Below are 72,089 nucleotides of genomic sequence, written 5' to 3' on the forward strand. Positions count from 1 at the left end.
ATAGATCACGCTAATGGTCCTTTTATAGGACTGAGAATGGTGACTAGAGGGGTGATAAATAGGCGCATTACATGTTTCTTTCAAAACAGATGGCCTTGTCCTTTTTGTCACACAAAGCACATCGAAAATCAATAGTGGAAGCAAAACCAGAGAGAATCAAGTTACTATGAAAATCTCTAGAAAAACCCATGGCTCTCGTGGATGTATATGAACCCTAGATTCTATTAAAGCTCATCTCATGGGTCATTGCCACAAATACTAGCAACTAGAGGAAACAATCCTTTGAATAAAAAAAATCACCAGTAGAAGAAATTCTCCAAGTTGATGATCTAGAGGTAATGTAATTCAAGACTTAATTGTATACATTTGAATGTGAATTTTATGCCTCTAGCAACAAGAAGAACAACTTTCTAAGGTGGGAAAATTTCAGCTCAGCAACTGAAATGAAAACACCACCGAAAAAGGAAAACTCGCAACAAAGCAAGGGAGCCAATAGAAGGAAACTGGAAGGTGATGAATATGAGTATCGAAGGAAATAATCTCTTCATTTGTTGCAGAGAAAAACCCTCTTTTTGGCAAATTATATGATATTTTTCTCACAAAAAGTTCTCACCTACTATAAAGGTTAAGTTCTCCTCTTGCTCTCCTCTAAAACCTAGCACTCAAAACTCTAATGGCTAGCTCACCCTTCCCACACAGCCCTACCCCTCTATTTATAAGCTTAGGGAGGTTCCTTGGATGACAAGTTTCTTTGTTCCCAAAATACCTCTCTCTTCTAGTACACTCCTACCTACCACCGAGGGTATTTTGATTCATTTTTCGCTTCATCCATCAAATGACCATGGTGCCTTCATGACTTAGCCTCACCTCGATGCTAACTTCGCGATGATGCCACTTTCACTCCATCCTTCCACAGTTTTGAGGCCAAACTACGAAACCGCTTTGCACACTTCTCAAAGCATGACTCACTGCCACTTGCTTACACCTTAAGCAAGCATCCCGATATCGACACATGTACTTCGTCTTGCGATTTTGGTAGCCGGCATGTCTCTCTTGCTCCCGATCCCTCGGGCCGTCTTGTCACTTACACCAGCATCCCCTTCGCTTGACTTTGTCAAAGTGTTGTCTTCATCGATCTTTACACACTTTGCTTGGCCTCCATGTGCACATCTAGGATCACCCTTGACTCCGTTCGGCCTTCTCGATCGTCCGACACCACGAACCTCGCTTAGCCCCGATCATCCCACTGTCAGCCGCCAAAGTGCATGCATCACTTACACAACATTAGACAAACAAACGCATATCTCCAACCCTATTATAGATTAGTCCATAATCAAAATCCTCAGTCAATGCACATCCCAGAAAAAATCAAGAACATCGGATGTTTCGACGTTGTCAACTCCTCAGCGTCAGATCATCCGACGTGTTCAATCCAGCAGGCCAGCCATCTTACAACCTCTCTGCAAGAAATGCTCCGACGTACACTTTATCCCATTGCTAGACCATCTGACGAGTTCACTTTCAATAGACCACCGTTCTGCAACCTTTCTACAAGAAATAGTTGGCATGCAATGCTCTCCATCACCGGACCATCCAACAAGTTTAAGTCAACCAGAGCCGACTTGCAACCCTTCTGTAAGAAATGCTCCGGTGTATATTGATGCCCATTGCCACACCATCTGGCGTGTATTTCAATTTCTGCTTCTGAGTTATAAAGCTCTGGTGTGAACCTCATCTAAACGCCGGACCTTCCAATGTGTAGAAAATCCCAAGCGCTAGATCATCCAACGTGTACAATTTTCATGAACTCAAAGATAAACACACTGACTTCATTTCTTTCTGCAACTTTGGTTATCTATGATCATAATTACAACACATATACATGCTTGTGCAATCCACACATCAACAAACCAAAATAACAACATTATCAATCACTCATCACATATAAACCAAGGTATATTTCAACTTGGTTTCTTAATTTCCCCTATGAATGAATTGACAACCCTCAAAGCACAAAGATTTTGGTTTGAAAACTTTCAACAAGAGAAGCTCAAAAGAAAAAGTTTTGCCTTGATGAATGCACAATTTTCATTATGCAAGATTCTTTTTCTTTGTGATTTATTGCATAAGTTCTCCCCCTTTATCAATGCAAACATCAAGGACAAAAAAGCCATGAAATGCATGAATATGCAAACCTAATGAGCTTTCACAAGTATACCACAAATCATTTGCGCAGGCTAGAAACATCAAAGAGCTATAGAGAGTAGAATGTGGAGCTCACAATCACATAAAAGCTCAAAAAGAGATAGTGACATAAGAGCATAAAGTTTTATAAGCTAATCCTAAAGAATTATTGGGTATTTAAGTTCAAGTAGCAGAATTATGTTAAAAGTGACCACCACATAAACATCCAGTTGTGCTGAGGCAAGACAAGCATCAAGAACTAGCAAACTTCAATCTTGAACTAAGCAAACAAGCATTCATGATAGTAAGCTTTGCAAGTGTTGACATATGAAACCAAGACTTAGTTAGATCAAGTAATTAGAAAGATTGATCATTTAAGCACTTTTCATTGTAATTCAATTTTATCCTCAAGTTGTCCCTTATCCAAGCGAAGTGTCGTCTCACGACTAGGTACGACAAACACCTCAAGGCCTCAAGACAACCATATCGGATCAGATTTCAACGCAAGAAACTTTAATCAAGATTATTAATTTATACAATTTATCGGGTTTTTCACAAGGTCAAGTTAAGTAGTGTCTTTGCGACATAAGGAACACATGTTCCCCTAAGGTTCTATCATGAGCTAAACATTTGACAAAGATAAAAAAATATAGTGAAATATTCCTTATTCCACTATCTTGAACCAAGAAGCTTAGAGCAAGATATTCACCAAACTAGCCTTAACACAAACATTGACTATGCCAAAACCATTACAAACATGGTCATCAAGAATGTTGCATTTTATAGTCTATATGATTTATAAAATTGTCAAATTTCATCTTTAAGAAAGCTAGCTTTCTTGAAATGTTTCATGTCAAAGCATCAAGCGAAGCCTAATATTAAAATCTTCCTCCAAACAACTACTCAACTTGGTCTAAATTCAAGTCTAGCAACTAAAAATGCTAAAGACAAACAAGTCAAAGTTCAACTACTATGATTATCTTACAAGATAAGATGCAATGCAAATGCTACAAAAGTAAGATAGAGTATGTACAGTTGCAACACCCCCTCACAAAATGCCATAGGGATGGCACACTTTAAGCTCTTCCCTCAAATAGGTAAATTTTGTGGCATCCAGAGGTTTAGTAAAGATGTCGACAAGCTGTTGTTGGGTATTTAGGTATCTCAAGTTAATATCTCCCTTCTCATTGTGGTCTGACAAGAAGTGAAATCTCATATCTATGTGTTTGGTTCTGGAGCGTTGGATTGGGTTATTGACTAAGCTGATGGCCATGGTGTTATCACACAATAGTGGCACACTCTTGAAGTCTAATCTAAAATCCCTTAAGGTAGCAACCATCCATAAAATCTGAGAACAACAGCTAGTGATAGCAACATAAAATCAGAGTATAATCCATAAAATCTTGAGTGCGCAACACTAAACTATTTGCAAGAAGACCAACACACAAGAGAAGTATCAAAAAAATGACAAGTACCAGAAGTACTCTTCCTGTCAATTGTACAACCAGCAAAATCCGCATCCAAAAAACCACGAAGAGAGAGAAGAAGATGTAGAAAACCAAAGATTATACTCAAGGGTATGTTTGAGATATCTCAATATGTGCTTCACCATTTGGCGATGAGATGTCCTTGGTGATGCTTGGAAGCGGGCACACAAGTAGATGATGAAGTGGATGCCGGGTCTTGTCGCCATTAGGTACAGAAGGGAGCCGATCATGCTCCTGTACTCACGCTGGTCTACCTCCTCACCATCTTCATCCGGATCAAGTACAGTCGAGGTAGCCATCGGTGTCACTAGGGGCCTTGCATCACTCATGTCGAACTTCTTCAGCAAATTCTTGGTATACTTTGTCTGATGGATGAATCTACCTTGCTTGCATTACTTGATTTTCAGTCCAAGGAAGAAGTTGGGCTCGCTCGTCATCGACATCTTAAATTCACTGCTCATAGTTTCTGCAAACTTGGCTACAAAGCATGAGAAGAGCCACAAAAAATGATATCATCCACGTATATCTGAAGAAGTAGGAAGTCATTGCCATACCTAAAGGTGAACAAAGTTTTATCAACCGACTCTATCACATACCCATGCTCTAACAAAAAGGACTTAAACCTATCATACCAAACCCTAGGTGCCTGCTTAAGCCCATACAAAACTTTCTAAAGCTTGTATACTCTATGTGGATATTTGGTGTGCTCAAAGTCAGGGAGTTGCTTGACATAGATCTCTTCCTCTATGAACCTATTTAGGAAAGCACTTTTTACATCCATTGGGTATAACTTGAAACCTTGAGATGTCGCAAAAGGTAGGAGGATCCTAATGGCTTCTAGTCTAGCTACCGGTGCAAAGATCTCTCCAAAGTTTATCCCCTCTATTTGAGTGAAACCTTGAGTCACCATGCATGACAATTAGACCACCAGGTGAACTCGTTTCTCACTGTTTATGTTTCCTTGGATCGATTACTACTAAATTCTTGTGATATTTTATTGCTTAGGAATATGGAAGAAGCACTACAACCTTACCCAGATGTCACCCCTCGAAGGCCAAGTCTACTCGGACTCGAGGCTGAGCTCTAGTTGAAGTCGTGGTTGTGGTCGAGTCTCAAGATAACACGTTAGTAAAATGGGCATAACTCTCTCATACGAAGTCCGTTTTATGCGTTCTTGGACTTGCTGGAAAGCTTATGTCGAGCCCTTTCCAATGGATCTATGCTCGACCAAATATTTCTTATAGTTTAATCAAAGTCAAAGGAATAAGGTGCTGCATCACCATTCTGGACCTTGTCGGGTTTTGTAATCATGTCGAGGTCGGAGTCCAGTTTGTGCACGCGTCTTTCCACGGCTGCACAATTCTAGGTTGACCCCCTCATGTCCCCATATAAATATACAGTAGCCATCACAATCGAGATCGAAGGAGGGGGAGTTCTCGTGCCTGCTTTGAGTGTGGTGACACCATCCACTTCAAGGCAGACTATCCTAAGCTCAAGAAGAAGAAGGACCGCGGCCACAACTATTATAAGCACAAGAAGAAGAACAAGAAGCCCTTCTTCAAGAAGAACCGTGACAAGATGGCCAAGAAGGCGGTCAAGGCGGCTTCTAGAGAATTTGCGGCAGCTCTCAGTAACATCGACACATCTTCAAGCAAGGAGGAGAGCTCAGAGGAGGATGAACCGTAAGTGAAGAGCAAGAAGAAGGTAAGGACCTCACTGGCCTCTGCTTCATAGCGGACGACAATAATGACAACGACCCCAAGCTTGATCCCTCTGAGGTATTACCTTCCTATGACTAGCTTTCCATCCAAGTCGATACCTTGAATGATGCTCTCGTTACCCAAGATAGGTTACTTAAGAAAGCTGTGCGTGAGTTGAAGGAGCTTAGGCCTAAGTATGAGTATGTTTCTTTCAAGCTTGCATTGCTTAGGTCTAGGCATGATGATAAGGAGTGTGAGAGTTGGTTGGTGGTTATGACAAAACTTGTTGAGCTTCAGGCTTTGCATGCTCAAGTTTCCAATTAACTTGAGACTGCTGAGAAGAAGCTCTCTGAGGAGCAGTCTAGATCCACTATCTTAGGTGCCTACATGAATTGCCCTTTGCTTGCAAAGGATGTTGAACTAAAAGTAGTGTGCATCAAGGAGTTGGAATCTAGATTGGAGAGTGCTGCAAGTTCAAAGGATGTGCAGCCGAACTGTCCCACCTGTATCATCTTTCAGGACAAAATCAGCTGGGTTAAAGGGTAAGTTAAGAAGTATTTAGCCGAGAATGAGTATCTCCTTTCTCTAGTGGAGAAATGCACAGAAGGTAAGTGCAAAATAAATTTGATCTTAGCCAAGACCAAGATGTGTGCCGATAAGACGAGTTTGGCTCTTGGGTTGAGTTTTGAGAGGGTGACTTACAATGGGGAAAGTAAGATTGTTTTCACCACATCTACTACCCTAGAAGCTGAGAAATCCAAAATCAATGTCACACCACAACTCAACAAGAAGAAACTCACACCACAGCCTACCAAGAAGAAGCCTGCACCACAACCCAAGAGAATTTCACAGTCTCATATGAGAGCCCCTGTGAGACAGCCCAGAGTGACTGGCAGTCGAGTTCCCAAGAGACGCTATCACTGCACCTACTGCCAGAAAGAGGGTCACATGGTTGGGTTTTGCTTTCGCCGAAGGAGGAATGAGCGGCGTGAGTGGGAGTGGAGTACCCAGGACATGTACTGCCCCTCTGTTGGTGTACATGAGCCTTCTCCTCGCTCCTACCCATAAGTCTCTAGCGCTTTTCAGTCTCTTCCTATAGGTGGTGCCCGGCGTGAATTTTACCATGACTCATATGGTTTTGATCCACGTGTAAGAGGTTGAGTTCCAGTGCTTTGGTGGACCATATTTTTCTCTTCGTCGCTCTCTCCCCCAGCGTACTAGTATTGATTTGTATGCACCTGCTTTTACTACTTCAGTGTTGATGACCCAATACTGGATTCCCAAGAAGTTTATGACTAACCCCAGTACTGAGCCATCCACCTACTACTCTTCCCTCATGTAGGTGGCAGGCGGAGGCCTGGAGAATAAGTGGCTCATTGACTCTAGTTGTTCACGTCATATGACCAGAGATACATCATGGTTCTCCAGCCTCACCCCAATGAAGCGGCACGAGTACACCACTTTCGAGGATGATCAAAAAGGAAGGGTGAAAGCTAAAGGTATGGTAAGGGTGAATGAGAGTTTCACTCTCAAGGATGTGGCTTTGGTGGAGCTTCTGGGATACAATTTGCTTTCTATATCTCGGTTGCTGAATGAGGACGTGGAAGTGCATTTCAAACGCGATACTTCTCGAGTTCTTCATTCTTCAGGCGCTTTGATTTGCTGAATTTCCAGAGATAGTTTTTGGAGCTAATTTTTCTAGGTCCCTTGGTTCTTGTTGTTTGATTGCTCAACCTTCTTCTGAGCTTAGATGTGGTTCTTGTTGTTTGATTGCTCAACCTTCTTCTGAGCTTAGATGTGGTATAGGAGACTAGGGTATATGAACTTTGAGTTGCTTACTCATTTGAGTGCCCTATGCTTGATCTGAGGAATGCCCAAAAGCTTAAGTTTGAGAAGAACCTAGTTTGTGCTTCTTGTCGGCATGGCAAGATGGTTGTCGTCTCTCACCCACTTGTTAATCTGGTGATGATAGAATGACCAGGAGAACTTCTCCATATGGATATTGTTGGTCATTCTCGGGTTTGTTTGGCAGGTGAGAAGTGGTGATTTCTCTTGCTACTCTTGTGTTTTCTTTCTTGTGAGAAAGGATGAAGTGTTTTCATACTTTCGGAGCTTGGCTTTTATATTGTTCAAAGAACTCCCTGGTGCATTAAAAGTAATTCACAGTGATAATGGCATCGAGTTCAAGAATTATCTATTTGATGCTTTCTGTCTTGAGCATGGCATTGAACATCAATTTTCTACCCCACGCGTTCCTCGGCAGAATTGCTTGGTTGATAGGAAGAATCGCACTTTGGTGGAGATGGATAGGACGATGCTCGATGAGCATAGAACTCCTAGGAAGTTTTGGGCTGAGGCCATTAGCACGGGATGCTACATCTCCAATCGAATTCTTGCGCTCGATCTTGAATTTGACTTCTTAGGAGTTGTGTTTTGGGAGGAAGTTGAAGGTTTCGTATTTGAGAGTTTTTGGGTGTCGGTGCTTTATCCTAAAGTGTGGCAATCTTGATAATTTCAAGTCACGTTCTTTCGATGGTATTTTCTTGGGGTATTCTCTTCATGGTCATTTTTACAAGGTCTTTAATCTTGACACTAACACCATCACGGAGTCCTGTGATGTGACCTTTGATAAATCAACCCCTTGTGCTAGCCCTGTCTTTGAGTGTGCAGGTGATCAGGAGATGAGCGAAAGTATTTTTGTAGACAACTTTCGAGGATGACGAGGATGATCCACTACTTCCTACTACTACACTCGCTCCTGAGCTGGTTCCTGCCTCCACGACACCGGCAAAGGGTCCTGCAACCTCTACTTCCACTTCAGCTACTTTTTTAGCCTGCACCAGTAGTGTTTGAGGGGGAGGTCATCTCGCAGCACAAAGCCCCTCAACATATTTAGCGGCGACATCCTTCACAGCTAATGATCGGCGACCTTGGTGAGAGGGTAACGAGGTCCAAATCTGTTTCTCATGCTCATTTCACTGATTCTGCATTTGTTGCTTCTTTTGAGTCATATGATGTTGGACATGCTTTATCTGATTTGAGTTGGGTTAATGCCATGCATAAAGAGCTTGAAAACTTTGAGAGAAACCAAATTTGGGTTCTAGTAGAACCACCCCCAAATGTTCACACCATAGGCACCAAATGGGTTTTCAAAAACAAACATGGGGAGGATGGGTATGTAATAAAAAATAATGCTAGACTAGTAGCTCAGGGTTTCACTCAGGTAGAGGGGATAAACTTTGGAGAGACCTTTGCACCAGTATTTAGGCTGGAAGTTATTAGAATCCTCCTTGCATTTGCGACATCTCGAGGTTTCAAGTTGTAACAAATGGATGTCAAGAGTGCTTTATTAAATGGTTTTATAGAGGAATAGGTCTATGTCAAGCAACCCCCAGGCTTTGAGCATCCTATATACCCTCATAGAGTATACAAGCTTCAGAAAGTTTTGTATGGGCTTAAGCAGGCACCTAGGGCTTGGTATGATAGGCTTAGGTCTTTCTTGCTAGGGCATAAGTATGTGATGCGGTCAACTGATAAAACTTTGTTCACTCTCAAACATGCCAATGATTTCTTACTTGTTCAGATTTACGTGGATGATATCATTTTTGGTGACTCTTCTCATGCACTTGTGGCCAAGTTTGCAGAAACTATGAGCAAGGAGTTCAAGATGTGAATGATGGGCGAGCTCAACTTCTTCCTTGGGCTACAAATCAAGCAATGCAAGCAAGGTACATTCGTTCACCAAATGAAGTACACTAAGGATTTGCTGAAGAAGTTTGACATGAGTGATGCAAAGCCATTGGCAACGCCGATAGCTACCTCGATCGTACTTGATCTAGATGAAGCTAGCGAGAAGGTGGACCAGCGGGAGTACAGGAGCATGATCGGTTCCCTCCTGTACCTAACGGCGACAAGAACCGACATCCACTTTTTCATCTGCTTGTGTGCTCGCTTCCAAGCTTCACCGAGGACGTCTGACCGCCAAGTAGTGAAACGCATTCTGAGGTATCTCAATTACACTCTCGAGTATGGCCTTTGGTTTTCTGCATCCTCTTCGCTTTCTCTTCGTGGCTTTTTGGATGCAAATTTACTAGTTGTAGGATTGACAGGAAGAGTATCTCTGGTACTTGTTATTTCTTGGCTACTTCTCTTGTATGTTGGTTTTATCGTAAGCATTCTAGCGTTGTGCAGTCTACTGCTGAAGCTGAATATGTAGCTGCTACTAGCTGTTGCTCACAGATTTTGTGGATGGTTGCTACCTTGAGGGATTTTGAGTTAGATTTCAAGAGTGTGTCACTTTTGTGTGACAACACCAGTGCCATAAGTTTAGCCAATAACCCAGTTCAACACTCCAGAACCAAACATATAGATGTAAGATTCCACTTTCTGAGGCATTGTGTGAGGAGGAGTAGCCTTTGTATATACTCTATCTTACTTTTATTGTATTCGCATTGCATAATATTTTTGTAAGATAATCATGTTAGCAAGCTTCACTTATATGTTCTTTGCACTTTCTTGTACTAGTTGTGAATTTGTGCTAAGTGTAGTGGATGTATAACAATTTGTGCAAGCTTAGGCTCTAATTCAAATGTGGTATAAAATATACTGAGCATGCTTATCTTTTCTAAGAATGAACTTTAAATGTGAGCATAATCTCTTGTCACCCTTGAGTGTTTACTTTAGCTTGATCAGTGCTTAAATTTGGGCTGGTTCTGTGAAAAGCTTGCGCTAGGCCGCTTTGTTCAGTTCAGCAGATTGGGGGTCTTTGACCTTTGTCTTTGTCAATGTTTAGCCCATGATTAACTGTTGGGAGAGCATGTGCTCTTTTGTGTCGCAAAAGCACAACTTATTTTGGCTTTGTGAAAAATTGCATATCTTGAATCCTATGTTGAGTTAATAAAATGAATGATCAAGTTTTGAGCTAGAATTGAATCCAATACGGTGACTTAAAGCTTCATGTGGTTTGCCAAAGAAGTGAACCTATAGTTGCTTAAAACTCACTTGAGGATAGTTAAACGATCAAATGAGAAAGTTAACTTATGTTTTTTAATGTGCTAAGAATGTTATTTTTCATATTGTAAAACTAAGGCTTGGATTGATATTTGGGTCTTTGCATAGCCCGTCGGGTTGAACTTGGTTGCCTAGTTTGAACTTGACATAGCACTAGTTTCTCTAATCTTTGCATTGATCATGAAATTGTAGATGCTTTTATGGTGACATCTTTTGGATAATTGAACAATATGATCAGAACTCGCTTCACTCCCAGTACTTGTGACATGAACTCACTTTGAAACTTTGTGCTCCTTTGAGTTATATTGTTTATTCCTCCTAGTGCTTTGACATCTCTAGTCCTTGCAAGTGCTTTGTGACCTATATGTGAAGTTTTGTAGGCATGCATTTCATTTACACATCTTTTGTATAGTCATATATCCTTGATGTTTGCCTTGTCAAAGTGGGAGAAAATATACCCAAAGATATTATGCACAAATATTCAACAAAGAGGGAGAAAATTGCATTTATCTAGAAATGAAAGGAAAAAATGGAATATGTGCAATCATCAAGGAGGAGCATGTGTTTTGGGGGTTTTGAGTTTTTCTTGTTCTTTTTAGGTGTTTTGCTCGTGTTTGCCTCTTTTAGTACTTTTGCAACCTTTCTTATACCAAGTGACATATTTTGTTCTTTCTTGAGTTTTTGGTCATTTGGATGAGCTTATCTTGTTTTAATTTCTTCAAATCAAAATCTTTATGTTTTGAGGATTGTCAATACACTCATCAAGGGGGAGATTGAGAAACTAAGTTGAAATATGCCTTGATTTACTTGTGATGACTGATTGATATTGGTATTTATTTGGTTTGATGATCTTCGGTTTTGCATGACCATTGATGTGATTTAAATTGATTTAGGCTTTCATTTGAGCATATTGATTATGGACTAACTGAAATTGGAGTTGAAGATATGTGTTTGCTTATCTAATGGTGTGCAGGTGATGGATGCAACTTGGCGATCGATGGCGGCATGATCAGGGCCAAGCGAAATGCTTGGTGCTAGATGATCAAGGAGGCCAGGTGGAGTCAATTGATTGTAGCTGAACACGTTGAGGTCAAGCAGAGCATGAAAGGCGAATGGAGACGGTGTGTTGAAAGTCAAGTGAAGGGGATGCCAATGCAAGTGATAAGGCGGGGAGGGATTGGGAGAGGGAGAGAATTGCCATCAGTTAGGATCGCATGGTGAAGTACACACGTCGACATTAAAGCACATGCTTAAGGTGTAAGCAAGGCAGCGAGTCACGCTTTGAGAATCGTGCAGGCAGTTTCGCGGTTTGGTCTCAAAATCGTGGGAGGAATGGAGAAGTACGTGGTATCATCGTGAAGCTTGCATTGAGGCAAAGCTAAGTCGTGAAGGCGTTATGGCCGTCTGATGAATAGAGAAGAAAATGGAAAAAAAATATCTTCGGTGGTAGTTAGGAGTGTACTACAAGAGAGGATATTTTAGAAAAAATCTAGAAAACTTAGGAGTCAAATTTCCTAGATCTATAAATAGAGTAAGACTATGAGAGAGTTTGAACCAGCCACTTGAGCCCCCCTGTGCCACCCATTTGAGAGCTTAGAGTTAGGGTTTTAAATGAGAGAAGGATATGTGCTTAGTATATGTAATAGGTGAGAGTTTTTGGAGATAAATCTTTGTAATCCACTTAAAATAGGGTTGACCTCTTTGAGTAATGAAGTTTATATTTTTGCATATGCTTGAATTCCCCTCCTTCTAGTTTCACTCTATTGGTTGTCTTGCAAGTTTGTAAGTTTTTCGGTTTTCGATTTTGATTTTCGTTTTGGTTTTTGGCATAAAATTTCAGCGCCTTGTAAGTTCATTCTTCTTGTTGCTAGAGGCATAAAATTCACATACACATCTTTATGTGATGGGGTCTTGAATTCATTTGCCTCTAGACAATCAATTTGGAGAGTTTCGTTGCTCGATGTTCATCTTTTCTTTTTTCTTTGCAAGTTGTAATCTTTCGAATGCTAAGACACATAGATTAATCTTAAATGGAACCTTTGGTTCATATATCATCCATGAAATCGTGTTGCCTCAATTTTCTCTTGTTAAAACTTTTTCTCTATTTTTGCTTCCGCTTGAGTTTTGAGGTGCGTTGGGTGATCCAAATAGGAGAAGACCGTCGATTTTGCAAAAAAAAAAAAAATTGAGATACCTATTCACCATCATCTAATCATCAATCTCGTTCCTATAAAATTGAAGCTCGGACATTCTAAGTGTTAAGGAAAAAATCGTGCAACAAAACTGTAGCAAGATAATTTCAAACTCAATCAGATTGAACTGACCCATACCGCTAGCATATCAACTTGAGGCCTCTTTGATCTTAACATGTATGGAGCCAATACAGAAATATTTTCTTCGCTTGAGCTCTTCTCTATGGAGCAATACTGCACCCATAAAAATTATTTTTGACGACAAGCTGGTAGTAGTAAATATTTCCTCATTATCACCATATTTTTCATCAAAAGGAACAACACCAAATTCAAAAAGCATGAGCATTACCAGCAGTAATATTTGAATCATTGCATGACCTTTTAAAAAAAATAGATGAAATAATTTGAGGAGACATGGGCTCATCACCCGCCATATTGATCACAGTTAGTCGTCTAATCTTAATATATAAAAACAATAGGTGGTGTTCAAAGCACCATAATAATCCTAAAATAAAAAAAATATCTGAGGAAAAAGAGAAAAATGCCAAAAGTAGAGATCATATTATAACTATAGAGATTAACTAGAAGTTTTTTCTCTTTACTAGGATACCTATACACGGTCAATCAGATTCAGTAGAACATCTTCTAGGACGAGCGCAGAACACAGATGCATGGGTAGCATAGCTCCAAGGTATTTCTTTTCTACAGCACGTTCACGTTCAGCATAAGGCGTGCCTTTCTCTTTACTAGGTAATGCCTTTCAAAGCTTTATGCTCTACATCTCCTATCACAAATACAGGCTATTTTAGACATAGTAAATTGTTTAAACTTTGAGTACTAAAATATTTTTTAAATATTTGGATAAGAAACATTAAAAATCATGTGTATATTTGTTCTGAAAGGTTTCGTTGTATATTATACTTTTATTAAGTTTTCCAAATATATTTCAATAAAAACTAGTTGTCAAATGACGTATATTTGTGCCCAGAGCATCAGTTGTAGTAATAGGCTAAACATAGAAATAGCTAAGCGTGGATAACAAAAAAGAAATAGAGAATTAAAAAAACAACTGTTTGAAAAAGAGTAACAAAACAGTATTAATGGTTGTGAATTATAACATAATTGTACCACACCTAGTCGTGCAAATGCCCGGGCAATTTCACTAGTTAGTTATAATAATGTTAGTGTTATGTTCAGTTTTATTAACTTTAAATAGTACTCATTTGAAACAAAATTTGAGATTTAATTTTTTTTAATTCAAAGAGAAATTTTCAAAGGTGAGACTCAATTGATTTTTAAATGGCAAAGCTTCTTTATAGTGAGATTTGATTCATGTGAATAATTGGATTCACAAGGAAAAATTTTTATGGTTGCTAGCCCATTATGCTTTTGTTGAAGTTTCCCTTCAATATAGCACCAAAGTCAGGACATTCCACAAGATTGCTAGCCCAGAGAAATCGGAATGCACACCGTGCCAGACCCCTTCATGCCTGTAAGACGTGTGTCGGACTTTTATTTTGGGTTTCGCTATGCCTCATGTATCAGTCTATGGATCAGTAGCTGACACGGATATATTATAACATAATAACATCAAAGCCAGGCATTCCATTACTATATCTATATAGAGAAGTAGTCTTACAAAGGCCTTATACCTGAGATACATTACATCCATGGCCGACAAGCCACAAGATAAAACAAAACAATAGAAGGAAATGATATAGCCCATTGCCTAAAGGCAACTTGGGTGTGGACGTAACTTTTGTTTGGGATGAAAACGGATGGGAAACCCTCTAACCGTTTTCACTATATTTTCTCACCAGGACGAAAACGAAAACAAGAAAACCAGAAACAAAAACAAACATAGGATCACCGGTTATAAGAAAACGAACAAATCTGAACAAAATAGATTGATACCGGACGGAAACTGGTGATTAAAATCGAGAAGAGCAAACCTCAGACCACTCTTTCCATATATCAGATGATCCACTCTTGCATGTCAAGATAGAAGATCTAATGAAGATGGCATATTACTGAAAATCATTATCCCTACCATGCTGGTCTAACATATTATTATCATTTTCGTATACATGCAAAGTACCATCGTGAATAGTTCAAACTACACAAGTGCGCTTGAGAGTTGAAAGATCTCTCGAATTCCTTCTCCATTCTAGTTCAGAGGACTAGAGAAGCAATCTCAAATACCCAGTTGCATCATCTTGAGTAGGTGCATAATCAGGACCCCTACCTTTTTTCTCATCAAACTCTCAACCTCAAAAAAAATCACCCTGCAAACACAATTCGTAGGAAAGCATAAACATCCCAGCGCAAGTAGCACCTCTAACGGAGAAAGGCACGGAATAGAAGGTAAATTGTTTGTTATGAGGAAGGTTATTTATGTTACCTCAATGTACACTGGAGAATGTTATTTTGTCACCCATATATACATATATGTCATAAAAAAAAAAGAGACGATGTTACTTGTTTTTGGTTTCAGCCCATACATATCTCTCTTCTTTTTTTCTCAGCAGGCTGGCCCTGTGCTTTTGCTGCAGCAGGTCGCCTTGCTCTCTTCATGGCCCAGGCCGAGCTGGCCATCTCTGCTGCACCTTTCCCTTTGAGCCAGCCGGTGTGCTCTTGCTACTGCTTCCTCTTCACCGAGTCCAAAAGCTCAGGCCAGCACCCTTTGCTGCCTTCGTCCCAGAGCCAAGCACAGGGCAGCTGCCAGTCTCCATGGTCAAGATGCCTCCTGCTCCATCTCTATCTCCAATCTCCAACAAAATCTTTTAGCGAATCGCACCGAATCCATTCAAAATTACACCCCCATCCTATCTCTATCCAATCCCCCTTGGAATCCTAACCGATTGGAGCATGTTTCCCGTGGATTTGATCTCTAGAAACTGTCTATTTAGAGGGGTGAGGAGGCATGGGTGCAGGGGGCCGGGAGGAGAAGCGGGTGGAGCCCTGCTGTGCTGCCACCTCTGTGCCAAGCCGAAGACCCACCAGCCACTAAGCCGGTGCTGACCGCGACACCCTGCTAGCTGCCCATCGTCTACTTCGTGCGCCCGTGCCAGGCCTGCTGCCACCACGCTGAGATGAAGAAGTGGGGCGGTGTTCCTGCGCCCCTGCCGCGGCCTGACTAGCCGCCAAGATCCCAAGCGCCCCTAACTTCCAAACAGGATGGAAATGGGAAATCCCAAATAAAAATGGGATTTCGTAAAAACGGGAAGAATGAGGTCTCACCCATTTTCGGCCTCATTTCTGGACCTCACCTCCAAGTTTTTGTCCCGTTCCCGTGTAAAACTAGAAAAATAAAATGATTGACAAAAATGGAAAATGGTTGCGAGACAGGACGGGATTTTTCCATCCCGCTTTCATCTCTATCTTTAGTCTTCTATTTGTCATATGCATCCTGAATGAAATCATACTTCGACCCTTCATCCGAAAGCTACAAGGATGAGTATAAAAAGTACTCAACAAGTTCTAACACTACTTCAAGGAGTTTGATAGATATATAAGAGGAGTAAATAAGGATTCTAAGCCATAGGGCTATAGTTTGAACATAAATTCAATTTTATATGCAGGATGAATTAAGGTGTAACACATAATTCAAAGCATTTTGATAAAATCAAGTTGAGCAATAATAAGAGGGTTGTCGATCATAGGGAAAGCTATTTATTTCCTGCGGTTCTCATCTTTTAAGTTGGTTGATATATAGTCCCAATCAATTAATGGCTTCACACAGATATTCTTATAAAATATAGCCAGGTTCGCAAGACTCCACCTTCGGACCCACTAGAGGTTTGCGGGTCGGTTGCGCAAAGAGGAAGAGGAGTAGGGTGGCCTGATTTGGTTAGGGCCGGATGCAAGAAAAGGAGGAGAAAAGAAGTGGGCTTCTGCTGGGTTTGCAAAAGAAAGGGAGAGGGTTTTGAAAAAAAAAATATAGAGTAAAGGAAGATGGGCCGAACTGGACTGGGTTCTGAGAGGAAATGGGTTTCAGCCCGAGGGAGTTTAGGAGTTAGTAATAGATTTATGATTTGATTCAGGATTCCTGATTTGAATTTGGGATTAAAATTCAAATTAACACACATATAAATTTCAAAAAACTCTAAATAAAACCAAAAGCACATGGACAATGTATGCAAGATTTGAATTATGAAATTATATATTTGATGCGAGTTTTAGATACTTAGCTCAATTTAGTTTATATTTGTTTTAGTTTGTCTTTAATTTAATAAGTCCAAACTTGGAGTGAAAGTTGGCTAAAATTTTAAATGCTAAAATACAGGATGTTACAACCTGCATTTCGTTTTTTTGTTTTCTTTTAGAAAATACAGAGGGCATCATGCTTCACAAGCCGCCTGCTACCATTGAATAGTATGTTTATGGGATTCTCAAGTGATGACTTCAGTTTTGTGTGAAGAGCCAAATACCAGTTGTTCCATTGTTTTTTCATCATTACAACTTTCAAGATTGATAGTTTTGAGTCCAAGATTCATTTTCAAGATTATTCTGCAGCTGATAATATTCACTTTCAAGTTTGATGTGCAGCTAATAATCTGTTAAGTGTAGTATGGGGCTTGTTTAGGTCATTTCCTGTGGGGAAGAAATTAAAAAAAAAGAAAAGGTGACTGCAATTGGCATTTCCTGACACAATTAACCTTTAGAGTGTCATTACATGGAAACCGCTCTCTGAATTTGGCATCAGTATTTGAGGAGGTATTTCATGAAATTTACCATCAAAGTAACTCCCCACGTTTAGTCATTACAGATTTGACATAAGACGAGAACAGCAACACTTTAGCAGATTTACCAGTCTCTACAAATGGAGAAGGGAAGAGAAAAGAAAATGCAAACCGGACAACGAGCAGATTCGCCAAGGTCGGTTACCCTTGCATGCAAGATAATAAGTATTGCATATCATTGGCAGCCTGTCAGGACAGACGAAGTATACAACAAACAAAATATTTTGACAACCAAAGGATTAGCACTGTCAAATTTCTGAAATACAACATCAATTCTGAAATACAACAAAAGGATTAGCACTGTCAACTTTCTAAAATATATGTACAAAATCATAATTACAGCATAACGATGACGGCCATGATGGCCATGTAGATTTACATCTACTGCCTCTGCACAGACCTGGATTTAAGATACAAATGGTGAGGCATTATAATCATTCTTCAGCAACTTAAGAGGCAGTGACAAATCAGTTTGCTGAACATTTTTACTGTATAGTATTTACTCGTTGAAAGAAAAAATATGGCATGGTCACAGTATAATATAAGTTTTACAGTTCAAATAACATGCACATGCAGAAGTTTTCACGACAGTAGACATTTTACAAGGTCAGAAGAATGTTGGACAAAGAAACAACTATCGCTAGGAAAGATCAACATGAGGTATAAGGACATCAACAAAATGAGGTGCCAAATCTATTTGTACAGAACATGATTCATCAATACATGTTTACACACAAATAGTACGATTCTGTCATAAAAATTCTTTGAAAGGATAGCTCAAAGGTTAATAAAAACTGGTACCGGCCAGTTACGCTAGTTGAAATTAAATTTGGGTCCTCAAGGTCCATAAATAGAAGCAAGTTGATGAATGAGCCATTCCTTTTGGCGCTGTGGCAAGTGAAAGAGATGTACAGAAACCAAGAAAGAGGATTGAGCAAAGGTGGTTGCCAGATCATTGCGACAGCTGACAGCCAATCTGCTCCACTGACTCAACCCTAGGGATGCAAGTGGGTAACATAATGGGTAGTTTGGGCCAATACTTTAGTTCATGTCTCTCCACATAGCAATTAGGTGGAAGTGCATCTCTAGTTAATTGTGAGTAAGTTTTGGGTCGACCCAATGACCCAAAAAAAAGTGAAACTTGCATCCCTACTCAACCCACACATGGACAAAACAAAGCAGGACAATATGGCAGGATTTTTTACATTTCTTGTACACCACTGTAGGCAGCATCAAAATGTGTGTAGACACTAACTTGCATGACAAGTACAGGTTTCCAATAATTAAATCGGCAATGTTTCCTAGGCAGCAATTACTTTGATTATCCTAGTGTAATCACGTGAAGGCTTAAGAAACACACAAGGAAAAAGTTTACTTCACCCCTTCAAGTATTGAGGTGTCACTACCCGGTTTCATACAGGGAATTAAATTGTCACACCTCAAAAACATTTGAGTGAGTGAAGTAGACTTTTGCCAACACAGATTACTTGTAGCTACCAGCACTCAAGGAGAGAGGGATATGTAGGATATCCATACTAGGCATATAGTTAATCCCAAAGTGCAAAGAGTTGCATACCAATCCCCAAGGCACTTGAAAAAACTCAATGAGAATTATCTGTCATAATTTAGTTGGAGATGGATCTAATGTTTTCCCTTGGTTGGTGTCACAGAGATGAAGTCTGCAGAGAAAACTTCCTGCAATAACAAGTAATCATGCATTCAGTCACCAACCAAGCCAGTTACTTCCCATCATAATTTTGGCTTATTGAAATCATCAAACTTCATTGCCAATAAAAATGATAAACAGCTAATGACAAATCCAACCAGATAAATAGATAATGTTTGAGGCCAAAAATGCAACCACCACAGAAAAAAAAAAAAAGAGAAAAAATGGGATGTTGGTAATTACCATGGAAGTAAGCATAAAAGCACAAGATGAGGTTGGATCATTCAGCATTCCAACGCATACCTCTGAATCTGAAAACGAAGAACAGAAGATACAAATTACATAATGTCATGCCATCTTTGTAAAAATGAATATGAATGTGCCTAAAAGCATCCCTAGCAATTAAAATTGAATCAGGTACAAGCAAAGTAAAATAATTTTGCAAAAAAAAAATGGAATTAAACAACAACAATAACAAATCCTCTAGTCCCAAAAAAGTGAGGTAGGCTAGGCATGAAACCCAAAGAGCCACATGAACCCCCAAAAATAGGAGAAATTAAAAATAGAATAGAAATAGCAATGTAGTACTAGTAATAATAGCAATAGTATGAGAAATTAGATTCCTAGCTTGTGGTTCTGGCACATGAATGGCCAATTTCCATGCACTTCTATCCAACGACAGTCTTCAGATATGTTCCATTCCTTCAAGCCTTTTTTTACTGCTTCCTCCCATGTCAATTTTTGCTGACCCCTGGCTCTCGTATTGTACACGCCTTTAGAACTCTTCTATGCATTGAGGTGCCTCTGGAGGCCTCCATTGGATATGTCCAAACCATCTCATTGTTGGACAAGCTTCTCCTCAGTCGGTGCCATCACTACCCTACTCATATATCGCCATTTCTAATTCAATAGATTCTGTTATAGGCACGAATCCACTGCAGCATCCATATCTCTGCTACACTTAAACTGCTGAATGCGCCGACTTTTGGTAGGGAACAATCTGTGTCATATAACATCGCAGGTCTGATCGCCATCCTAGGGAGGTGTGCACAATAAGCTACAACTGCACTAAAGATTATTGAGTCTTTGCTTGGCTTGAGTCAACAACATGCAGAACTTGAAAATTCTCAGGCTTGGCTCCAAACAACCATTGTGAGATGTGCAAGAATATATCCCAACAAAACATCTACGGCTAGAGCTTGCTTACAAGCTCCTTTGACCAACAAGCACGGTTAGACCCATTAAATAAAACTTCAGTAGAATCTTGATTTTTGTTATTTTTATTTTATTATTTCTGTTTGAGCCCAAGACAACCTGTAAAGAGATCAAGACAACCCAAGCTTGTGAAACAAACAGGATGAGCATTATAAGCTGGCTCCAGGATTTCAAACAAAGAAAACAAAACCAGCTCCAGCTTACTCCAAACCTACAGAGCAAGGCTGTGAGCGTTATAAGCTGGCTCCAGCTTACTCACAGTCAGTGGCATAAGGAAAATCTGCAGATGGACAAAAAGTTAGGTTGGTCCCATCGACGTGTGGCAAAATTCTATCAAAATTTGCTCACATTTTGACAACAAAACAAACTAAGGTCCCAATGTGAAGGAAAACTAGCTAAATTTTTTGAAGCAAACCAAATGCACACCAGATTCAGTCAATGAGAAAACTTTGGCTACCTTTGCCTTCAAGAAAAACTAAAAAGCACCTAAATCTTCAAGCCCAGCCAATCGAATTCAGTTTGTAGAAATCAATGCCGATACAAACATTTATGCAGAGCTCCAAAACTGGTGCTAGCGGCATCTCAGCCAAGTGCAGGATTATAACTTACCGTTTCTTATAAATACCAATATGATTATAATTCTCCGTATAATATTCTCAGTTTGAAAGATTGTGTAACCTTGTTGCGACAGTCGGAGTGAACTCTAGTCTATTACTCATGAGTCAGATTTGAAGTTCCCCACGTGTTTCGGAGGTAGTTTAATTTGAATTTCATCTCGCACCATTCTCTAAAAAGGGACACCACAAATTCAGCACCCAACCCTTAATGGCCTGTTGTACGAGTCATGTGCCCATGTGGTACAGTTAAATCCCTGTGAAACAAAGATTGGAGCTTGGACAGAGTAAACATTAAATAAATGGGTTGTCCTCTCTTCAAATCTCCATGGTAACTCGATATCTATTTATAATTTACACTGCCCATGTACTTCAACAATAAAACGTTTGACCCTGGTCACTTGAGGCCCAACTTAACTGGAGTGGAGCCTCAGAAAATCAGCATCAACATGGTGAGGTATCACTCTTAATGATGGAAGACAAAACTGACTATGCCTACTAATTAGAATAAGCAGATCGCGTAACAACGAATAAACAGCAGGAACAAGACTCACTACCTCAAGCATATTTTCCTCGATAAAGCAATTCAGACCCATGATTGTTGTGTCCGTACCACTGTGCTGAAGGATCCTGAGCTTTCCTTCCTATAGTTCACCATGATGAAAGCATTAGCAATACACAATAACTTTGTTTATTGAACTAATTTTCTACCCACCTTAGTCCCGTAAACAAGGCCACCTCCTGGGGAAGGATGAAAACACGCAACATTGACTTCATCTTCAGCACTAGGAAGCACTCTTATGAGCTCCATATCTGAAACTCTGTACACCTAAAGAAATAGACGAAAAATCAATGAGATTAAACCGTTAGCTTGTATTCCACAAAAGTAGAAACATTAGTAATTGTGGACTACAATAAGCATATTGTTTCGAATTACAAGTATCGGAAGGTAAGTATCATGAAACTGCAAAACCAGCATTGCCAACATCTCAGTAAAATATTTAATTTGAAATGGGTAATTAATCAAATTATGATATGGGATTTGATTGCCACATCTACCTCCAAGATATTATATGCAGGAATCCCATTTTCTCCTTCCATGACTACGTTCCTGACCAAAGACGCATGGCGGCGACCATATGCCAGAAGTATGTGTTCTGATGTAGGTGAGAACTGCAGCAAAAGGGAGACAAACAGGATCAGATTAAATGATGAGAGCTGCAGAGCTATAAGATATTTTTCTTCAGGTGGGTCATAAGTGAATCATAGCCACAGGTTTCGTAGCAAGATAAGAAATTGCTGCACCCGAAGATATGGAATGAGAACATGCATTCTGTCTTTACTGACAAAAAAAATGCACAAGAACACAAACAAATGAAACGAAAACAACCTGAATAGAAGTTAAGCAATGTGCTGCCCTTATCGCCCTGGAAGCAAGAATATCCCCAAATCTGCGAGGCATTCAAAATATGTACACCATTCACAAAGAGTAACCTGGTATAGAACAGACTGTAAAATGATAATCGAGAAAAATTACGTCTCCTCCTCGAGAGAATAAACCCGAAGCTCATAAATAACTCGGTTAGAGGGAAGTGGGTGGCGAGTTGGTGATGATCCAGCCCCTGCAGAATCATATTGCACAGGCAATTGGCTACCACGGTCACCTTCTGTTTGAGGCAGCAAACATGCAACACAGGCTACCAGAAATCGTCCACACGGGGAAAAATGGGCACCCATTTCACTGTAAAATTAATAACTTCTGATTAAGTAATGAAGTCTCAACTCTCCGCTGAAGTGCAACATGCAACAAACGTAAAAGGTACAATTCACATATGAAAAAACAAAAATATAAGATTGAGTACTCTATTTAAAATTATTTTATAGTGTAAACAAACATGGAGCTGATGCTGACTACGATTAGTTATGCACCAGTACAGAAATGACATGAGGTAAAACTAATCAATACTTTTGAACATACAAGAGAGTCACGAATACTAGCAATTAAAAAATAACAGCTTGTGCTATACAAGAAAAAATGGGATTAAGAGGAAACAAAAGCACATTGAAGCACCTGCAAAGAACAGCATGAGAAATTATCAAGCGGCATGCCTCAGGTTCTAAAGGAACACATGGATCCTTGATATCGTGCCGCCATATCCTAAGCTTCACTGTACAAGGTAATTCAGCTCCAGAAGCAAGCATTGAAGCAGTAAATTCTGACCCAACACCCAGTGAGGCAGCATGAAGCTCAGCTTCATCAATTTGAGGACCTAGGAGCAAACTCCCAACCCCAGGTACGGAGCGTGAAGCATTACGTCGATTTGATCCTCTAGAACTGCCAGCAGTAATGGAAATTGATGATGAAGCACCTGGATGTCCAAAGTTATGCATGTGCGGTGATTCCCTAGTCAACTTATTAATCCCTGCAGTACCGCCAAGAGATAGGTCTTCAAGGACATTATTGTTCACAAGTGCAGGGTGCAAACTTGTATGGTTTCGGGCCATTAACCAACCCTGCAGAAAAGGCACCTCCCAGCTATGTGAGTCACCAAAGAGAATATGATTCTGTTGCCCGCTTTCTACATTTCTTAGTAACATTTGAACATCTAATCCACCAGAACTGAACATATTCATTGGCATAGCACGGCGGGCATCAGAACCTGAAGGCCCAGCTGTTGCTGGAATTGGCACAGTATTGCTCAGGGAAGACATTTGCAAATCATCTCTTGCACTAAACCTCTCAAGATTACTAATAGACCTGCTGCCCTGCAGTCTTGAGTTGGGCTGCCCATTATCAGCATGTGTTTCGATTGCATTTGATGCAAGCACAGGAACTGCATCCACTGCATCAGTTGATGCAGATGGTTCTCCAAGACATACATCCATGGGGGTAGCAAACTGGTCATGCTGTTGATTTTCAGCATCTGATGTGGCATTTTGAACTAATGATGATGATATCCGCTCCATAGTGGTTGAATTACTGTCATTGCTAAGCAGATGTAAAATTCCATCATCCCTGAGGTATGCAGGCAACAGTAAGCAAGGTGACGCCATATTAGACTCAACGTGTGGACAGTATCTAGAATTAACATTTGCAAGAAATAGAGCCGAAGGATAATTTGAATAGCCAGATGATGTTGCAAGAGTCAGCGCTGAGTCCGCAGAATCAAGATTATTAACCTGAAATTGAAGCTATGTGTGAGTTCGTACAGCAAACATGAAACATTGAAGGGAAAGCACAGGTGCAGACCTCCAGGTATTCTATATTTCTACCTCTGCTGTTAGAAGATATGGAGCACCATGCGGGTGAAAATGCACAGCTCTCAACGAACGGCGGGTTTTTAGTATAATGGCTGGGGCAGAAGCCTCATTTCTCTTATTGTAGCTCCAGATGTACAACTGACACATAAATAAATTGATTAGAGCTTAGTATATGTTGTGTTAACAACTGTTTATAAAACAAGTACAGGAAAGCATTTTTTTTTCTTTTGTTTTTCGAGTTCAACACTTCGGATCTCACTTTGTGACCTGATGCAACTGCCAGAATCTCACCCCTTGCATGAAATGCAATGGACGCAATTGGCCGATCTGCCAAAGGAACATTGAAAAGAAGTTACAGTGTTGTTTCAAAATTGCCTTCAAATAGAACGTAAGGAGTCTCTGAGAGAGATTACGGAAGTCTTGTGATCCAATAGAGTCTGAGGTATTAGCATCCCATAGACGAACTTCATGATCCAAACTTCCACTAGCCAGGATATCAGAATGTAATGGATGGTACCTGACCTGCAATACATCAGCAGCTTAAATATATGATGTAATATTAGGTGGTGCTAAACAAAGCTGGCAAAAGATTATTTCGTATCTTCTTGTAAAAAAAATCTAAAAAATGCTGTCAACTAGCAAGATTGTCACCAAGTAACAACCATATGAGACATACATGAGAAATTGGTGTTCTAGCCAGATTATTGAAAACCCAAGAATCACATTATTATTGGGGTTTGTTCTTTGCAAAAGCTTGAAGCACAGGATGCAATCTAAATACACTAGAAAATGATGCCAGTTTGATAGACATACCACCCAAGGAGTGCGTCGATGTCCACTCAAAACCTTCAAACATTTCCCAGTATGGCAGTCAATTATTTTCACAGTATGGTCACCACTGAGAAAACGGATGGAGTTAGTGCGCGTCTTTCAGTTAAGTCCATATATTCAGTGAGTCAATAAGCTTACTGTGTGGACGCAAGTGTTTTTCCATCTGGACTAAAAGCAGCTGCAATAGTTGACCTAGGAGGCGGTAAAAGAGGGCAATACTTGGCCAACCAATGATGCAGGGACTGTGATTCTGCCCTGTACACAGTAAGGTTTAAAAGGCTCAGCCAATGAAATGGCAGATGCGAACTAACTAAAATATGTGGCTCAAATATCAATAGTCAATATATGATGAATTGTTCTTAAATATCATTGTGATGTAACAAAAGCTTCCTTACCAAGAAAAGATACCATGTTTAGCATCTGTATCTGCGAATCTTAACTCAATTAAACCAGGATAACATTTTGGAGGATTACTCCAAATCCTTCTAGCTTGGTGTTTTGTTCGAGGGGAGAGCTCTCGTTGAGTTAATAGATGAAAGATGTTCCTGATGATAATGAAAAATGGCAGAGGTTAATTTTAATAAATAAACAAATTAGCAACAATACAACTACCAATATTAATTAGTAATTATTTTAATAATATTCTGGAGATGGTCTGTACTCCTTAAGTTTATGCTAGTGCTACCATAACGGATTGAGGTGCTATGACCGCATGCTCACCACTCTGGCAGATATACCATAAGGGCCTAATGCTTCAAACCATGGCATTAGCACCACTGAGACTAATATCATAGGGTATATTCTTAACACTCAACTTAGTAAATTTCCAAAAGAATACATGTCCAGAACAGCTGGGTCTAATGACAAAAGCAATTTTGTTAGTCTCAAGGTGCTAACACCATGCTCTCCTTTGACATACAAGATGCATGATGCCTTAGAAGTTGTTATGTAAAAGCTAGTGCCACAGGCCATCACGTTAGCTCCAGAATTACAGAGACCAATTCCAGTGGCATTGGCCCTTTTTGGCAGCAGTTATTCTGTCACAGCAAGACTCCAAGGGCAGCCTAAATCCAGGGTGTACGGGGTTAGCTTTCAAGTCCATTTCCTGGAATAAATACACAGTGGCATATATCTAAAAAATAAACAAAATTCTTTGCCATAAAAAATGCATCATTCTAGAAAAATGAAAATTAGACTTTGAAGTGACAATCAAATTCAACAAAAAAAGGTTAGTTGCTGCCAATATGTTAACTCAAAATGGGGCATGCACATCATCCCTCCTTTCTCATATCAAGTACTGCACATTCATGCAACTATGATGCAAAATACGCAATGAAAAAGAAGTTATAGAATTTATTTTAGGTACTGAGAAAATGCTACCATCAACAGAAGTACAGAACTCTACTAACTAGTAGTGTTTGAAATAGCAGGATATAGCATTTTAGCGTCCCCGGAGGCCCGCACACTATGCTGTACGCAAAATATCCAATATTACAACTAAAGCTACTGTAGCACAGCAGCCCAGTACTGCCATATTTTAAAAGGTGGATGACTAGCACTGCAAGGAGGCGTACTGGGGCTACGTTCCAACCCATAGTCACCGGAATCGGGGTCGATGGCGCGTTCCACATCCCCGGGATATCATCCCAAATCAAGGGTCCGGGTCAAACAGGGTCGATGTCCTCTTTCTACCTGGGTCACCGCTCCACTGCAACAGGGACATACCATGGATCGAATGGGCTGTATTGAGAAACGGGGGAGAGGAGGGGAGGGGAAGATGATAGAGGTTGGCGCTGCTGAGATGTGAGGCAACCAGCATCGAATGGGACTACTGCCACCGGCGGACAAGACCACGCGACTTGGGGAGCAGCAGCAGCCAACGCAGAATTAAGCCATCTCCAATGAAATTGAGAGCATGAGAGAGAAGAGGAGGCCATGGGCAATCGATTTTACTACTGCCTGGTAGGGGGTGTTGGCTGTCTGTGATTGATTTGTGGCCGGTGGCGCTGGTTTGCCTGAGCAGAGAGAGAAAGCGAGCAGCAGACAGGAAGGGGAGACAGTTAGGGTTACGTTAGGACTTAGGTGGGTGGTACCGACTAGATGGTCCAGGACTTAGGTGGGTGGTGGACTGGATGGGCCAGCATGTGACAGCCCAATTTACCTTTTTTTTCTTTTTTTTCTTTTGTTACTTTGTATTGATCTTCTCTAACAACTTGCACGGGCATATCATATGTCATCAACCCGGATTGATTGGGGTCACTCGTTCCAAACTACTACCTTCGACCCACGTTTTTAGACACCTAGGACCCGCATCCCTCAACCTCGACCCGCGATCCGGTCGACCTAGATTTCTGGTGACGATGTTCCAACCTCTCGCCTTGCGTCTATTCACTGAATCACCACCTAGCACACCTCATTGGCTATCAGTACCTAGGCACCACCTGCCTAGCACCTAGAGCTTAGAACATTGGGAATAGTGGAATAGTGATGTCTATGCCCCATAGAGTACTTTTTGTCTTGTTTAATGTATTTACCTCGACATGTTCAAGTTTTTGGTCAACTAAAATAATATTTTAACACAAAGAATTGGAAATTATTGATTCACTTGCATATAAGCAGGTCAGGATTTTAAAATATGTTAAAATTTTCAAAAAATTTATCTGTCCAGGACCTAAATCTATTAAAAAGCTGAAAATTATGAGCTAAAATTTAGGGAAATGTTTAATATTGCAAGTAAATTTTAAAATTCAGAAGAATAAATTCCAATTTTTGAGCCCTCAAACTGTTTTCATCCACGAAAATGAAATTTCATTATTATAAAGGTTTGACATTCAAAATCAATTTAGTTTCAGCTAAGGGTTTTGACTTCTGAAATTATAGTTTTGAAATGTAGTATTCGAATTTTGAATCTGATATTATTTAAAATTGAAAAGTAAAATTAGATATAGCAAACAACAACAATAAAGCCTTTGTCCCAAGCAAGTTGGGGTCGTAGGCTAGAAATGAAACCCACAAGATCAATTAAAAAGATGATGAGAAAACAACAACAACAACAACAATAATAATAACAATAAAGGTACTAGTAATAGTAAAAAATAACAAAAGTAATAACGGTACAAAGAGACTGATGCATAAGTTATGGTTCTGGCACGTGGATTGCTAACTTCCATGCGTTTCTATCCATGGATAGTTCTTTAGGGATAAGTCTCTCATTACAAACTCCTCCCATGTTAGGTTTGATTGACCCCTGCCTCTCTTCACATTATCAACGCACCTTAAATAAATATAACCAACATTTGCAAATAAACTGCGATGTACGATAGCCTCTATGAAAGCTAATTAGTGTTTCTTTGCCACATTACTGCGACAACGCAATAATCTCAATTTAAAACAAAGCTAATTAGTCTCTTAAATTCTTGTAAGTTGTACCTACTTATCTATCTGAAAATGAAAGTAAACAATGGTGGGATGAAGTATTTATATAATCATTTACCTTTGCCTTGATCTTCTTGGTGATGGGATTTGGTGTGTAGAAACTGAACCAGAAGGTGGTGTTGCTGTAGAAGTATGCTTCGAGCGTTCTAACCAATTTTCAGCCATTTCAGGACTTTAGTATATCCACCTAAAAATAATTTGACCAACCAAAAATAATGACATCTGTGATCAGCAAATCTTTTTTTTTCCTGAGACTATATGATGATAAAAGGTTAAATGAACAACAACAGGAGTTTCCATAAAACAGCAATTCATTTTTACAGAAGCCTAACTCAAATAATGGAAAATCCAGGACATGGAGTAGTGTGGTTCCGTAAATTTCCAATACAGTAATAGTGACAGATTCCTTTCAGACCTACCCTTATGCTACAATCAATTTTCCGCGGTAAACTAGCTATGAAGTAAAGCTGGCACTGCATATTAGAACATCATATGACATCAAGTGCATAAGTTAACCTCCACAAGATTTTGCCCTTTTAGTATATTACCAAGTTGCAGTGCAAAGCATCCAGCAGCGTGCAGATTATCTTAGCTTCCTCCTTTAGAATATACCCCAGATGCATGTGGTCAACCTTCCTATCATCGTATTTATAGGTCTCCAAATATATCATGGCATATCTGACCTCCAAGTTTATTTCCCATTGGACATTTGTGTTCCAACGAATACGTGAAATTGGCAACATATTCAATAACACATTTAATCTCTAACCGTACAATTGTGTGACAGAAGGCACATGATGATTGGAACATCGCAGACAGAAAACATCCAAACCATTTCTTTTTGGACATGTAAAATTAATTGATACATAAAGATGCAGCACTAGTATGTCCCAATAAGACCTAGATCAGGTATTCACTCCTAACAAAAAAGTATGTAAATCAGGCATCAGATAAGTAGCGCAGCCACAAATCGTCATGACCGAATGGACTCATATCTAAGCAGCAAATGAACGGTAATTGATACGGAAAATGCCACGACAACCACGACGATAAAGGAAAGAAACTAAGGACGGTTGAATGAATCGCGGCGTGCCAAATTGGGGAAGAATACGCAAGTAACAGGACAACAAGACCGCGCCCTGACATTTCCATGAATCAATAGGCCCAAAACCTACTAGATGCATCAGAAACAACAATCCCAAACAACGTATCCAGCCAGCTCCACAAGAACCAATCATTGGTCCAACCTCAGCTTGCGGCGGATGCACCTAGGTTCCCAGGGTCACGCATCTGGCAAGGACTCTATCGATGGCAGGCGCAGACTTAACGTGGGGCAGCTGAACACCCACAAAAAAGGGAAATTTCACCGAAATTAGTACACCACACCGCGAAAGCTCGGGCTTTGCTTACCGACAAAAGAAGAAACCAGCGCGGGTCCGGATGGTGGATCTCCGCTCCCCAGAGAGAGAGAGAGAGGGGAGGGGGGGGGGGTGAGGACGACGACGAGTAGCACGCCTGCTGGTGACGGTGCAGCTGCGGCGGGAGGAAGGATGGCTGGATCTGGATCAGGGCGTGTTCTGCGCGGGCCGGAGGGAGGCGGAGAACCGGCACAAGGAGATTGGGAAATGGATACGGTGGTGGTCTGTCGAGTCTAAACTCGGGCTCCAGGCGACTCTGGGTCTCTCGCCACTAGGGCAAATCGGGAATGCCGTCCAAAACAAGAGACACGTCTGACAGGAATAACACGAATTGAACTGTTTTCACTTGGAAGTGACAAAAATTTTCTGTAAAATTAATGTGAAGTGACAAGAGATACCACAATATTCTCTAGTTGCTTGGGCCCATTCACTGTCGAATAAAGAATGCTTACATATATTGTTTGGTCGCTTGAAAAAGACGTCACCGGCTGGAGCAGGTTTACAAAACCATTAATTCGGTTATTATTGTATTTTGAATTTGATCGGTTTTTGAATTTAAATTTAAAAATTCAAAAAAATCATAAAATTTTTAAAAATATTAGAGACAATTCTAAGATCTTATGTGAAAAAAATTCAAAAATAATATCGTTTGCATCATATTTCATAAAGACGAAGTTTAAAAAAATTATTGAAATGGTCGTATGAATAGGATGATTTGGTCCATCACATTAAGAAAAAGTTTAACATTCAAACACATTTTTTTTATGGCGTATTTTAAGAAAATCTTTAAAATTGGTTTTCACGTCATTTAGAGTTTTATTAATTTATCCATAATTTTTATAAAGTTCACGAGTATACAGTGAACATGTTAAGAAATAACACTGCAATTAACTTTTTCATATCTACCATTATTTTTCTTACATAAAGCATAGTATAAATAAACTAATAAAAGTCGTTTCACTAATTTTGGAAGTGTAATGGGTTATTTATGAATTAATCTAAACACATTTACATAATCATGCATGTTATAATAACTATTTCATGAGTTTTTGTATTTTTAAAAGACATAAGATCATGTAAGAAGGCTAATAAAATTGGTTTCATGATTTTTAAATTATCAAAGAATTAACTATGCATTTAACTAGGTTTAGCAAATACATTTTCTCATAGAAAATATTCAACTTTTTTATGAGTATAAATATTTTTATCATGTAGATCATGCTACAAGAAAACCAACAAAAATTATTTTATTTGATTTGAAGCTCAGTTAAATTAGTTATTGATTTTACAAGATTAAGCTATTTTTTTGTTTTTTTTTTAACTTCACTTAAATTCGAGAAATGCGTTTGGTAAGTCGGAATTCAATCAGTTTCGACTAATTCGTTCAAAATATGAAAAATGCGGAAAATTTGGCGTTTTTGTATAATTTGATCAGTTTTTGGTTGAATTTGAGCGGTTACCAAATATCGATTTGTCCGGATTTTGCCCTCCGATTTACAAATTTGATCAAATGAATTTAGTTAAATTCTCATCGAATTTTGAGCAATTTTTTCACATTTCACGAATTTAGAAAACTTGCTGAGACGGTTTTGAACCCTCAAACGATTTTGTTAACCCTAGGCTGGAGTGCTGATCAGACAAATATTCAATTTGGTCAACCAATCGTCTAATTATAGTTTGAAGTGAACTCACAGCGATAAAATATGCACAAACCTTAACGACGAATATGCATCAGAATTGGAAGAAGCCTCCGCATTTCAGCAACCTCACAGAGTTCATTCTTTTTTATGGTGCGATGCAACTTGTGCGCCAACAAGTGGTAGTTTGCATAACATGCGGGAGAGATATCCACTTACAATTTTTATGGCGCCCATAGTGAAACAACGGTGCATGCTCTCACTGTATGCTCATCAAGTTGTGTTCAACATAATTGGGTTTTCTTCGGATAGATTATTACTGTCGATTTTTAATTGAATCGGCAGTGATATTTGTTTATCACTATCGGTTTCTGCCAGATAGGTTATTAATGTCGATTTCTTTTAAGAATTGGCAGTGAAAATGTGACACAGATGACTTTTTTTTAAGTAGTGATATGATATCTAGGACAACTTAGGATTTTCATAGAGAAACTCTCGAGACCGTCTGTGAAATTATCAGATGACACAGTTGAAAGAGTGGTGGTCTACGAGACCTATAACCAGTTTGAGGGCTCGCTAGGGGTCGACGTCTGTCGGTGTATCAGGAACCAGGGGTCCATAAATCCCGAGGCCAGGTCAGCCATCCGCTACATGGCGCCATCCCGCGAGGTCTCTCCTGTAGGATGAAAAAAGATCAAGTCCCAGGAGAAGGTGCTCGGGGCCACAGTCAGTGGTCCCCGAGCACCCCAGTTCCCAGATGATCCACGGAATCTAAGTACCGGGGAGAAAGTGCTCGGGGAGGTGTCCGCTCACCCCCGAGCACCCTAGTCCCCCGACAATCAAAAGAGCCAAGTTCCGGGAGAGAGTGCTCGGGGCTGCACGTGGCAGCCCCCGAGCACTCGGTTCCCCGAAGGTTCGTGCAAGAGTGTTCGGGAGAGAGTGCTCGGGGAGGTGAACAGTACCCCCGGGCACTCGGTACCCCGAGGACAAGGATAGGCATTCTCGGGAGAGAGTGCTCGGGGACGAACAGTACCCCCGAGCACTCGGTGCCTCGACGACCCAGAAAGGCCCCCGAGGGGCCCACCGATGAGGTGCCCACCAGTCAGAGGTCCGAGGCCGCATTTAATGAGCGTGCGTGGCCTGACACCTCCAACTGCTCCCGCCGCAGCGTCAGTTCCTGCCATGTTTTGGCAGAGAGGCGTGGGGTTATTAATTGCACGGGTCCCGTCCCGTGTCATCCGGCTTGTCTTGGGATAACATCATGAGGATCAAGGCGTTCCGTCTGCCGCACTGCTGTGGCAGAGGAACAAGACAGGGTGGGCACGTCGGGTTGCTCTGCGGCTGCCCGGTGGGCCCTCTCCACGGCGCCCGTTGCCAGGGCGTTTATGGTGACAGGTGACCGGGCGTGCGGCGCATTTTTCACCCCCGGTCACTTTCACCCAGAAGAAATGATGACGCCTTTTCCAGTCATGGCGTCTTGGAACTTATGCCCCCTCCTTCCCGTTCGGGGCATGTCTCGACCGGTGGGTACTTAAAATAGCCGGCAACTCAGAAGCAAGACAAACTCTCTTGGAGAAGACCAACAACAAAATACCAAACATAGCGAGGAGCCATCCTGAAGAACAAGACGAACAAGACCAAGAAAGAGAGACACGGTGAGCATGGTTGAGCACAGTTCCAGCCGAAGAACAAGGAGCCTCAAGCTCTTAGTTAGGCCAACATACTTGTAACCAGCAACATCCTCGAGGGACTTCCTCAGGATAGTTATAGCATCCATACAGGAGTAGGGTATTACACCCCCGTGCGGCCCGAACCTGTCTAATTTCCGGTGCATTTACTTCTCCTTGCACTAGATCGACACCCCCACCACCGGCCGTTGCATTCATTCCCATTTATTTCTCCGATGAACTTATTCAGGATCATCCCCCCGGCCGAATCTCTAAAAAGGGGTCTCTCGGGATCCCTGCGACATGAGTTAATCCTCCGACAGCTGGCGTGCCAGGTAGGGGGAACATTCCTGAATTTGTTTGTTTGTTTTCTTCCACAGAAAAAATGGCCGGTGGTCACCGCCTCCAGCGTTCCGGCTCCAGTTCCAGCGGGGAAATGCAGCCTCTCGCGCAGGAGGCCCCAGCCGCTGCTGTATCCCAGCAGCAGCCGCGATCTGCACGCGCTGCGTTCCCCTCCCAAGGGGACCAAGGCGCAGGGCCCAGCCGGGCCGCCGCCGCCGCTGGTGCACCATCTGACCCCCAGCAGGTGGTCGAGACTCCGGCCGCCAGGTCCGCATCTGGACAGCGCCGGGCACCTCTCCGGCGTAGACTCGCTTTCGGCGAGGCCAGCCCCGGGAACGCGCTGCTTGCGGCGCACGCTCTCCTCAGGCATCCGCCTGTCCAGGCGACGCCGGAAACCCCGGATGGCCGCTGGCTCCAAGAAGTCGCTGCCCTGGTCGGCACCGCCGCCGCCAGGTGTTGGCCGAGAGTTCTCGCGCCACCACCCAGCATGACGCCGCCAGAACCGGCCCATTGTCGGGTAACGTTCGCACAGGCCGGGGGGCCTCCAGGCGGAGCGCCGCCCCCCTGGCCGCGTCCGAGGCCCAGGACCTCCGCTTGTGTGTCAACGAGCGGAGGGGCCACGAAGATGCGCGTGTCACTCTCGAGCGCCAGCGGGAGACCCGGCAGGAGGCCGAGGCTGAGGACCAGACTTCCTCTTTGCCGGCCCACGATCTCCAGGATTCCCCGGCTCGCCGGCGTTCACCGCCAAGGAACGCCACCCGCGCCACAGGGTACGGCACCGGCTGCCGTGCCTTCACTAGTGAGCTCCGCCGGGTCAAATGGCCCTCCAAGTTCCGCCCTGAGCTGCCGGAGAAGTATGACGGGTCCATCGACCCTGTTGAGTTCCTCCAGATATACACTACGGCCGTCCAAGCGGCCGGTGGCAGTGAAAAGGTGATGGCAAATTATTTCCATGTTGCCTTGAGGGGCTCTGCCCGTTCTTGGCTCATGAATTTACCCCCAGGATCTATTAGCTCCTGGGATGACCTTTGCCACCAGATCGTGGCTAACTTTCAGGGCACATTCACGCGCCCCAGTTTGGAGTGCGACCTCCATGCCGTCAAGCAGTAGGAGGGGGAGACGCTACGACGCTTCATTCAGCGTTTCAGCTAGGTCCGCAACACTATCCCGCGGATAGCCCCCCACGCTGTAATCGTCGCCTTCCGGCAGGGCGTCCGCGACGAGCGGATGCTTGAGAAGCTAGGTACGCACGAAATCGAAACCACTGCGGAACTCTTCGCGCTGGCCGACAAGTGCGCCAAGGCGGCGGAGGCCCGGGCTTGGCATGCTCCGCGCCCCGAGTGCCCCGCCGCCGACCAACCAAGTTCTTCCCGCTCCGACAGGCGGGAAAAGAAAAAGAGAAGAAGGCGCGAGACTGCTCCCATCGAACCGGCCCAGGGCCTCCCCCTAGGCCGGTCCAAGAGCCCGATCACCGACTAGAACGCCGGGCTGCCACCGACAGATGGCCTGCGCCCGCGAGAGCCCTGGCCAGGGCCCCTCCTAGGGCTCCGGCTCTCGCAAGGGCTCCGGCTCCCGCAACGGTTCCGGTCCCCGCCCGGGCTCTGGGCTCCCGCTCCAGCAAGGGCCCCCGCTCCTGCGGGGCCCGAGCCTGGCTAATGGTGTCCAATCCACCAGACCAGATGGCATGACCTCACGGAGTGTCATACGGTCAAAGGCCTCGTCGAGCAGCGCCAGAGGGAGCGCGATGAGTCCCGCAGGGGAGGCGACGTCGAGGCTGCCCCCGGCAACACAGAGCTCGGCTTTCAGGAGCCCGAGCATACCGTCGTCTTCATTGACGGAGGCGCCTATACGCCTTCCTCGCGGCGTGGCATCAAGACCATGCGTCGCGAGGTGTGTTCGGCAACCCCGAGCGAAGAGGCCACAAGGCCCCTGAGATGGTCGGACGCTCCGATCACGTTCAGTATGGTCGATCACCCCGCCAGTACTGCAGGCATGGGGCGACTACCCTTGGTAGTGTCCCCCACCATCTGCAATGTAAAGGCCAGCAGAGTGCTGATCGATGGGGGCGCAGGCCTCAACCTCCTCTCCAAGGAGGCCTTCGAGAAGCTGCAGGTGCCCTCCAGGCGCCTAAAGCCGTCGCTTCCATTCTGCGGAGTGACACCCGGGCACTCCCTGCCCCTCGGGCAAGTCAAGCTACCCGTGACCTTCGGGAGTCGGGACAACTTCCGCACGGAGAACGTCCTCTTCGACGTCGTGGAGCTCCCCCTCCCCTATAACGCCATCCTCGGGCGTCCGGCGCTCGCCAAATTCATGATGGCTGCGCATTATGCGTATCTCACGGTCAAGATGCCGGGCCCAGCAGGCCCCATCTCCGTGACTGCCGACTCCGGCGGCGCCGTTTCCTGCGGCGAGCAGTCGTACCTGCCCTTGGTCTCAGCTCAGGCCGAGGTCGAAGGCTATCCAGGGGGCCCGGGACCCTCTTCATCCAATCCCCGACTCACCGCCAACGCCTCTGTCCCTACAAAGGAGGTCGTGGTGGGCGAAGACGCCTCCCAGGTCATCCGAATCGGTGGTGACCTGGACGGCAAATAGGAAAGCGCGCTCGTCACCTTCCTCCGGGCTAACGCCGACGTGTTTGCATGGCAACCGTCCGACATGCCCGGGATCCCTAGGGAGGTGATCAAGCACCACTTGGCTGTGCGTCCGGACGCACGCCCGGTGAAGCAGAAGGTCCGGCGGCAGGCGCCTGAGCGCTAGGAGTTCATCCGGGAGCAAGTCAGCAAGCTCCTTGAAGCCGGATTTATCCGAGAAGTCCTCCACTCCGAGTGGCTGGAGAATCCAGTTATTGTCCCGAAGGCCAACAGTAAGCTCCGCATGTGCGTGGACTACACCGATCTAAATAAGGCTTGCCCTAAAGATCCTTTCCCTTTGCCCCGCATAGATCAGATTGTAGATGCAACCGCGGGATGTGATCTTTTGTGTTTTTTAGATGCAAACTCGGGGTATCACCAGATTCGCGGCCGTAGAGGATGAAGAAAAAACTGCTTTTACCACCCCGGTGGGGACTTATTGTTATATGTCAATGCCTTTTGGTTTGCGCAACGCTGGGTCTTCTTTCCAGCGTGCTATTCGCATCACCCTTGATTCGCAGGTTGGCTGCAACGTCGAGGCCTACATCGATGATCTCGTGGTCAAATCCCGAGACCGCGCCACCCTGCTCGAGGACCTTACCGAGACTTTCAACAGTCTTCGCACTACCCGCCTGAAGCTCAACCCCGAGAAATGTGTTTTTGGGGTACCTGCGGGCAAGCTCCTCGGTTTCTTGGTTTCCAGCCGATGGATCGAGGCCAATCCAGAGACGATCCGGACCATCGAGCAGATGTGACCCTCGGCTCGACTCAAGGAGGTTCAGCGTCTCGCTGGCTGTATGGTGGCCCTCGGGCGCTTCATCTCCAAACTTGGGGAGCGGGGGCTCCCCCTCTTCAAGCTTCTGAAGAAGACTGATCGTTTCGACTGGACGCCGGAGGCCGAGCAGGCCTTCCGCGATCTGAAGAAGTACCTCACCTCACCACCCGTGCTAGTGGCTCCATCCGAAGGTGAGCCACTATTACTCTACGTATCAGCCACTCCTCAGGTCGTAAGCATGGTACTGGTGGTGGAGCGCAATGAGTGCGCGGGGCCAGGTGCTGGGTCCCAGCTCCCGGCCGCCCCAGGGCACTCCCCCGTCCTCGCGGCTCCCCCCGAGCAGGGGGTCGAGCCCGAGCACTTGGCTCTTCCCGAGCAGGGGGTTGAGCCCGAGCACTTGGCTCCCCCCGAGCAAGGGGTCGAGCCCGAGCACTCGGTTCCTCCCGGCCAGGGAGTAGAGCCCGAGCACCCGGTCAGCCCCGACCGCGCCGCCGAGCCTGGGGGCTGCGACAGCCCCTCGGGTGAGGCCGCGGTCCGGGCCTGCCGGGTACAGCGACCGATGTACTTCATCAGTGACGTCCTCCAAGAGGCCAAAACAAGGTACCCCAGGCTCAGAAGCTGCTCTACGCTGTGCTCATCGCTTCCCGAAAGCTGCACCACTACTTCCAAGCACACAAGGTCTCGGTGGTTACGACGTATCCACTGGGACCTATCCTCCGGAACCGAGAAGGCACCGGGCATGTTGTCAAGTGGGCGGTGGAGCTGGCGGAATTCGACATGCACTTTGTCAGTCGCCAGGCAATCAAAAGCCAGGCACTTTCTGACTTCGTGGCAGAGTGGACACCCGTCCCCGAGGACGTCCCAGAAGTGATTTCTGCATATCCCGGGCACCATGCGCCCGGGTACTGGATCATGCATTTCGACGGTTCTCTCTCGCTGAAAGGCGCGGGGGCAGAAGTGGTTCTCACCTCCCCAACGGGTGAAGAACTTCGGTACGTCGTGCAACTGCAGTTCCGCGCATCCAACAACATGGCGGAATATGAAGGTCTCATCGCTGGCCTCCGGGCCGTGGTGGGTCTCGGGATTCATCACCTCCTAGTCAAGGGAGACTCCCAGCTGGTGGTCAACCAGGTATCCAAAGAGTACCAGTGCACGGATCCTCAAATGGCGGCGTACGTGGCAGCAGTCAGGAAGCTGGAGAAGCGCTTCGATGGCCTTGAGTTGTGGTACATCCCTCGCCGCGACAACACTCTGGACGATGACCTCTCCCGCCTGGCCTCCTCCCGTGCGCGCGTCCCTGCCGGAGTCTTTGAAGAAAGACTCACACGGCCTTCCGTCCTGCCTGCCGAACAGGACGAAGGGGAAACCTCGAACTCAATTTAGGGGACCCCGGCGGCGCCCTCAGTGGAAAGCCCCGTCAGGGTGCCGCCGTCCGGCGAGTGCGCTGCACTTGCTGAATGTTCTCAAGATGCCTCGTGGATGGACGACATCCGAGGGTACTTGAAGGAAAAGTTCCTCCCCGGGGATGAGGCGTCTGCCGAAAGAGTTTCTCGGCAGTCCAAACGCTATGCCATAGTAGATGGGGATCTCTACCGGCGTAGCGCAGGCGGTGTTCTCCTGAAATGCATCTCCTGGGCAGAAGGCGGTGAGCTTCTCGCTGAGATCCACGAGGGCGAGTGCGGTGGCCATGTATCGTTCCGCACGCTGGTCGGGAAGGCCTTCCGGCAAGGTTCCTACTGGCCTACAGCCCTCCAGGATGCTTCCGAGCTGGTTCGGCGCTACAGAGCGTGCCAGTTCCATGCAAAGCAGATTCACCAGCCAACTCAGGCTCTTCACACCATCCCCCTGTCATGGCCTTTTGCGGTCTGGGGGCTGGACATTCTGGGTCCATTCCCCCGAGCAATCGGGGGCTACGAGTACCTCTACGTCGCCATCGACAAATTCACCAAGTGGCCGGAGGCAGTCCCAGTCATCAAGGTGACCAAGAACACGGTGCTCCAGTTCATCCGCGGCATCACCAGTCGCTTTGGTGTCCCGAACCGGATCATCACCGACAACAGCACCCAGTTCACAAGTGCCCTGTTCGGGGACTACTGCGAGGACCTCGGCATCAAGCTCTGCTTTGCCTCCGTTGCTCATCCTCAGAGTAACGGGCAGGTTGAGCGTGCCAACGTGGAGATACTAAAGGGGCTCAAAACCCGGACCTATGACGTGCTCGCAAAGCACGGGAAGGGGTGGGTCGACGAGCTGCCTGCCGTGCTATGGGCCAATCGGACCACGCCAAGCCGCGCTACCGGGGAGACTCCTTTCTTCCTCGTGTACAGCGCTGAGGCAGTCCTTCCCTCCGAGCTCACTCTAGGCTCCCCTCGGGTGCATGCCTATTTTGAAGGCGAACAGGAGCAGCAGAGGCGCGACGACGTCGACTACTTGGAGGAGCGCCGGCGGTGTGCCGCCGTCCGAGCAGCTCGTTACCAGCAAAGTCTGCGGCGCTACCATCAGTGCCATGTCCGGGCCCGGTCTCTCGAGGTGGGGGATCTAGTTCTCCGACGTGTCCAGTCACGCGAAGGAAAGAATAAGCTGTCCCCTATGTGGGAAGGCCCCTTCACCGTAATCGGGGTCCCGCGAGAAGGCTCCTTCCGGCTAGCTGCAGAAGGTGGGCAACCGCTCCCCAACCCATGGAACATCGAGCACCTGCGCAAGTTCTACCCGTAGATGGCTATGCTCGCGGCTTAGGTCAACCAGGCCGGGGGCTTCCCCCCCCCCCCCCCCCCCGCCCAAGTTGACCGGGGGCTACCACTAACTGGGTAAGTCACCCAACCTTGTAAAAAATTGTCAATCCAGTATGAATGTTAAAATGCAATCATGTGTCAATTTCGTTTTTCTGGATTCCATATGTTTAATCTGTCTGGTGAGATGCTCGATTGTGCGAGAAAAGTTCGCTCTCTCTTTTTCCCCGCTGATAAAAGGATCCCGATCGGTATGTGCGCGGGCAGTTGCCGCTGACTTACGTCTGATGTGGTAGTCTATGGTGTTCGGTGTCGTGGCAGGCTCCCGGGCACTACCGAGTCCCTAGGTGCCTTGGGTAATCCTATCGCTCGAGCTGCTCGAGTAGTCCGGAGCCTAGGCCCCAGGGGCGGGCTGTCGGTGCTCGGTCTGGTCTGTCATACCTGGGCGCCACCAAACCATGGGACCTCTGAGGTATGCCTCTGCCTACTCTTGTTCACCGGTCTGGGCATTCGAGAGGTCTCGGGTCGAAAACGAGGGCAGTCTATAATAAGTACCGCACTAACAGAGCGCACCAAACAAGGAATTTCTCCATTTTCTCTTAAGTCACAGATCGACAATCAAAGCAAAAGCAGCTCGACCACGAGGGCCTCGATACCTAGGTCGCTGCTCAGCTCCAAGGATCCTCGAGTGGTCCTACTGCTCGAGCATGAGTGGTCAAGATCACCCGACCCCAGGCTCCTCACACGTCCCTTGGTGCTCGGGCGCCCCGGCTGAGGGAACCAAGTCTCCGGGCACCCCGAGCTCGGAGCGCATACCCCTCCTGGATCGGTTGGCCGAAAGGCCGACAGCTGTCCAGTGAGCGGTTAAATTCAGACGAATTTACATTCAAGAATATTTTGTTCCCGAGTCGTCCTCGGGGGCCTCATATTTTAATCTACCCGGTGAGATGATCTCCTCGCGCACAAAACCCTACCGTGTGTCCACTTTTCCCTAGAACGACAGAACAGTCCGTAGAAAGGTGTACGTGCCTGCGGTAATGCCCGATCGAAGTCTTTCATGGTGGTCATGGTGTTCGGTCCGCTTTTAGGGCCCCGAGCACTACCGAGTCCCTGGGCGCCCTGGGTAATCCTATCGCTCGAGCCGCTCGAGTAGTCCAGAGCCTAGGCCTCAGGGGCGGGCTGTCGGTGCTCAGTCCGGTCTGTCCTAAGCCTGGACACCACTAAACCATGGGGACTCTTGGTCGCATTCCCGCCCGCGCGTGTCTCCGGTCTTCTGACTGAGTGGTCGCAAGGTGGAAAAGTGTTCACCGGTCATGGCGTGCTCCGTGCTGGATCGATCTATCTCCCGAGCAAGGAAGTTCGTGCCTTTGTTTTTTGACTTAGCCGATGCGGACTCGCGAGGGCTCGGGGGCTGAACGCACCGAGAAGGACGATCGGGACGACTTCGTTCTCGGGGAAGGAAAGGTCGGGATCGGTCCGACTGAGTACTCCTCGGGGCACCAAGAGAAAACATCAGAAACAACATTAAGTACTCAGAAATGCTGGAGTTGCGAACCCAAAGAAAGGCTTCCATTATATTCACAAAGAAGGATAGCTGTTCTGAGGGATCACTCCCATATTTACATCAAATCAAAAAGAAAAGAAGAAGAAAAAAGCTACTACAAAAAGCCTAGTCGGAGTCGGAGTCCGAGCCTTCATGGCCGCTCCTCGGGGCAGAAGGCGGCGGCACCTCCCGCTTGAAGCCAGCCGCCACCACGGCGGCGGTGCTCCGAACTGCCACCCGGGCGGCCTCCTCCTTGGCTTCGACCACCCCTTCCTGAGCCGGCTCCAGCGGGAAGTTTGAGTCTCGACTCCGGTAGCAAGCCATGACGTGTTCGGCCACTGCTTGGGCCAAACCACGCCTCTCCCGGGCGGCGAGTTCCTGGACGACCCAAGGCAGCGCCTCGAGGCGCTCGCAGACCTGCTGGAAGCCTAGGGCGTGCCAGCCAGGGCCTCCCACCTTCGTCTCCATGATGAGTTGCCCGAGTCCGGCCGCTGCCATGGACCGCTGCATTCGCCGGAGGATGTCATCCAGCATTAGCTGCAGGCTGGCCCGCACGACGAAGGCGGCCTCGAGCTCCTCCTTCGCGATCCGCAGCTGTTCCTCGAGCACCTGGCCCCCGACCGCGCCAGAGGAGCCAGCGCTGGGTGCATGGCCGGCGGCCAGCTTCACCTGCCCCGCCAGCTCGGACAGGGCCCGCTCGCGGGCGGACAGATCCGCCTCGGACTTGGCGATATGCTCCTCCCTAGCAGCAGCGGCCGCCACCGCCTCGGCAGCCTCTGACTCCCGACGGGTCAGCAGTTCCTCTCGAGCGCCCAGGTCCACCGCCGTTATCTCGGCGTCCATCTCCCGGATTGTGACGTCCTCCTCCCAGCGTCGGAGATCCCCTTCGATGTGCTGGAGCTCCTCTGCCCAACGTTCAAGATCGGCGCGGGTCCGGTCGACCTCGCCCTCCTGGCGAGCTAGGTCAGCCTGGAGGGCCTCCACTGCCCTCTCGCGGTTCGCGACCGCCTCCTCCCGCTCCTGCGCCCGCCTCTCCCTGGCAAGGGCCTCGGCAGCCTGCTGCTGCGACGCATCAGCGAGGTGGGCGGCGTCTTCCCGCTCCCGCGCAACTTCCGCGCGGGTGTCCTCCAAAACCTTCCGCTCCCGCGCGCCCTCCACGCGGGCCTCCTCCATGGCGCAATGTTCGTCCTCGTTGGCAGCACGCACCGCAATGAGGCGGGCTTCGAAGGAGCGCCAAGCAGTGGTAAGCTGCGCCCTCTCCGTGGTCAGAGCGGCGCGCTCCGCCTCCAGCTGCGCCACCTCCTCCGCTACGGCTGCCTCCAGCCGCCCCATCGCCTCCCGGACGCTCCCCAGCGCGACTGGGAGGGGTTCGGCGGGCTGGCTGGGCGGCGGCTGGGCGCTGGGTCCCCTACGAGCCTCCCTCGGGGGGCTCGGGGTCCCCGAAAGTTGTCGCGCGGTCGCCAGCCCTGCGCTCGGCGCGCCGGGGGCGAGCTTAGATAGCGTCGGGCGCTCGGGCGGCGGCATCATCTCTGTCTCGGCCACGGCGTCCACCGGCACCCTCTCGGCCGCCACATCCGCCGGTCCTAGCAAGGACATCGCGTCCGCCGGTTTCGGCACCGCCGCCGCGTCCGTCTGCCCCATCTCCGCCACCGTGTCCGCTGACCTCGGCCCTGCCGCCGCACTTGCCAGCCCTGGCTCCGCCGGCGCGCTCGGCTCGGGGGCTGGCACCGGCCTCGGCGCCTCCGGCCGCCCCTGGCCCTCAGCGGCGCCCGTAGGCGGCCTGCAGGAGAAGCACGACGATCAAAACCAAAATCCAGAACTTAGTTCGGGCGAAGTACGCCCAAGAAGGAATAGAACTTACGCGGTTGAAGGCCTTCGGTACTGCCACTTTGCCGCCGGAATCCTGAACTCCGGGCTCGGGGCCACAGTCCCGGGAGAAGGTGCTCGGGGCCACAGTCAGTGGTCCTCGAGCACCCCAGTTCCCCGATGATCCACGGAGTCTAAATACCGGGGAGAAAGTGCCCGGGGAGGTGTCCGCTCACCCCCGAGCACCCTAGTCCCCCGATGATCAAAAGAGCCAAGTTCCGGGAGAGAGTGCTCGGGGCTGCGTGCGGCAGCTCCCGAGCGCTCGGTTCCCCGAAGATCCGTACAAGAGTGCTCGGGGCTGCACGTGGCAGCCCCCGAGCACTCGGTTCCCCGAAGGTTAATGCAAGAGTGCTCGGGGAGGTGAACAGTACTCCCGGGCACACGGTACCCCGAGGACAAGGATAGGCATTCTCGGGAGAGAGTGCTCGGGGACGAACAGTACCCCCGAGCACTCGGTGCCTCGACGACCCAGAAAGGCCCCCGAGGGGCCCACCGATGAGGTGCCCATCAGTCAGAGATCCGAGGCCGCATTTAATGAGCGTGCGTGGCCTGACACCTCCAACTACTCCCACCGCAGCGTCAGTTCCTGCCATGTTTTGACAGAGAGGCGTGGGGTTATTAATTGCACGGGTCCCGTCTCGTGTCATCCGGCTTGTCTTGGAATAACATTGCGAGGATCAAGGTGTTCCATCTGCCGCACTGCTGTGGTAGAGGAACAAGACAGGGCGGGCACGCCGGGTTGCTCTACGGCTGCCTGATGGGCCCTCTCCACGGCGCCCGTTGCCAGGGCGTTTATGGTGACAGGTGATCGGGCGTGCGGCGCATTTTCCACGCCCGGTCACTTCACCCAGAAGAAATGATGACGCCTTTTCCAGTCATGACGTCTTGGAACTTGTGCCCCCTCCTTCCCGTTCGGGGCATGTCTCGGCCGGCGGGTACTTAAAATAGCTGGCAACTCAGAAGCAAGACGAACTCTCTTGGAGAAGACCAACAACAAAAGACCAAACACAGTGACGAGCCATCCTGAAGAACAAGACGAACAAGACCAAGAAAGAGAGACACGGTGAGCAAGGTTGAGCACAGTTCCAGCCGAAGAACAAGGAGCCTCAAGCTCTTAGTTAGGCCAACATCCTTGTAACCAGCAACATCATCGAGGGACTTCCTCAGGATAGTTATAGCATCTATACAGGAGTAGGGTATTACGCCCCCGTGCGGCCCGAACCTGTCTAATTTCCGGTGCATTTACTTCTCCTTGCACTAGGTCGACACCCCCACTACCGGCCGTTGCATTCATTCCCATTTATTTCTCTAACGAACTTATTCAGGATCATCCCCCCGGCTAAATCTCTAAAAAGGGGTCTCTCGGGATCCTTGCGACAGGAGTTAATCCTCCGACAACGCCCCAAAAGGAGTCGCGGGGGAATTCGTGGCTTAGCTCCAAAGCGAAGTTTCATAGGTGGACCCAATCCGCAAGTACCTTCAAGATCGAGTTGTGTCTGAGGATGATGCACTAACCGAGCAAATTATCCGTTGATCCAAGATGTATATCTTGGTGGACGGCATTCTCTATCAAAGAGGCGCTCACAGAGTGCTTATGAAATGCATCTCTCAGAAGTAGAGTAGAGAACTTGTCAGAGGATGATTCTTGACAATAATCTGGGGTATACAAATGACGGGCACATTGATCCATGTTTTCTATATGTGTATACCAACCTGGACTCAAGAACACCAAGGTTTATCCAGGTTCAGACCACCTGTGGGATAATAACCCCACGTCCTGTATTTTGTCTTATGAATTGGGTGAACTAGTTACATAATGTTTTCTCCTTTTCTACAAACACAGTCTTAACCCCCTTTATATACTAGGGGACAAGATACACAAACAAACGAACCGTATCAAGCCCTGCAGCAGACCTACCGAGCTAATTACCTCTAGCACATCATAATATTGGATAGGCATGCCCTGCTCTAGTTGTCCTGCACGTCCTATACCATCACCAAACGTTGTCACAGTCATATGTCAGACCATCCCATGATATTAAATGCTACGAGACGGATCACTGCAATTCCACACCGCCCCACGACCTTGCCACGGCGAAAGTAGGTGTCTTGGAAAGGGAAAAACACTTGAGTAAGCAGCATTAAATGAGAGTTGACCAGGTAGATGGGTACCTGCTCTACGACTTGTGAGGGTTGGTCGTGGGATCTCGTTGTGCGACCAGGAGTCTAGTCGCGTGAGCTTCGCTCTGATCGCGTGGTGTAGATGTGGTCTTAACAATACCTGCTTCATGCTAACACTACGCGGCGTGGGACCCGTCACATGGGGCATCCCTTACCTATTACAACAACAATATTCGAGGAAATCCATGGAAGGGTGTGCAGAGCTTACGCTTCCTTCTGAACCCTGGTCGGAAAGGCATTTAGACAAGGTTTTTATTACCCTACGGGTCTCTATGATGCGAGCGAGTTGGTAAAGAAGTGTACCAACTGTCAATTCCATAGTTGACGCGTACATCAACCCGCTCAAGCCCTACAGACGATCCCCTTATTGTGGCCATTCATGACTTTAGGGTTGGATATTCTAGGACCTTTCCCGGTAGTGTTCGAGGGTTTCAAGTTCCTATTCGTCGCAATTGACACATTCACCAAGTAGATTGAAGTTGAGCCGATCGGTAAAATTACATTAGCAGCCACCAAGAAGTTCATCATGAAAAGTGTCATGACATAGTTTGGTATCTTGAGTAGAATTATCACTGATAATGGCACTTAGTTTTCTAGCGCGGCATTGCAAAGGACTAGGCACTACAGTCTACTTTGTGTCTGTGGCTCTGTGGCTCACCCACAAAGTAATAGATGGTCAGACAGGCAAATGGTCTAGTACTTCAAGGGATCAAGATCTGCTTCTTCAACCACTTATTTGCCTATGCTAAAACCTGGGCTTCCGAGTTGCGTAATGTGCTCTAGACACTTCAAACGACATCCAGTAGGGGGACAGATCAAACGCCTTTCTTCTAGTCTATGAGGCTGAATCAATACTGCCTTGTTAACTAAAGATCAAATTTTCTCGAGCCAAACTATACGCTGACAAGAATGAAACCCCGAGAAGACATGATGACCTCAATGATATTGAAGAAAAAAGGATACAAGTGTAGATAAGATCAGCGCGGTACTAGCAAACTCTCTTGTATTACCACAACAAAAATTTTTGCAAAAGATCTTTCGAACCCGGAGATTTGGTTCTATGACTCGTACAAAGTTAGAAGAATAGCAATAAGCTATCTTCGAACTGGGAAGCTATCGAAGATGGTCAAGTCTTTAAAAATTCTTAGAATATCGACCAGCTTCGTAAGTTCTACATGTAGGCATTTAGGATATATTTTATAATATTAGTTATCATATTATCAATATATGTGTTCTATCTATTTTGATCTAATGCCTTAAAAAACTGGGATAAGTTGATATTCGAGAACTTACACCCATACACGCACTCCGAATTCTAGACTACGCATCTAGGAATCCTTCCCCGATAACCAGTCAGGGGCTTCACATAGGACTACAAAACTAGTTGTGTGCGCCATATTTCTAATGAGAAAGGGAAAGTATCTTTTAGGGACCATGGAGTGCCTTATCGTGTCCCTGAGTACCTTAAAGCTAAGAAATTTGCTGCTCAAAGTCTGACTTAAGGTGCTCGCGATTAACCTCCCAGTAAGAGATCCCAAAAATCCTTAAGCTACTCGGAAGAAACAAAGGTCGAACACTTGTTTAAACTTTCCTTGTATTCACGAGGGGATTCACAATCATACACATGCATTGTAGTAGAAATAGGAATCTTTTATTTAACAAGATTTTGAGTCCTTTTACAGATAAGCTAAGGGAAAGATGATTACAAGAAGTCCTAAAGATCTACTCGACACCAAAAATACTTCACCGATGTGGCAAGAGGAAGGAGAGACTTCCCTAACTCTCTCCAGCTGTCAATGACTCGCTGGTGTCACCATCTGGGGACACATATGAGGATGTCGGGGGCTTGCCGTCTTTAGTAGGGATCCCGTGAGTCACCTCCTTTTATTCAGCCGCCTTGTCAAAGGAGATGTCAATAACCTCCACCACTGAACCAGATTCGGTAGGAGACGACGATAGAGTGAGGGGTGAGTACTCCGGAGAAGAAGGGGAATAGTCTGGAAAAGAAGGTGTGTATTCAGGCGATAGAGGAGGTTCCATGATCGGACTCAGGTTTGATGTAGTCAAGCTCTGGTACCCGGGGGCTTATATAGGCTAACAGGTTAAGAGATGGTGTCGCTTTGTCTCCTGAGCATTAATTCCAGACGTGGTCACATTAAGAACCACGGATGCCCAAGCAACACTTGGTTGTCGAGGCAGTGTATTTTCAGCTGGTTTGCACAGATAAAGAGTCAGTAAATTGGTGCAGTTGTTTATCTGCTGGGTTTTCTAGAGTGCGTGGAGCAGTTGAAAAGATGGAATGGTAACTATAGCGTGCTCGTGACAGAGAATCTCTTCACCACTACATAAAATTTCCACCGTGACGGTTAAACTTTCGAGCCTAGTGAAAGGACAATGATATCGCATAAAGGGGGTGAATATGTGTTTTTACAAAAATTCATCCCCTTTTACCGTTGGCCTAAACTTGCAGCGGAAATAAACTGACGAATTTTTCACAAGTGAAAATCCTAAATATGCTAGGCTCAACTAGTGCACAATCACCATAAATAAGTGTGGAGGTTACAATCCTACGGTGATAAAGATTTCTCAAATCTAGCAAAAGATATGCAAGAAAATATTAATTGAAAAATCCTGAAAACACTGTTCATCAGAGACTCCGGATTGTCCCGGATACTCCAGGTTCAGAACTGATTGTACAGTATCCAGAGTATGTGGGTTAAATCCAGAACCTCTGAGTTTAGTAGAAAATAAGCTCGAAACTGAAATTAAATAACGCTTAAAGAGTTCTAGCTCAAACCAAGTAAAGTCGTGCATTCCAAGTGATGATTCCAAGTAGATCCACGGAAAACTTATAATCAAATGCACATGAGTAAAATACACAAATATTTAGCAAGAACTGAAGAACAAGAAAATAAGAGAGGAGACACATGATTTATTTCCCAAAGTTTGGACACCTCCTCTAGAGGTTCCTACATCTCCGTTAAGGGGCTCGGTCACACTTGAATCGGGTCACTCTCAACCTTTTTCCTCGCCAAGTTCGGTCACACTTGAGCTTGAGTTTCCACTCTTAATTTCTTCCCTTCCGGAGACAAAAACGAAACTTTTACAAACTTCCCGTAGTACACCACAACCTTCGGTGTTTGCTGACGGCGGCTAGCCGCCTAGGAGCTCTAAGCTCTAAGAGTAACAAATGCTTCGCAAACTTCTCGCCGATGAACTCAAGTGCTCAAGATGGATTTTAGCTCACTTACACTCAATCTTTTAATCTCTCAACCGAACTCACATTTCTTATCAAATCTCTCACTAAAATGGAGTGGGGAAGAGTTCTTTTGACTCTAAAGATGTTCTTTTTCATGCTCTTGCAGCATGAACAAAGAATGGGGGTGAAAGGGTATATATACCTAACCCCCCTAAAACTAGCCATTATACACCTTTTTATACTGACCCGGAGTATTCAGTTCAACCTGGAGTCTCCGAGTTGGCACTAGAACGCGTAACCGAGAGCCCTGGCTGGAGTACAACTCAGAGGATCTGGAACTCGGAGTCTCCATGTCAACCCAAAGTATCCAGGTGAAACACTTAAGCCCTAACAGACCATTTGGCTCAGAACCTCACCCGAAGACTCCGGACAACGCGGAGTATCTAGGTCAACCCGAAGTATCCGAGTTCAGCATAGTTGGCCCTCTGAAAAACAGCAATAACCTTTGATCCCGAAGTCTGATTTCAACGATTTTAGACTATATGGAAAGCTTATTCAGAGGAATACACATCCCAACTAAATTCAAGACCTCAAACACATTAGAACACATCGAAACTAAATTCGGACACTTCCACACTTTCTGCATCGGGCTCCTTAAGCTACTCTCACTTTGAGTTAGTTAGAAAACTCTTGAGCACTGAGATATGATAAATAGCCCACGTTGCATCCCTCTTAATAGTGCAGCATACATATACTCAATCTCAAAGATAAATCACGTTTGAATCACATTGAGCCTTTGAATACCTTCAAGTACTGCTTTTTTACTTCAAACTTAGAGGGTTGCTGACTTTTATATCATCGTCACTCCATCTCTTCTTGATTATTCATGTGATTGATGTGAATCACTGGTAGTTTCACATGACCTCACATGGTATAGGCGGAAAGTCTTCACTTGCTCTTCACCACCACCTTGGTCCTTCGGCGCCAAGCCATTTGCTTACCCTTCACCATCAGATGGTCCATCACAGCTGAGTCTTGTTTGCCCTTCACCGTCTTACCATAGAAAACCACATTGTATTCGACATCTTCAATAAATTCACTTTATCATATATGGAGTTCAATCTTGTTCTTCACTCTTGTCATATATAATATCTCAACTCAACTTATGCCTTCTTATGGATCCTAATCTCAACCCACTCTTAAGTACAAAGCATATGTGTTAGTCCATAAAACTTAATTGACAGCTTTTATACCTTAAGTTACTTGATCTTCACAAGTAACTTATTATCCTTCATGCATATTGTCAATCTTATTGAGCTTCTCCTTCTCCTCATGAACATCACTAAGAGTTCATTCATCTTGATGCACTTTCAATTTTCCTATTTACCTAGAGCTCATGCATATCACTCCTCCATGCATCACCTATGGAACAACCTACTAACAATTCTCAACAACGTTATTAGTCCATAGGTATTGTCATTAATTACCAAAACCACACATAAAGACTAGATACACTTTTAATCTCTCCTATTTTGGTAATTGATGACAATCTCACTAGATGATTATATTTGAACATTTTGAAGTTCTAAGTATACATATAATCCGAAGATGAATGTATACAAAGAACAAGTTTTAGAAATATCAAAGATCACAAAGATATTTGAGGTTACCAAAATTAGTTTTACTAGCATCAAACACCACAAAGGTTTTTATGTTAGTAGAACGAAATATGTATAAAGCAAACTCCCCCACAATCTATGCATGTGTGAATGAATCTTGAATACCATTGCATATAATGTTTATCTCAAATTTCGGACTGAGTTTTTTTTATACATATGAAGCAAGCATGACTAAGTATATATCAAGATGAAAATGAATATGCTCATGCATGGTATGTGAGTCTACAAGATTTTCATGAGAGCACACAAGCTCATCATGATTTTCTTGCAAAGCCACATATTTGCTCGTGAGCTCTTCAAGTTGAGCCTTTAGCTCAATACTTTTTTTTTCTTCAAATGTGCTACATAAGAATTAGAGTTAGTAGCACAAAAATTATCAATAGGAGAAATAATGTATTTGTCTTTAGATAAAACATTATAATTAGGACATGATTTTTCTAAATTCACTAGACATAGCATCTAATTTATCAATCAAAGAAATATACTTAACTTTAAGATCCCCATAAAGATTAGATAAAGAATTATGGGATTATTGAAGTTTTTCATATTTCACATTTAAGGCCTTCGGCTCTTCAATTTTGTCAATGAGAAATTCCTCTTGCCTTTCGAGGCTTTCCTCATGGCCTTGTATTATGTGCATGAGTTTTATCATTTTAGGCATATCCTTTTTTCTCAAAAGATCAAACCTGAGCTCATCACTATCACTAGCACTAGAACTAGCATTAGCATTATTAATCTCACTTACCGATTTCCTTTTACCTTTTGTCATAAGGCATAATGGAGAATCGATGTGTGGGGATGAGCACTTTGGAGAAGTGGATGCTTCACTTCCAAGTTGAGGATAATCCATACTATAATGTCTGTGTTGGTGATAAATGTAGCAAGCTTGACTTGTCCTTGATCTTCTCCTAGATGAAGCTTTCTTATTAATTTTTGTTGTATCTTCTCTACCTAGGCTTTATCTCCCATAGACTTCTATTTCCTTCAAAATGTTAGTCTCACAAGTACTAGTGAAAATAGATGCATCGCTATGAGAATAAGTAACCATATTATCATGATGAATAGCTATTTTTGCACTAGATGATATGCCAAAGTTAACAACACAAGTAGATATAGAAATTTCATCGCAAGTGCTATTAAAGTTCAAAGGAGGGATTGAACACTTATTAACCACACTCACTATATTATTATCATACTCGGATTTGTCAATTGGTGAGGTGGATGATAAAATGATATCCTTTTGGACAAAGGAGGAAGTCATTTGGTACTTTTCATGATATGAAGACGAAGTAGAGCATTTCTCAAATGACGTCTCCGGAAGAAGTTCTTCTCCATCATATTTGGATTTAGCATATCTTTCTTTAAGAGTAGTCCAAATAAGATGAGCATCTTCAAGCGGCATAATGGATTCAACTATATCTGTACTCATAGCATCGAATAAGATATTAGTAGCTTGAGCATTGAGATGTATGTATTTCTCTTCCTCTTCGAGTGATAGCAAAATATCACTAGGAGGAGAAATGCTTACATCTACAACTTGCTCTATGTGAGGACCTATGGACCTAAAAATATCAGGTATGCGAGTAGTCCAATAAAAAATAATTAGAACTATGTAATAGGAGTGGTTTTATGTAAACTAATTCGTTACTGTAACACCCTGAATTTTAGCATATAAAAATATAGCAAAATTCGCTCCAAATTAAAACTTTTTCTAATTATTAAACTAGTATAAAATCAAGAAAGTATATATTTGATGTATATATACTCGTATGTATATATTCAAATATATTATTTTTGGCTAAGTATTCAGAAAGCAACAAGTTAATTTCTAAATAAATCGTTGCAATGAATTGATCATATGCATTTTGGTGTATTGGTTCTTATGGTTCATTATGTGGTGATTCGAATTTGAAGTTCTCTCAAATTTGAATCCATTTTAGTTATCTCGGCAATTCCCTAATCCAATTTCAGATTCGAATTCAAATACTTCTATTTGAATTTAATCCCAAATATCTCCGAGCCAAATTCATATTTAAATCATCATTCTGAAATCTTGTCAATTGAATCTCATTTTGATTTACTCCGGTCCATTTTCAATATAATTCTCATTGCAAAATATTGTCAATTCATACCAATCTGATTCATTTCGAGCTATTCAAATTGAATTGCTATAAATTCATTTTGAACCCACCTACATTCATCGAATCATCACACATTTTATTTACATATTCAAATACATCCATTTGAATATTTCCAAATCCAATTACCAGCTCACATTGTTCTACAAGTCCATCTCAATTCAACGTCATTTACAAATTCAATTCAATTCAATTACATCTAATTGAATTATCACACATCCATTTATATACAATTCAAATACACAAATATCTCACTGTTGTCTCTCTCATCTCTCTCACCCACATAGCTCTGCTCCGCTCCCATCCCTCTGCCCTCTTTGTTTGAGCACCGACCAAATCACAGCACCCATGCTGGCCACCACTCTTTCCAGCTCCTTCCTCTCTCTCTCTCCCTGCAAAGATCACACCGGCCACTGATCTTTTCCCAGGACGGCCAACACCCATGCCGTGCTCCCATACCGGTCTGCTCCCTGATCTCCACCAAGCAAACCATCCGGCCATATGCATTACACAGGCAACCACAAGCCACCACATACATACACACAGGCACCCCACCGAGCTCCCTTCCTCTGCGCCCGCGCATTCCTCCGCTGTGGCGGCGTCTTGCCACCGCTGCCGTCGAGCTGGTTGGCACGCGCGCCGCCGTGTGCTCCACCGCGCCGTTGTTCATCCACGCGCAGCCATGCGTCCCACCGTGTTGTTGTCGCTACGCCGTGCCACTCAGCTGCGATGTCGCACCGAGCCACCCTGCTCACCGTCGTCGTGCTTGGTGCTGAACGCGCCACAGTCCTTGCCTCACGTCGCCAGGCCGAGCTCCCCACTGGTCTCCCATCACCACCGGCGAGCTCGACTGGAATCCCCGCCGCCGAGCTCCTCCTCGGCTCCTCTCTCCTCTGGTGCGCTCCTATCCGGTCATCTCCTCTTGCGCCGACTCCGGCGAACTCTGGCCTCAACCGCGCCGGCTACTCTTTCTCCCTCTGGCGAGCTCCACCACGCAGCTCCACCCGCGCGCCACCCCGGTGAGCCTCCCTTTCTTCTCCCCTCTCGGGCGCAGCTCTCCACCGGCGCCCCTCCTCTCTCCGGCCCCGCCGCCTGGAGTCGCCTTCACTTCCCTGGCCAGCCAGCTCGCGCCGTCCCCTTGCGTCACTACTTCGCCGAGCCTCCCGCGCGCGCCGAGCCACCAGCGCGCTGGCCCACACCGCTGGTCGCTCGGTCACCGCTCCGGCGCGCCTGTCGCGCCGCTCGGCCGCCCCCAGTCGAGCCGCGCTGCGCACAGTCGCCGGCCCGCATGTCCTCCGAGCCGCCGCCCTCTGCACTGTCCCGAGAAACCCGACCGCCCTACTTGTTGCTCCGCCACCGGCCGCTCCCTCTCTCTGGTGCCCTTCTGCCCTTCGGCCACCCCCCCTCTCTCCCTCTTTTCTTCGGTCTCTCTCTCTTCTCTGAGTCTCACGCCCGCACAGGAGAAGCCCGGCTGGCCTTATCCATTGCTCAGGCCGGCGTGTCCACCGGCCACGGTCCGCGGTGGACCGCACACCCGCAGCCCACACCGGTCCACAGCTCATGAGCCGAGTCCACCTAAGCCGGTCTATGGTGAACCACCCTCAGAGCCGGCCACGGTTCACAAATTCCGTAGACCGAGTTCGCGAAACAGTAGTCCTTTTTAATTTCCAGATTTATCTTTTCGGTAAACCTTCCGATAGCCATATCTCCTCCAATTCAACTCTGATTTTGGCGATTCTTTCACCAATATTCCTCTAAAATTATAATCTATCTTCATGCCAAATCTTGTAATTTTTGGAGTTTGTTTAATATTCTCGCTCGATATTTAATTCTTGTCGTAGTATTTAACTTAGATTTAGATCAAGTCTTTTAATAGATAAAATTGAAGTTAAATAATTCGATAATGATGTTTAGGTTGTAATAGTAGATTAGTCACTTATGATAACCTAGCTTAAGCAGATTAATCCCTTTTATTAATAAGAATAACTAAATGTTGTTTTAATTAAGTGTTTAAGAATAAATTGATATTTCATGCGTTAAGCTATAGGATTAATCTTAGTATACTTAATGATAAGTTAACCAGTGTAGCGGTTAAATAAATAAATACATGCTAATAGAATATGATAGAATAAATTACACGTTAATAGTTAATTAATTGAATAACCTTTTGATAATTAATTAATTAGATTCAAAGGATAGATTAACCTAATTAATTAATTGCATGTATGCTTTTATGATAGTAATAAAATATAACTTAATTAGTGTGGCAATTAAACAACACCAAGTAATTAAGATTAGCTGCTAAATAACCATGTTTAGTGCTATAGATTAGAATATTTAATCTCCACACTTAAGCACAGATAATCGTCTAGAGTTATACTTACGTATATATGTATACATGCTAACATACATATAGACATAAGTATTACACATATATTCATGTCGAAACACGTGCACTCACCTACACGTAGAATCTCTAACTGTCGCCTTCCGGCAATTACTCTAATAAACATTCACCTAGTTAATCGTGATTTGTTCAGGTTTTCTCTTAAGTTGATAAACCAACTAGGTTGATAGCCTAGCCTAGCTTCGCTAGATTATCCCTTTATGCTCTGTGTACTAGCTTCGTGTTGATTAGAGTTATCGATTGTCTTCTGCTAGATTTAGCTTTCGTCGTTTTCTCCGTCGTTCTTCTTCCGCTTTGATATTTCAATTGGTTTTATTCTAGTGTTCATTTTCTTAGTCGTTGTGCGCTTTTGTCGTTAATCTGCGTAGGCTCAAAGTCTTGTTTCTAAGCAAGAGTGCAAGGAAGGAACTGAAGGCAAGGCCCAACGATGAAGAAGAACCCCAGGAAACTCAAGAGATAAGATCAATCTTGAATTGACCCTTCAAGAAGGCAAGTCCTATCTCCTTAATCATATTGAACCTATGTTTTCAAATAATATACATGATCAACTAAAACCGGACTTATTATCGCATGTGCTATATATTGCGTTTTCTTTCAAACTACTTGTAGTAGTTAATCTTATCAACACTGCCATGCTTTATATATCATCATCCAGAATACATATCACCCTAGGAATACCTGTTGTTAAATATATTAACAATAGACGACATCTTGATATCTAGCATGCTTAGGATTGAATACGTCTCCTCGGAGATATCGCTTTTAAAATACGTCTCCTCGGAGATATCGCTTTTAAAACACTTCTCTTCGGAGGCAAGATTTACTATTATCAATGATAACTCATATACCATGCTTCCTTGATGCTTGTGAATTCCGTGATGGTCGGGAAATCATTGATGTCACGTGGGACATGGAAGGTGATGTGTAAAAATGGGTGAAAACTGCTTTGGCGGGGGCAGGTAGAGTAGTCCTCCGGGGAGGGTGCTCTTTGGGGCGTGAGGTATCGTGGGGGTACTCATTGCCGGAAGATACCTGCCCTGGTCGCTTAAGGACCGAGTCAATGCGCCGTCATGCTTAGCCACCCCGTGCAACCATGTGTCCTGTATGGGCAGGACTTGACTTTTCTTTCACCATACTGAGTTGGGCATAATACCAGGAGACTGAGAGCATCGCTTGAGCCAAGTTACCAGTTGTCCTGATGTTTGGAGGTTGTTAGCCGGCTTAGGCTTAAAAATGGGACTGGCCTTCGGAACATGGCCTCTGGTACTTGATGGATCATGTGGAAAAGCCTGGCAGGAAAGGTGTTATAGAGGGTCTCGGTATGATTCGCTCCTCCGCTAGCTACGGTGGAGGCTGAGCATATCTTATGGGTAAAACTGTACAACCTCTACAGAGTGTAAACCTATTCGAATAGCCGTGTCCACGGTTATGGACATGCGACAGCAGTAACCGTTTTGACTAGACTCTGGGTGCGTGAGTTTTGATGAGTGAGTGTGTGGACTAGATGTCCGTGTGATATGGTTCCTGACTCGATCCGCCAGAAGCTGTGTGGTACTAGAGGTACACCAGATATGATAAAAGGGACTGCGGAGTGAGATATAGCCCCTCCCAGGACTGAAAACCCCCAGATACAACTTGTTACCCTGGTTTTGGTTTTAAAACTATTTCGACAGCTTTGCTATCAGGTCACCTTCTAATACGCTGGGGACTTGAGGTGATACTCAGTACCAACAGAAGATGCCTGAACCGTTTTGGTTTTAAAACCATTTGACAACTTTGTTACCAGGTCACCTTCTAATACGTTGGGGACTTGAGGTGATACTCAATACCAACAGAAGATGCCTGCCTTTGTTTTCAAAAGCTTTATTACATTTATTCAAAGGGTTAACAGTGGAGAATATAACTGGATACTTGCATAAAACCTGCTTTACGCTTAAAACTATACCGTAAAGCCTTAATCCTTGAAATATTCATTATGTATTTATCAACCCCTTTGAAGTAGTATAGGACTTGTTGAGTACCTTCCGTACTCAGTCTTGTTGCTTTCAAATTGTTGAGTTGGAGTTCAACCTCAACCCAGATGAAGTCGAAGAGAAGAAGTCTAAGGTCGCGTCCATACCTGAATTGCATGTGGCATTGGGTTGCATCGTCGTTTCGCTTCGCTGTGCTGTAGGCTCTTCTGCCTGGCTGGTTTGCTGTGGATTCTTGTCCACCGGACCATCTTTTCGCTTTTCAGGTATTTATTTTACTTATTTGTATTCGAAGTATGTATTTAATATCATTCTGTTGAATTCTGTGCGTATCAACTACTTGATCCAGGGACTGATACAGGAGGCACAGAGGAACCTGGGTTCGGGGTCCTAACAGTTACTCTCTAGACGGTAAAGCCCGAAATGAGAAACTTGGCTTTAATACAAATTGAAGAGACAATGATGTCATTTAGAGGGGAGGGTGAATAGACGTTTTTATAAAAATTCATCCCCTTTTACCGTTGGCCTAAACTTGCAGCGAAAAATAAACTAACGGATTTTTCACAAGTAAAAATCCTAAATATGCTCGGCTCAACTAGTGCACAATCACCCTAAATAAGTGTGGAGATTACAATCCTGAGGTGACAAAGATTACTCAAATCTAGCAAAAGATATGCAAGAAAACATTAATTGACAAATCTTGAAAATACTATTCACCAAAGACTCCGGGTTCAAAACTGATTGTACAGTATCCGGAGTATCCGGGTTAAATCTGAAACCTTTGGGTTTAGCAGAAAATGAGCTCAAAACTGAAATTAAACAACGTTTAAAGAGTTCTAGCTCAAACAAAGTAAAGTCATGTGCCTAGCCGCCTAGAAGCTCTAAGCTCCAAAAGTAACAAATGCTTTGCGAACTTCTCGCCAATGAACTCAAATGCTCAAGATGGATTTTAGCTCACTTGCACTCAATCTTTCAATCTCTTAACCCAACTCACTTTTCTTCTCAAATCTCTTAGTAAATTGGAGTGGAGAGGAGTTCTTTTGGCTCTAAAGATGTTCTTTTTTATACTCTTGCAGCAGGAACAAAGAATGGGGTGAGAGGGTATATATACCCAACCCCCCAAAACTAGCCACTACACACCTTTTTGTACTGACTCGGAGTATCTGGGTCAACCTTGAGTCTCTGGATTGGCACTAGAACGCGTAACCGGGAGCCCTGGCCGGAGTACAACTCGGAGGGTTTGGATCTCGGAGTCTCTGGGTCAACCCAGGGTATCCGAGTGAAATACTTAGGCCCTAATAGACCACTCGGCTCAGAACCTCACCCGGAGTCTCCAGACAACCCGGAGTATCCAGGTCAACCTGGAATATCCGAGTTTAGCACAATTAGCCATATGAAAAACATCAATAACTTTTGATCCCGTAGTCCGATTTCAACGATTTTGGACTCTATGGAAAGCTTATTCAGAGGGATACACATCCCAACTAAATTCATTACCTCAAACATATTGGATCAAACTAGGAACACTCTGAAACTAAATTCGGACACTTCCACACTTTCTGCACCGGGCTCCTTAAGCTAACTCTCACTTTGGGTTGGTTAGAAAACTCTTGAGCATAGAGACATGATAAATAGCCCATGTTGCATCCCTCTTAATAGTGTGGCATACCTATACTCAATTTCAACGATAAAACATGTTTGAATCACATTGAGTCTTTGAATACCTTCAAGTATTGCTTCTTTCCTTCAAACTTAGAGGGTTGCAAGCTTTTATATCATCATCACTCCATCTATTCTTGATTCTTTATATGATCGGTGTGAATCACCAGTAGTTTCACATGACCTTGCACGGTATAGGTGCAAAGCCTTCACTTGCTCTTCACCACCGCCTTAGTCCTTCGACGCCAAGTCTTGCTTGCCCTTCACCGTCTTGCTATGGAAAATCACTTTGTATTCGACATCTTCAATCAATTCACTCTATCATATATGGAGGCCAATCTCCCTCGCCAGTGATGAGTCTTATCTCCCTCGTACTTTTGCATGGACGAGATTATATTTTTGGTTTGATTATAAAACCTACTCAAATGAAACACCTTCTCAGGGATTCGATTGAGAACTCGGAGGCATTCTGGATCCTGAGAAGATGATCTGAGAACCTAGAGAACCTGGTTAGATACATCATCCTAATCGAGAACCCGAGTCTTACTCAATGACATGGTCAGACAAAAAGCTTATCTTTGCTAGCCGTATACCTAATCCGCTGAAGCTTTATTTCAGTTACCGATGGGGGGCTTGATGATGACTACTGAATAACTACCATATCCATGCATCCCAGGTATTCCTATAATTCTCGGGGTATATCTCTATTTTCGAAAAGGGGACCCCTAGGTGAAAGGAAACTACCAGTAGGTACCCAGAATATCCCGTAAATAGGGAAGTTTTTCTACAAGAATGAGAAGAAATACTCCAGATGACGTATGACCCCTATATATGCAGAGCCTTAGGGCCCCTGCGGAGGACAAGTAAAAAAAGCCATTAGAAGTCGCACAAGTCATAACAAACCATAAGACATCTGAAGCCGAGCAAGGAAGTCGCCAACTAAGTTTAGATCCATCTAAGCTAGCCACACACCTCCTTGTAATAAGCTCAAATAAATACAAGACAAACAAGACATATAGTTATTATCCTCAAGGAGACCCGAACCTCTATAAAAAAACCCCCCTTGTATTCTCCTATGATTCGTCTACTTGAAGCATCCTCCATCTAGTCTATAAATTTGTAAGATCGGTGCGATTCACCAATTATCAACACTACTGGTCACATTGTATGTATCGTAGATATAGATACATGGTTTTAATACTAGTTCAGCCCTCCGTCAAGATAATAGCCCTATGTCATGTCATACCTTGATTAATCTCAGGAAAAGATTATTACAACTAAGGGGTATGTAGATCGAATTCTAATGCTCTATCCTACTTGGACTCGTTCAAGCGTAAGCTTTCCAAATCATAGTTCTCCTGGATATTAGGAAAACCTTTCCAAATATGTGGGTAATCTCTGTGTTGGATACAATTATGTACCGGATATTTTGTCACATGCTGTACTTACACCATGGCGGTCACGAACCATACTGAAATGAGTAAAGGACACATGTATGCTGGATACCCACTCTGGATATACCACATTTATATTAGATATATAATAAATAAGTATATATATTTGTTAGCTAGCCCCCAACTCTACTTAGAATAGGGCTGCTTATTTATAATAGGAATTTGACCTTGTCAGAACTCACTTAGTCAAGGGCGCCTCTCTCGAGACAACATTCTTCCTAGTCGGGGACACATCCGCCTGCATACAATATTGTCTACTTGAGGGACGTTATCGACCAAATAGAGTTCCTAACCTTGAGAAATTCTTCCAGTTGCGGGAGCCCAAAATCGCATCCTCGGTGGTGCATTAAATGAGATCAACTTCTGAGGGGAGTTGAAGTGATTTGATACCCGCCAGGCCATCTCAAAAGCTGGTACATCGTAGGCACTGTTAAGGTGAAGTGGCGCAACCATCGTCCATTAGACGAACAATCAACCTTTCCTTGTCTTTATAAACAATGAGCTCCGGAGTGTTATCCCTATGAATTCACCCTGTCACTCACCTTGATTCTTCCTTCTTTAATCCCAAGCCTCGGCCATTGATTCTTCTTCCTCTTCCTCTTCTTGTGAGCACCGTTTGACCTTGCATTGTTCTCCTCCACCGTCTCCGGTGGTAAATTTTCCTCCATCACTTGCTTCTCCGTCTGACGCACCTCCTCCCTTGTTGGTTCCACTGGAGGTCCTCCCACCAATTATTGTTATCTCCTCTTTGGACGAGGAGGTGGCAGAAGCACTGGAGAACACCGCCAGTAGCGATGCAGTGGCCTTCGAGTAGCCGGAGGTACTCCCCAGCCTTGGTGACTCAGTCTTTGATGAGGATATATAATTATTTATTATATATTCTATAAATCGAAGAAGCCCAATTTACACCCTCCAACTGTCACAGAAGTCTAATTTTCAGCACTGGACTATAAAACCAGATATCTTACAACCCCCAAGTGACAAAACCGGACAAAATATCCCCTTCACACCCAAACCATCCCAGTTTTAGTACATGTCAACATGATGTGGCAGTGATTTTTGCTGACGTGGCTGCCACTATGTAAACTTAACCAAAAAAGGGACTCACAAGTCATCCTCATGTCTCCTTTCTTCTTCCTTCCCTTCTCACTTCATTTCTCTCCTTTGTCTCCGTTGTGTAGGTTGAGCTCGCTGGAGACCACAACGGTCATGGATTCTGGCGGTGCCTCAGCTAGCGGCTAGCACCTACAACTTCATCTCGACTGCTCTATGCCATGGTCTGACATGCGCAAGCTAGAAAAGATCAAAGCTAGCTCACCGGTAATTAATGGTGGCAGCGGCCATGGATGCACTCGGCCGAGCTTGGCGATAGTAGATCTAGCCAGGTGAGGGAGAGAGAAGGGGCACACGAGGTCCACCATGTTGTGGGTAAGCTCGTGACGCATTAGCTTGGTTAGAGATAGGTTTGAGCATGGAGATCAATGGCAGGGTGCTCACGCAGTTTAACAAAGAGGAAGAAAAGGTCACTGGGCTCAGTGCCAACAGGAAGGATGGCAAGGTAGCTCGGGAGGGTGGGGAGGAGCTTCTGCGCTGCTGCTGCTTGCTAGGGTGGAGCTCAGCCGGTCGGAGGAGGGGGAGGATGAGCTTGGCATGACGGGGATCGACAGACGGCATCGCAGATGCTGTGGGCTTCCTCCTCATGAGCTTAGGTGTTTGGGACATGGTGGAGGATGAGCTCCTGTTGCTGCTCTCGATCTGGGGAGAGAGAATAAGGGAGAGAGTAGAGAGAGCAAGGTAGCAGGGAGATAAAGGGAGTGAGAAGGGAAGGAAGAAGAAAGGAGACATGAGGACCCATTATTTTTTTGTTGAGTTTACATAGTGGCAGCCACGTCAGTAAAATTCACTACCATGTCATACTGACATGTACTAAAACTAGGGTGGTTTGGGTGTAGGGGGTATTTTATCCGGTTTTGTCACTTGGGGATTGTAGGATTTCTGGTTTTATAATTCAGGGTTGAAAATCGGACTTCTGTGACAGTTGGAAGGTGTAAATTGGACTTCTCCCTCTATAAATATGGTGTATCTAAAGGGATACCCACTTTGCATGTGTCTTTTTTTCATTTCGATATGGTTCGTAACCGCCATGGAGTATCTGAGGCATGTAGATAAACATCGGGTATGTAATTGTACCTAACAAGGAAGTTATCTTCTTATTTGGCAGGTTTCTTCTAGATATCCGAAGGATCTATGATACAAGGAAGGTACTCTCCTAGGAGTCTGAGTAGCTTACGCTTGCCATACCCTAACTATAAAAGGAGGGGAGGGTATGTCCAAGACATGCCAACAGAAGCCAACATGCCTTTCTACAAGCATAAGATGCAGATTGAAACTTCCAATCAGGAACCAACACTCTTAAGGTCCCTATAGTCATGAAACCGTAGATTAAGCCTAGTCGGATAGAAATCATATACCCATCAAAAGATCCACGACAGAAACCCCCTTCATCCGACTAGGGCATAGAACCAAGAACATGGCACAATTTGCCTAGATTCTTAGGACTAGACACACACACACCCATATTGTTTGTACATATGTTCCTGAGTTAATCAAGGCAAGATATGACGTAGGGTTGTTATCCTCCGGGAGGGCCAAACATATATAAATCCATGTCTCTTGTGCGATGCTCCTTCTATGATATACAAGTATCTCTATTTTTACCCCTAAATATATTGCTGGTTGTTTACAGATTGTTGACAGCTAGCACCGTTCATAGGGATGTGAGTAGATCAATCGTCAGAAGAAAGTGTTGCTTCCTCACTCATGGGTTCTAGGGATCTCAAGTCCTACAACAATTTTGGGCCCGATATCTATGTCAAACTTGATGTGTTATCCGAGATAAATCTACCTCTAAAGACAACCTACGACCAACATACTCTTGTGTCGACTGGTCAAGACGATTATACAGGGTATCATAAGGATGGGGTTCTAAAGATCTGATCACAAAACATGTCCCTCCTAGTATTGTCTCCTATCGAATAATCGATGACTCTGGTATGGAGATCCCAGAGGACGAGTCTCGATTTACCATGTTCGATGCTTCCTCCTCTTCCTCCCACGATTTCAAGGAGCATCATGTGATCAATGCCGTTGAGGTAGGTGATAAGACTGTGGATAGCTATTGAGACTTGTCAATGGAACTAACCAATCTTATTTATGTGATGAGTCTAAGAATCAATCCCAACATATAGTGACTTTATAGATGAATATCAATACAATATCACACTTAATCGTCATTAAAGGTCTTACAAAAGTGACAATCGATGGCCAAGATCCAAATAAAATTGCAGCATAGCTACGTAGTCTCTAACTTTCATGACATCTCCACATGCACGATCGACATAGAATACATATTAGAATGATACATCCTCGACGAACTCTTCGATTCCTTCTCCAACTGAGTGTTTAGTGATAACAAGAGTGAGCACATATTGTAGTCACAAGTTATGAGGAAATAATATGCGTATGAAGGCTTGACAACACTATGACAATATGATTCCTTTTTTTTTTTGCATAAAACAACATTTAAATATAACCATTTGAAAATCAATAATCATTAAGTGGATAGCAGTAAATAACCAACCACCTCAAGATTCCAACCATCTTAACTTAACCAACATTCCAACACCTCAACCAAGGTTCCCACCACCAATGTTGAACTACACATCAATAATAATTCCCACCACCATGATTGATCAAACTATCCAAACCATCAAGTTCTAATCATGTGAGGTTTTTCTTGCCATTCGTAACTGTGAGTACGGCTGATTAACCAGTTTTACACTCTGCAGAGGTCATACACTTTACCCACAAGACATTTCATCCTATTTTGCCAAGCACCCATTGGCCGACAGATAATTTTTACACAATTCCGACGTATGCACTAGGAATCCACTACAAAGCCTTTACAAAGCTCCTCTTAGCACGTGCATACCCGGTAAGATTTCACCGCCGCATGAATACAACTCATCAACGAAAACCCCTTCTTACGCCAATGGAACACCCTAGAAGTAAACCCTTCCATTCCACACAATAGGATGGTCTACACAATATTGAGAGTATGCAAATTAATTAGCTATACCCGTCCCATACCAGGCTTGTGGTTGTACTGTTATCTCTAAATGATCATTTCACAAACCAGTCCTTAGATTTGAGCAAGATTACCACAACCCAACCGTACAACATGTACCGGTCTCATCACGATTTGATCAAATCCCTATACTATTTTGCTACAAAAATTATACCATCATCTTTTATCATAGTTGCATAAGACAATAATTATATTTGTTGAGCCATTTTCATGATCACCATCCAAAAACAAGGCTAAGTATCATCTACCCTTCTATAACCAAAACCAAACGATGACGACAAGAATGATAAGGGAAAACTAGGGTAAAGTCTAACTCTTGGCATTCCCGATCAAATTATTTAGCTTGCATATTTGTAAAACAAAACATTGTAAAAATTGGGATCATCAAACATCATTATACTTAGTTGGATCTTCAAAGTTTTGATCTTGTAGTCCTCTAACTCCTCCGGAATGTTATAGTCTACTCGCAACATAAGCAAAAAGGCAACACATCAACACCAAGATCCAAAAAGAACCAAACATCACACAACAAATATCATCACATACAACATATCGCTTTTCTCGATAATCCGGCGAAAGAATGGGTCAAATCGGAGATACGGTTAACAAGTTACAACTACCTAAGAACTAAAAAATAGGACTAACAAATTATCTATAGATGAAATTATGTTGTTAGGAATTTTCCAGATTTTTTCCAAAGTCATCTATGATTTTCTAGGAATTTTTTAGATTTTTCTAACATTTATTTAAATTATAAAATGATATAAAAACATTAAATATAATTAAATATAACTATTAGAACATTATTAAAACTATTTTCTTTATTATTCCTATTTTTATAATTATTTTTGTACCAAAACACTAATTATTGCACAATATATACTATATATGACATTAGCATATAGAAATAAATAAAAAAGAAAATAAATGGGCTGATTGGTCATGACACGTAAGCATATGCGTTCCACGCGGCCTGTCGACATGACGGGTGATGTGTCTAATGGATGACGTTAGGTCTCCGTGGCGGCGTCGTTACCTTCATTAAATCTGAGCCGTTCACTCGCGATCTAACGGCCGGATCTAACTCACCCCAATCCAGTACGTGCGATCTAATCCTACCTGTCTAATCCATATAGGACAACATGGACGATTACCTCTTTAATCTCCGATGCGAGGATAATAACACTATATCATATTTTTCTTATATTGAGTTGAGCCTATTACAAGGAGGTGTGGCTAGCCTAGATGAATTTAAACCTAGTCGGCAACTTCCTCCTTGGCTTCTGTTGGCTTTGTGTTGCTTAATCTTGACTTGTTTGGGCTTCTAATGACTCTTATTGGCTTGTCCTCTATAGGGTCCCCTAGCTCCGTATATGTATGGTGTTGTCGTATGTCCTCTAGACTCCTCTTTCATATTTTTGTTGATAAACCTTCCCAGTTATGGGATGCCTTGGGTATCTACGGGTAGTTTTCTTTTATCCAGAGATCACATTCATGGAGATAAAGATATGCCCCAAGAATTATAGGAAACCTGGGGTGCTCGGATATGGTTACTATCCATTATTCATCGTCAGGCTCCAACGAATCAAGTATATGGCCAGCAAAGATAAGCTTTTTGTCTAACCATATCATCAAGTCGGGCTTGGGTCCTCGATTAGGGTGAAGCTTCTAACTAGGTATTCTGGGTTCTCAAATCACCTATTCGGGATTCCGAACGCCTTCGAGTTCTCAAGTGAGTCCTTGAGAAGGTGTTCCATCAGGGTAGATTTTCTAATCGGCCCATAAATATCATCTCGTGCTTGCAAAGCTATGAGGGCGATAAGACTCATCGTTGGCCAGGTTTGGAAGTTGAACCGTCCTAGCAAAAATTTTATGTGGTGGTGTAGATATTCTTTTCTCCTTTTTTGGCAAACGATCATGATGACATTTGGAAGCTAAGCACATTTGTCGGTGCAGTGCACCAGCTCTTGTGGTATTTCGTTCCAATAGCTCTCGCGTGCGTCAGAAGAGATCCTGAATAGAAAATGTGATGGGACCTCGACACAGTAGGTCATAGCTCCGAGTAATACTCCAAATCACCGTGGTGGCTAGTCAGAGAATTGCCGAATTTGTTTAGGCTTTTTTCTATAACATGTGCTTGGGAATAAAAGCTTATTCTTTTGTTAGTAAAAAACAAAAATAATGTAAATGAAATCAGTGGGACATCTAAGGAAATCGATACTGGTGGTATCGACAACCTAACATGCTTAGTGTTACTCACTTCCTTCTCCAGCTAGGGTAGGATGACTTCGTCACTAATCGGAGAGCTTAATCGGGTCAGCCCTAGGTTTGACGTGAATGAGAGGCGTCATAGTCCCTGGGCATTCAGTGATGCAATAAGGAACCTTTATCACATCTTGCGAGGTTGTAACTTAAAACATCGTCCCCACGCGAAGGAAGTCGCTTTGGCACATACACAATATGTTGTCATTAGCTCTTGGTATATTGTATTCATCTAGCCCTGACTGGTTATACATAAAACTTTTGGAGTTCGTCGACATTCCAAGAATTATCAAATAATCATCCATCCTCCATTGCTAAGAGACCTAGGGCAAGTAGGCACGACCACCGTGCAGAGACCCTCCCACTTCGAGGATAGCTTGGAGTTGTTATGTTGGCTCTAAACAGGTTTTAGAACCAGGTTCTCGGGTCGAAGGATCTTTTGCAGTTGTCCTGGTCATGGTAGCACCGGAGAGCTTGCTGGTATTGCACTGATCTTATCAGCACTTGTGTCATTTTTTCTTTGAGAAGAATGAGGTTGTCCGGCCTTAAAACTTTACCCTGTAATTTGTAATAAATAACATGATAGATTTGTTAGACTTGTAGGAATTTAAGCACTTTTTGTATTTGACAAGAATACTTTGTGCTGGATGCATTTGATAGTATATCGTGATCGCCTTTCTGACTTTTTTCTTCGATTAGTTCGAGACACATTAATCTCTAGTCGGAGCACTTATTATGACCAGCCTTAGGTTTGCTTGAGTGGGAGGCATCGTAGCCCCTGGTCACTCGTGGAACACGATGAGGAACCTTTTCACAACCCGAGTTCACAATGTAACGATCCCTCGCTTCTCGTTAGAATTTGTTTTCAGAGGGTACACAATATTTCATTTTCGGTTTCCAGCACCTAGTACTTGTTAAGCCGTCGACTGTCTGCTCAAAAGAATTTTCTGGGTAGGCCATCTAAATAGAAAACATAATTAAGAGAAAAGAGTTCATATTGTTTTTAGGTCGAGAAAAGCTTTTTGCCGCCCCGGGTGTGCGTTTGGGATGAGGAACCTGAGAAGCGGCTTATCCTATTTGTCATGAGTGAGAGGAAAGAAAAGTAAGGCAAGAAAAGAATTCAAACGACTTACTAGGCAATATGACCTTTATTAATACGAAGGTACTCTTAGTACTTACGCTTGGGACTTACAGAGCTTATTGACGACCCACGAGTGATTGTAGATCTAAAATCTTAAACCTAAATGACACAAACTAGATTAAGCTGATAAGCAGTGACCCTTATTACTTTTGGGGTAGCGTATATGCTGTTACATGGGTTTCAAACTAGTCGTGGAACCCAGCCCACGGGTTTTTGGTTTTGTGTCTCGAGGCACTGTGGTCACGGTTATGACTAAGGCTTCTTTCACCTTGATCCTTGAGTTATTAGGTTCCTTTAGTTGGTGTTGAACTACCATGCCGAGACTCCTCTTGTCCCAACGGAGACCTGTCTTGGGAGAACCCTGGATGGTGCGACTCCCTCGGGTCCCAAAATCTTCATGCATTGATAGGCGTAATACGTGGCTACTATGAATTTAGCGAGAGTAGGTCTTCTCAAGATGGCATTGCATCCTGTCTTGAAGTCAACCATGTCGAATAGAATCTTTTCCATCCGTATGTTTTCACGCTTCCCGAAGGTAACGGGGAGCAATATCTAGCTGATGGGAGTGGTCGAAGATCTGGGTATTATTGCATGGAAGGCTTGCGTAACCGGCTTGATGGCAGATCCATCATGGATTTTTCATTAGATTACTCCATATAGGTATCTCACCAATCCATGTTGTCAAAAATTATAGGTGAAGATTCTAGCTTGTGGTGAATACAACATTCATAGCTGTCTTGGTAGCCAAGTGGTTCGAACTTGATGCCATAATCCTTGGCTCATTGATCCATAAAGCGACTTATCTCATCACTAGAATCATCGCCAGAAAGCTCTACATCAAAGTTTATCCGGTCAATTGCCAATTCATCGGTAGGAGGGGTGAAGTCGTCGTAGAACCCCTCATCCGAAAAACCGATCCTCAGTACAGGAATAGTCGATGACATGTTCTATGTAGACTCTTCAACGCCTATTTTCATGATCCTAATGGACAGTGCCAGCTATTGACTATTGGTAAACCATCGATCTAACGAACTTGTTGAAGAATAGGAGGATGCTTTGAGTAAATGAATCACAAGGGGAACAAACATTGGTTTTTAGGCAGGTTCGAGCTTCCCTGAGGATAATAAACCTACGTCATGTTTGTCTTCTATTGATTTGAGCATGTTACAAGAGGGTGTAGCTAGCCTAGATGGATCTAAATCTACTCGGTGACTCTCTCATTGGCTTCTGTTGGCTTCGTGTCAATTGTCTTGACTTGTTTGGGCTTCTTTTGACTCCTATTGGCTTGTCCTCCACAATGTCCCTTGGCTCCGTATATATATGAGGGTGTCGTACGTCCTCTGGACTCCTTCGTATTTTTTGAGATAAACCTTCTCAATTACGGGACACCTTGGGTACCTACGGGTAGTTTCCTTTCATCCAGGGATCTCCTTCCTAGAGATAAAGATATGTCCCAAAAATTACGAGAAACCCTGGGGTGCCCGGATATGATAACTATATATTATTTATCATCAATGTGAACATTGAATTCCCCGAGCTCAACATCCAACTTAGTTATTCGTCTAACGTCATCTCTGTTGTTGAGGATTTCTTCGAGTGGGAATATTGACGGTATGGTGATCTTTTGACCCTAAAAATAGTGTCGTAGATTTCGAGGGACCATTAGTATGGTATATAGCAGTTTCTATACTTGTGGGTAGCACTCCCTTAGGACCATGAAGTACTTTGTTGATGTAGAATACTAGTTCCTGGCTCTTCTCTCACTTGTTTGGCACTTCTCGCTCCATAACCAATACTCGATTACGACGCGTGGTTTGGCTGCTATGTATAGTAAGAGTTCTTCATTTGGGTTAGGAGCGACTAGCATAGGGAGGAAGAAAGATACCTCTTGAGATTTTTGAATGCCTCGTCAGCCTCCTCAGACCATTCAAACTTGTCATGTTGGTGTACTAATTTTAAGAAAGGAAGTCGCCAGTCTCCGAGTCGGGATATGAAATGACTAAGAGTTGCCATGCATCCGGTTAGTTTTTGAACTTCACGTACTGACCTAGGGGGTTGCATCTCCTCGATGGCATTAATCTTGTTAGGATTAACCTCGATTTCCTAGTATGACACCAGGTTCCCAAGTAGTTTTCCTACTTCAACCCCGAATGTGCTTCTCTGGGTTAAGCATAACTCGGTGCTTGAGTAGATTGTTAAGGGTTTCCTGCAAGTCAGAGATAAGACATTCCTTCTTTTTGGATTTGACATCAAGATCATCGACATCTAATTTGATGTTTCGATCAATCTGGTCATGAAGGGTTACCTGCATGCCACATTGATAGGTAGCATCGGTGTTCTTCAATCCGAAGGGCATGTTTACATAACAAAATACTCCGAAAGGAGTTATGAAGGTGGTTTTCTCCTCATCCTCAGGATGCACACTGATTTGGTGATAACAAAAGTATCGAGAAGGCTTAGATAGCCACACTCGGAGGTAGAATCGACTATCTAATCTATTCGTGGTAGGGAGAAGGTGTCCTTTGGGCAGGCTTTGTTGAGGTTAGTGAAATCCCACACACATGCGCCACTTGCTGTTTGACTTTTTGACAACGACAGGGTTAGCATGCCATTCAAGATGATCCACCTCTCTGATAAACCCCGCCTTCGTGAGCCTTTCGATTTCCTCCTTGATTACTTCCTTCTGGCTCGGTGCGAATCGTTGGAGCTTCTGCTTGACCGGCTTGGCATCAGGTTGGATAGCCAACTTGTGCTCGATCACCTCCCTAGGGATATCAGTCATATTAGACGGCTTCCATGCAAACACATTGGCATTTGCCTAGAGAAAGGTGATGAGTACGAGTTCCTATTTGGGATCTAGGTTAGAGCCGAACCAAATGGTCTTGGATGGCTCTGCTGGGTCCAAAGGAATAGTTTTGACTTTGACGTGATACTTCACGGTCACCTTAGTCCTTGAGATATTGTTCTCCTTATCGAGTTGGTGTTGAGTCGCCATGTCGAGACTTCACTTGTCGCAGCGGAGGCCTACCTTGGGGCAACCCCAAACTCTAATAACTCCCTCGGGTCTTGGGATCTTCACGCACTTGTAAGTGTTATGTGTGATATCCGTGAGGGTTGGTCGTCCTAAGATGGCATTGTATGCCATCTCAAAGTCTACCACATCAAATATAATCTTTTCTGTCTAGAAGCTGTCAGGCTTCCCGAAGGTGACGAGAAGCGATATATGGCCAATGGGCATGGTCGAAGATCTGGGTACTATGACATGGAATGCTTGAGTAACTGGTTTGATGGTAGATCAGGTGATTTGCATCACATTGAGTGCACATGAGAATAGGATGTTCAGAGAACTTCCTTCATTGATAAGCAGTCGGGTAACCTTATAGTTGTTTTGATCATAGGCTCGATCACTATCAGAAAGTGGCCTGGCCGTACAAAGTTTTTGGGTAGTCATCTTGGGCGAAAGAGAATTCAACATTCGACCACTTGATGACCTGGCGACTCTTGGGGACGAATGCTAAGACTTCTCAGACCACGGTCTTGTACTGCCATTTGGACTCATAGGATGCGGAGCCGTCGAACATGTGGTTGATGATTCTGTCCCTCGACTGGTTGGACATCAGGTCCGATCATCATTGCTACTGGAGCTAGAGTCCTTGCTCTAGGTTACAACCTAGTTTTTCTTCCCCTTGGCCTTGTCGACCTTAGCCTTGATCAGCTTCTACCAGATGCAGCATTGTTGGTGGCTATGGCTGTCGATCTGGTGAAAGTCACACCAGGGCTTGTCGCAGTGTTTGTCAGTGCCTGGTTGGTAGCCCTCACCCCAGGATGAGTCGGGACGCTTGTCGGGACGCGTATTAGGAAGATCTTCCAAAACTTCATTAGGTGGATTGTCCTTGCCTTGTCCATCACAAGCATTTCCATTAGTGTTGGTGTGGTTCCTTAGGTTCATCATCTGACATAGAGATGATGAAGATGAGGAGAAGGGGAGAAAGGTAGAACAATAGCAGCAAGAATGAACAAGATAAATAGAGATAGATACCCAAACTAACTAATATATTAATATTATTATAAGGATGCATTCGTGAAGAAGCTCTTTACAATACATCACACACTCAAACAAAAATCCAAATTATTACATAGCACACCATCAAACTCAACTAGCTCACTAAATATTTGGACTCGAAAAGCATTAAGCAATTACTAAGTGAATGAAATCCCCAAACCATCCAACAACTATCCATCCAAGGTGACCATCCCCTAAACCATCATCATCCAGTACCTCCGGTACCAACAAGACCATGATCATAACCATCTAATCATGTGAGGATCCAAGTCTCTCATAACCGTGAGCACGGCTGTTATAAGAAAGAAAGAGCACTAAAAAACGAATCTAACGGCGCAAAATCACTTAAAACGGGGCTACGACGAAAAAGATATACTAAAAACAAGTTTAGGGTTTATTTTAATTAGGGAAAACTGCAACCCCCCCCCCCCAAAGTCACTTGGATTTTGACTTCCCCCCCCCAAAAGTTGTTTTGTTGAAAAAAACCCTCAAAAGCTTGACTTTGTTGCAATAAAACCCCCTAAAAATTCAAAAAAATAAAAAAAATCATTAAAAAATTCTAAAAAAACTAGAGATAATTCTAAGACCTTCTGTGAAATTTGTTTTCAAAAATAATATCCTTTGCATCATATTTCATGAAGAGGAAGTTTGGAAAAAAAAGAAAAATGTGCAGCTCATTTATTAACTCATGTTATTTTAACTTTGTCATGTCTACCATTATTTTTCCTACACAAATAATTATTTAAGTAAACTAATAAAAGTGGTTTCACTAATTTTGGGGGTGTTATGGATTAGTTAAGAAAAAGACTTAATTGTAATTAACAAAAAGTTTTAGGGACCTTTTTAAA

General features: G+C 44.2%; 1 protein-coding gene across 1 annotated transcript; it reads right to left on the reverse strand.

The window, feature by feature from the left end:
* Positions 1-17,442: 17,442 nt before the first annotated feature.
* LOC133918807 (uncharacterized) lies at positions 17,443-30,001 on the reverse strand. The gene is made up of 17 exons (XM_062362878.1): positions 29,748-30,001; positions 28,396-28,524; positions 25,298-25,447; positions 25,041-25,157; positions 24,885-24,969; positions 24,485-24,593; positions 24,331-24,398; positions 24,084-24,209; positions 22,882-23,990; positions 22,348-22,551; positions 22,201-22,261; positions 21,870-21,983; positions 21,526-21,639; positions 21,368-21,454; positions 19,225-19,292; positions 18,892-19,010; positions 17,443-17,715 (listed from the first exon to the last, which is right to left on the reverse strand). The coding sequence occupies exons 2-15, from the start codon at positions 28,500-28,502 to the stop codon at positions 19,266-19,268; spliced, it is 2,478 nt and encodes an 825-aa protein (XP_062218862.1). The 5' UTR covers positions 28,503-28,524; positions 29,748-30,001; the 3' UTR covers positions 17,443-17,715; positions 18,892-19,010; positions 19,225-19,265.
* Between the last annotated feature and the right edge of the window lie 42,088 nt (positions 30,002-72,089).

The sequence above is a fragment of the Phragmites australis genome, chromosome 5, assembly GCF_958298935.1.
Source record: "Phragmites australis chromosome 5, lpPhrAust1.1, whole genome shotgun sequence".
Classification (NCBI taxonomy): Eukaryota; Viridiplantae; Streptophyta; class Magnoliopsida; order Poales; family Poaceae; genus Phragmites; species Phragmites australis.

What these genes read in the sequence shown, in the direction of transcription:
- LOC133918807 (XM_062362878.1), bottom strand. Translation starts at nt 28,502, where the DNA reads ATGGCTGAAAATTGGTTAGAACGCTCGAAGCATACTTCTACAGCAACA. An exon ending in CTGCATATAATATCTTGGAG is followed by an intron (nt 21,640 to 21,869) that starts GTAGATGTGGCA and finishes CTATTTCTTTAG; the next exon opens with GTGTACAGAGTTTCAGATAT. An exon ending in GCCTTGTTTACGGGACTAAG is followed by an intron (nt 21,455 to 21,525) that starts GTGGGTAGAAAA and finishes GGTGAACTATAG; the next exon opens with GAAGGAAAGCTCAGGATCCT.